We start from the raw sequence: 72,089 nt of genomic DNA, 5'->3' as shown, positions 1-72,089 counted from the left end.
GTTCTTCTTGCTTAGCTTCGACCTTAGTAAACACTCTTGCTTTCATCCAGAATTTCTTCAAAAGATCTGGGTAGATAGGACCATTTAGCATCTCAAAGTATCTATCCCAACCTTGAGCAGAAAAGTATGGCTTTAAATCAAATCCATTTGCTTTTAAACTTACGAAGTCGACCATCTTCTCAGGAAGTAGAGTTAGTTGAGATTCAGGGAATTCCATCTCGTTCCCAACTATTTGAAGATTCTTGTACATGAACTGAGGAATCTTAGTTGATGGAGTTGAAGAAGAAGCGGCCATGATGAAGTTTAGGGTTAGGGTAGGAACTAACGAGAGAGAAAGAAGATTTTTGTTGGAGGTTTAGAGAGAAATAAAAGTGTAGGTTGTGAGAGTGAAAAGTGTGCAAGTGTATTGTGTAAGTTTATTTAAATGCGTACAGTTAACACAAAAATGGCAAACATGGGAAGTTACGCTTATTGACAAAATTTGAATATCAAAAGTCATCATTAACCACCCACTACCTGACACACATGAGCCACGTGCAAAAGATTACTTGGTAACTGCCAACTTAGTGAATAACTGTTCAGTAGCGAATACTGAACGTTTTCCACTTAGAAAGGTCAGAGCCTCTGAGTTGAAAAGATTCTATCAGAGTTAAGTACTTCAGATCCTATGTGTTCAGATGTTCTGAAACAAAAGTTCTGAGATACATAACCTCTTACACCTTAGAAGCCAAAAAAAAAAAAAATTATTCAGAGATTGAAAACATGTTCAGATGTTTCTTTATAAAATCAAATCTTTCAACAGGTAAGGCTTTAGTAAATATGTCAGCCCATTCATTTTTAGTATCAACAAACTTAATATCTATAATGCCTCTCTGAACATAATCTCTGATGAAATGGTGTTTAATTTCAATATGTTTGGCTCTAGAGTGAAGGATAGGATTTTTAGAAAGATGAATGGCTGCAGTATTATCACAATATAAAGGAATATTGTGACTGCTTACTTGATAATCTTCTAGCTGATATTTTAACCAGAGTAGTTGTGTGCAACACTTAGCTGCTAAAATGTATTCTGCTTCTGCTGTAGACAAAGCTATAGTAATTTGTCTCTTACTAGCCCAAGAGATAAGGTTTTCACCAACAAATTGACAATTGCCACTTGTGGATTTTCTTTCAATTTTATCTCCGGCATAGTCAGCATCACAAAATCCATTTAGCACATAATCATTGGATTTCTTATAGAGAAGTCCAAGATTAGTTGTTCCTTTCAGATACCTGAAGATTCTCTTTGCAGCAGTAAGATGAGATTCTCTAGGATCTGACTGGAATCATGCACATAAGCAAACACTGAATAAAATATCTGGCCTAGAGGCTGTCAGATAGAGTAAGGAACCAATCATACCTCTGTAGACTTTTTGGTCTACTTTTCCTTCATCTTCTGTCTTGCTCATGTTGGTAGTTGAATGCATGAGAGTGTTCATTATCTTGCAATCATCTAGGTTGAACTTCTTCAGAAGTTCTTTTGTGTATTTTGATTGATGAACATAAGTTCCTTCCCTCTTCTGATTAATTTGAATTCCAAGGAAGAACTTCAATTCTCCCATCATGCTCATTTCAAATTCATCCTGCATTATCTTAGAGAAATTCTTGCACAAGGAAGCATTAGTTGAACCAAAAATAATATCATCAACATATATTTGAATGATTAAAATATCTTCTTTGGTTGTTTTTCTAAAGAGTGTGCAGTCAACCTTCCCTTTCTCAAAACCCTTTTCAAGAAGGAAATTACTGAGTCTATCATACCAAGCTCTTGGAGCTTGTTTCAGACCATACAGTGATTTCTTCAATCTGAAAACATGTTCTGGGTTTGAGAGATCTTCAAAACCAGGAGGTTGCTTAACATACACTTCTTCAGAAATAAAATCATTTAAGAAGGCACTTTTAACATCCATCTGATACAAAGTTATTCCATGATTAACAGCATAAGATAGAAGTAACCTGATAGCTTCAAGTCTAGCTACTGGTGCAAAGGTTTCAGTATAGTCAATCCCCTCTTGCTGACTATAACCTTGTGCAACCAATCTAGCCTTGTTTCTTACCACTTCACCTTGTTCATTCAGCTTGTTTCTGAATACCCATTTTGTTCCAATAATGTTCTTGTGTGAAGGTTTGGGCACTAGAGTCCATACATCATTCCTTTGAAATTGATTCAGCTCTTCTTGCATTGCTACTATCCAAGCATCATCTTTCAGAGCTTCATCAACCTTTGAAGGTTCCATCATTGAAATAAGACCAACTAAAGATTCCTCATTTCTTAGTTGAGATCTTGTCTTTCTTGGACTATCTTTGTTGCCTAAGATCAGTTCCTCTGGATGTGATGATTTGTATTTGAAAGTGTTTCTAGGGGGTTCATCATCTTCAGACTCATCAACAGCAGGTTCAGCAGCTGCTTCATTGCTTTGATGTTCAGAGTCTGTAGGAACTGTCATATTCAGAGGTTCTTCAGAGAATGGATGTTCTGAGTAGTTTGGAATATCTGAATACTGATCCTCTGATACCTGAAATCTAGACAAACCTTCCACAAGCTCTGACACTTGGTCAGGCTCTTTGTCATCAAACTTTACATGCATAGTTTCTTCCACAGTATGTGTTTCAGAAATATACAGTTTGTATGCTTTTGAGCGTTCAGAGTATCCTATAAAGATACCCTTATAACCTCTAGCATCAAATTTCTTTAGATGGACTTTGTTGTTTAAGATGTAACAAGTACATCCAAACTGATGAAAATAAGAAATGTCAGGTTTTCTTCCTTTGAACAATTCATAAGCAGATTTGTTCAACTTAGATCTGATATAGATTTTATTTTGAACATAGCATGCTGTGTTTACAGCTTCTGCCCATAAAAACTTTGCTACATTAGTTTCATGCATCATGGTTCTGGCCATTTCTTGCAGAGTTCTATTTTTCCTTTCTACAACCCCATTTTGTTGAGGAGTTCTAGGAGAGGAGAATTCATGCAAAATGCCATATTTTTCACAAAAGTTTTCAAAAGGTTCATTTTCAAATTCTCCACCATGATCACTTCTAACTTTTAAAATAGTGTAGCCTTTTTCATTTTGAATTTGTTTGCAGAAGATGCTAAACTCATCATAAGCTTCATCTTTTGTTCTTAGGAATTTTACCCAAGTCCATCTACTGTAATCATCAACAATTACTAATCCATACTTCTTTCCATTGATAGAGGCAGTGTTAACTGGCCCAAACAAATCAATGTGCAGAAGTTCCAATGGTCTTGAGGTAGAAACAATGTTTTTGGGTTTAAAAGAAGATTTTGTAATCTTTCCTTTTTGACAAGAACCACAAAGTGTGTTTGAGTGATATTTAATTTTTGGTAAACCTCTGACAAGGTCAAGCTTGCTAAGCTTAGAGATTAACCTCCAGTTAGCATGGCCTAACCTCTTATGCCAGATCCATTTTTCTTCACTCAAGGTCAAAAGACACACCACTTTTTGTTCATTCAAATCAGAAAGATTTATTTTATAAACATTGTTCTTTCTCAAACCTTTGAATACAATGGAGTTGTCAGATTGTTTAGACACAGTACATGATTCCTTATTAAAGACAACTACATAACCATTGTCGCAAAATTGACTTATGCTCAATAGGTTATGCTTGAGTCCATCAACTAACCAAACATCATTAATAGAAAGGGAAGAGTTACCTACTGTACCTGTACCTATTATTTTTCCCTTTTGATTGCCTCCAAAACCAACAGATCCTCCTTCTTTCAGAGTCAACTTAGAAAATAGTTGTTTGTCACCAGTCATATGCCTTGAACATCCACTATCCAGATACCATGAGTGATTCATGATACTTCCTTGAGTGGTAGGCTGTATGAGAAACAACTTAATCATTGCGGTAGAATTCTTCATCATAGTTAATGATAAAGTCATCCCAGTATTCTTCCTCTTCATTTCTCAAGTTCTGATTGCAAACTTGAGAACCTGTCAGCCATTTGTCTAGGACATAAGCCCTTCTTCCTTTGCATTGGACTTGTTTCCATGCTCTAGGCAGGACATATCCTTTCCTAGTTGGTAAATCTGAATGGTACATTATTTCAGCTTTTGATACCCATTTTCTTCTGGGTCCACGCTTGTTAGTCCACAAATGCTTACTATGTTGCTGAGTGTTAGAGAAAGATTTTGATTTGGAATAATAACCTTTTTGAAACTTTTTCTTTGTTTGAGAGTTGTTATTATTCCAGAATTTGGATTGTTTATGATTCCAGAATTTGTATCTATCACCAATCCGTTGTTCTGATTGGTTATATCTACTGACTCTAGAATCATAAATAATCTGAGTCCTGTATTGCCTCTGAGGTTTGGAGTTTAATTTTTTTTCTTTTAAAAACTTCTGAGCTTTTAGATTGACTTGCCTCAGGTACTGAAGTTCCTTTGGTTCTAGAAGTTGAAGTCTCAGATTTTGAAGTTTTCAGAACATCTGAACTAATATTCTCAGGTTCTGAATAACTCCTATCTTCTGAACTTTTCTTCCCAGATCCTGAGGAACTTGGTTCCTCTGAGCTGTCAGCTTCTAATTTTCTCAGATCATCATCCTCATTTCCCAGAGTACCAAAATTCTTTCCCTCTTCACTTTGTGGAACAACATAATAAACCCAAGATTTTCCAACCTTTTTGGCAAAGGTCTTTAGCTTTGAATATGTTTTATCATATTCATAGCCAACTCCTTCTCCTCTATGTCTCATGACATTATAAATCCAATTTGCAGCCTTGCTCTTCCCAAGGTTGAGATGCACAAACTGTTGAAGAGCCATTTCTTGCTCATCAATAGGTTTGTGACACACAGCACAGTCCTTTTCAAGATCATTCACTCTGTTCAGAGTTTCTTGATATAGACCTTGAAAATGACCTTCCTGTTCAGTCAGAGTGTTAAGCTTTTCTTGTAAAGCTTTTTGTTTACTTAACACTCTGAGATGTTTCTCAATGACCTTGTTAAGCGCAGTTATAAGTTGAGGTTTAGAACAATCAGAAAATACCTCATCTGTAACTTCTGAATCTGATTCCGATTCATCCTCTGAATCTGCATCTGAGTCGGTTGAAGCCATTAGGGCTAGATTTGTCTCTTCCTCTTCCTCAACTTCTTCCTCAAATGATAGCTCCTCAAAAGTAGCCATCAGACTCTTTTTCAATTTGCTCTTAAATTGTTGCTTCTTTGAGCTGTATCTTTTGCTTTTGTCTTTGGCAGACATTTCTGGACAGTCAGCAATAAAGTGTCCTGGCTTCTTATAGTTGAAGCAGTTCTTCTGATCATCCTTTTTGCTGACATAATTTCTTGAGCTGTTTCCTCTGAAGTTTCTTTTGCTAAGCCTGTTTCATTGCTGAAACTTAGTGAATAAAGCAAACTCGTCTTCCCTCATTTCATCCTCTTGACCATCTGCAGAAGATTCCTCTTCAATGTCAAGAAGCTGAGTCTTAAGAGCCTTAGAAGGAGTCCTAGTTGACTGTAAAGCCACAGACTTGGACTTCTTCTTAGCTTCTGAATCAGCATTCAGAACCATCTCATGGCTTCTGAGATTGTTTATCAGAGCCTCAAGACTCAGAGTCTTGAGATTTTGAGATTCCTCTATTGTAGTGACCTTAGGTCTCCATGCAATAGGAAGACTCCTCAGAATCTTCTGGACATGGTCATAGGTGGAGTAACTCCTCTTAAGAGCTTTAAGACCAGATACAAGGATTTGAAACCTTGTAAACATAGTCTCAATGCTTTCATCTTGTTGCATGGTGAAGAGTTCATATTGCCTTATCAAGAGACTAGCCTTAGCCTCTTGAACCTTTTCATTACCATCATAGGTAGCACACATAGAGTCAAAGATAGATTTAGCTGAGGACTTGTTTTCTATTCTGACATAATCTTCATGTCTAATAGCACCAACAACAATGTCCTTTACTTTGTGATGCTTGGTGTAAGTTTTTAGGTTAGCTGGTGAGAGTAACTTTCTGTGCTCAATGGACAATCTTCCATGTTCATTTAAGTTTTCAAAAGTTACCCCCAGCTCAACCAAATCCCACAACTCATGATCAATAGCAGTAATATTGCTATACAGTCTTTCCTTCCACCACTCAAATAATGATGCATCACCATTGAATATAGGGGCTTTTCTATTGCCACTATGTTCATGTGATTCATTACTTAAGTAGTCAAAACCAAAAGCATTTCTAGGACCACCACCAGCACCACTGGCCTCACCAGTTGTTCTAGTACTATCGTCTTCTCCAGACATAGTGTTTTCACAAGATCTTTACTGTCTCACTGTTAAGTGAAAGTAACAGACCAGTGCTCTAGATACCAATTGAAGGTGTGAAAACACAAGAAGGGGGGTTGAATTGTGTTTTAGCCAAGTTAAAACTTTTTCAAAGTTCTTAACTTAACTACAACAGCAGCGGATAAGTAACACAAATAAAACAAGATAAGAGAGAGAGATCACACAAGCAATTTATACTGGTTCCTCTCACAAAACGAGAGTAGTCCAGTCCCCTTGCACTTCCAAGGGATTTCACTATAATCACACAAGATTACAAATGCTCAAGCACACAAGCAAGAGACTTCACAACAATGCTCAAGCACACAAGCTTAAGACTTCTCACTTAAGCACACAAGCTTAAGACTTCTCAAATAACAGAGATAATAAAGTTGTTGAAAGAATACAACTGCTCTTAAGAGAACCTTAATGAGCAAATACAATGAGTACAAAGTATTTGGACTAAGAGTTAATAACACTAGTTCAGAGGTTCATAGCTTGTATTCGCAAATCAGAGTTTGTTCGAGCGCGTGTAAGATTGTTGATTACTTTGCAACTTGATTCTTCTAGTATATATAGGACTGAGAAAGAGTCGTTGCAAAGATGACCGTTGATGAAGATAAACTTTTGTCTTCAAGCAACTTGTCTGATGCAGTTTGGTCGTTTCCAAAACAGAGTAAGAGTTTCAGACACTTTGACCATGTGCAGAGAAGACTTTCCTTATTCAGCTAATAAGCCTGATAACCCACGTTCTCCATTATGGACAGAAAAAATGCAAGTAGCTGTTCTGATCAAGGTTGAGAGGTCCTTTTCTTCATTGGTAGGAGAGTTGACCTTCAAATTCGAATCTTCACTCCATCCAAGATATACTTCAGAGTTGATTCACTTCAGACTTTAGTAAGTTCTGATGTCTTCATCCTCTGATGTAAGTAACTTCTGAAGATTCTTATCTTCTGAGGTCTTGCGAACATCTGAAGACTTGTCTTCTGAGCTTTCTTCAGAGCTTGTCTGAAGCTAAGTTCTGCACACTTAGAATAAATTTTTAGTCCTTCCAATTGTATATTAATACTTTGTTATCATCAAAACCTTAATAGATTTAGGGGCAAACATTTTTAAATCAATTTTGTTCCAACAATGTGGGAATATTAGTTATGCGTATGCGAAATTGGATCCTCGGCAACGAACATCACTGCTGCCAACTTGCTGCAATACAATAGTCGCATGATTATTATATCAAATTGGATGAGAAACACTGAAACAATATGGTAACTGGTAAGTAATATTGGATGAGAAACAAATGAGAAAGTCGCGTGCCACTTTGTTTTTGATCCAATAATATTTATGGATTTTACCTCAACATAAACTCTCTATCATTATTGAGTAAAAAATAAACTCTATTCATTATTAGCCTTATTTTCTTTTATCAAATTAATAAAATTATTTAGTATTCCAAAAAAAAAAAAATTATTTTTAAAAAAACAGGTTTTTTTTTTGTACATAAGTTTGCATAATAGACACAAACAGACGCGGAACGCGCCATGTCTGATCGCTAGTAATTGATAAAGTTTTCAGCTGTAAAAAAAAAATTGATAAAGTTTGAAATGGTGGTGAGATTGATCTCCTTCGAATTAGTCAATTTTTAAGCCGGATACTGATTCTTAAAAAAAAAAAAAAATTTCTCCTTATAAATATTTCAAAACTTATTTTTTAAATCTCTCTAAAAAATTTAACAAGTTTTAGTCTCTAAATATGTTTTTGTCACACTACTTTTAGTATTTATTTTATGTACCGTTTGACCCGACTTTTTTTAATTGTAGAAGCTATTTTAAAAATAAAACAAAAAATAATAGCTTTAAAACTAAAATTAAAGTTGTTTGGTAAATCTTACTTTATTTTATAACAAAAAATTAAAAGTTCTTTTTTTATTTATTATGATAATGGGGTTAAAAGATATGTTTGATAAAATATTATAATTTTTGTTAAAATATAGAAGCTGATTGTTTCTTACTAGAACTTTTAAAAATTGATGTTTGGCCTAGCTTCTTAGAAAAAATAAGAGGAAAAAAATTAAGTCAAACGGTACCTTAAAATCAATTCATATGTATCTTCAAAATTTTGAATTATTTTATTATAAAAAAAATTGAGTTATCTTTTACCAATCGTATTTAATACATTATAAAACTTTCTTTCACAAAAGTTTTTTGTTGTTTATACATGCTTTGATTTTAAATTAGAATTTGATTTTTATTTTTAAGTCATTAATATTAATTAGTACAAGGCGTTCTATGTACATATATTTTGTTTGACTTCAAGAAGCTTTTTAATATCGTTTCAGTGTTTCTCATCCAATATGATATAATTAATCATACGGCTATTGTATTGCAGCAGGCTGGCAGCAGTGATGTTCGCTGCTGAGGATCCATATCGATGCTTATGCTGCCCCTCCATAGAAACCAGATTTTATAGGCTAAGACAAAGTTGAAGATAGCATTGAACTAATGATTGTAACTAACTTTTGTAATATAGTAATAATTATTTATGGTTGTGTTCTTCTAACAAATTTTCAATCAATAAGAAAATGGTCTGTTGGATATTTTTCAAAATATATTTGAAAGGTTGCAATGATTAATTTGAAATTCAAATTTACATTTTTGAAATTCTTTCAAATGTTGCGTCCCTTCATCATTTGACATAAGTTTCTCTATAAATAGAGACACTTAGGAGACAGAAAATACATAAGAGAAATCATGAATTTCATGAGTCAATTCTGTCAAAATTATTTCTAAATCATTTCTTCATTTCTCTAGTGCACAAGGGTCATTGAAGAAACTTTATTCCGTAAAATGTCGTTGATCGATATACTTGATATGTATGTGCAATCCATGTCAAGGTTTCCAAAGTATCCTGAAGGGGATTCGCCGGTTAACCCTTTTGCATCCAGTTTATGGTGGGGGCGAATCAAACCTAAAGTTTAGTGTGTTCACACACGCTTTGGAATTTCTATGCAATGTTCATCATGTTCTTCATCATCATCTTCTTGTTCGAGTATGTTGGATATTTGTGTGTTGGCCTCATTTTGCTAAAACAAATATACAAGCAAGATGTTGGACCAAATGTTTCAACATGTTGGGTACAAAAGATGTTGGACCAAATGTTTAAACATGTTTGGGTACAACAGTCAGATTGCCCAAATCTCGCGCATTTATTACACGTATCTGCTATATATGGAAATCCACTCTACAAACGTGTATATCAAGATTTGATCTGATCAAGACGTTATTAGTGAAGATATGTTCTTATCATGACTTGATGGAATGATTAACACATTGTTTATTTCCTAAAGATGATCAACCATTTTAGGAAAGTTTTTATTAAGGTCTGATTTGCTTAGCTGGACGTGACTCAAAGACCAGTTGTGTTCTGAAGCTTATCTTGGATGATCAGGAGTGTGCTAACACTGTATATATAAAGAAGACTCAAGACCAAGATTTTATCAACCGAAACCATTATTCATCAAAGATGTAGTCTTTAGGGTTTCGTGTCTTTAAGCCACTCTCTAGGAGAGTTGGTGTAAGTGAACCACTCGGGTTGTGAGATGGTCACTATGTCCTCACTCAGAAACCTTTAGGTAATGAGTAGAGTTTTGTAATATCTCTGAAGCTTTTAAGCAAGGAGATAGTGTTTGTGAGTCTCTCACGTATTGGTTTAATACATGAGTAGGACGGTGTTTAATTGAGTTGTAATGTTTTAAGGTTACTCCTAAGCTTTGAAGTACGGAGTTAACTGTGTGTGATTTACTCGAAGCTTTTAAGCAAGAGTAAAATATGTCACGGTGATTGTCACCACATTGTATTCAACATTATATGAACAACACAGGTTGTGTTGGTTGTGTGGAAGTGAGATGAGATCTCATGTCTAGGAGTTCCTAGGCAGAAGTTGCATGAGTAGTGTCGAGGTCATAAGGCGTAAACCTAGGATTTGCTGGAGGTCTTAGTGTAAGACGTAAATCGAGGGTTTGCTGGAGGTCTTAGTGTAAGACGTAAATTCAAAGGGTTTGCTGGAGGTCTTAGTGACTAGAACTATTAGTGGATTTCCTTCCTGGATTGGTATCCCCCAGAGTAGGCAGGTTGGCTGAACTGGGTTAACAATTTCCTGTGCAGTTTATTTACTTGTTGATTTTATTATGTTTCGTAAGATGTTCCAACATTAAGTATGACATTCTCTTTAAGTTGAATGTTGGAACATCTGATCAAACATTATTCCTCAGTATCCGTTTTAATGTTATATGCCTTGCCATGTTATTCATGTCAGACCAGATGTCTCGACATTCTATACAACATCTGGTTCTGCTATACCAGAATTTCAGAGTATTTGCAGCAGTCCCCCAACACAAAATGTTCTAACAATCTTTAGGTTCGATTTATGATGTAATTATTGTGATTAATAGTGGCTGCAACTTTGAAGACATGTGAAGAACGTATCAAAGTTTAACTTCAACAGATAAGTATCATTATCACCGATTTATATACATGGTTTATTAAATTCATACAAGTTTCACATAAAATTTAAAATAGTATCTATCGTTACTATGTTCTATTTCCCATCTTATGCCTGTGCATATTTTTTATTTTTATAGACATTGATTCTTGTATAGATTTGTTGGATTATGCAAGAATATTCTTCTCCGGTCTATGTGTGAATAATATTTGTGTGGATTTGAAAACTGTTTTGCTCTTGAAAATTATTTGCATGAGTGTGGAACTCTGAATCGCATATATATGTCTTAAAAATGATATATCACATAATTAATGTATATGCCAGGAAATATGTATGTATGTGTGCATGAAAGTTCTTCTGACAGGAATATATATTACAGTTTCATTCCTACGTTTTAAGTACATTTCGGTTCAAATTTGATACGGTTTGTATGTTATAAATTTATCCCAAATGAATTTTGACTCATTCATTTTACTTTTGAAATGTTGTGTTGTTTGGTGAAGAATTGCATTGGTTGATCATGGGGATGTGATTGAAATCATTTCATAAACAGTTTGAGGATTGATTTTGGCATGTAATATTGAAGGAAAAAAGAACACACATAATTATAATTATGACTATGGTGAAAGGTACACATTTAAATTGTTTTGATATGTGATTATGATATGCATGATTTAGAAACTTCAAAGTATGTGAATTTTGACAAGTTTGAATAAGTTTGGTTTATGAGACATGCTTTTATATGATCTTCCTTTAACGTAAAAGTAGGGTATATGAATTGTCAAAATATGACATGCAAATTTTAGTGTTATATTATTATTTTGTGCAAGAAAGTATTTAAATTTAGAATTGATGATCTCATATTATATGTGCATGATAATATGAAAGTTATTATTAATTTCTTGCTTATATTGATAATAAGATTGATTGGGTATTTTGAAATTATTGTAAGTTGGTAATTGTTCATGGAGGAAATTAAGTTATAGAAAATGTTAATGATTTTGAATCATTGTTTATCTTTCTATTATAATGATCATTTGAATTTGCCATAGAACATATATACATGAAACTTGATTTTGACATTTAGAATTTATGATACATGTATTAGTTATATGATAACTAATATGAAAAGGTTTCTTATGATAAAAAGGAAATAAATTCTAAAGTATTATTTTTAAGTTCATGATGGGATATATTACTTACATGTGTGACCCATCTTAATTATGAAATAAAAGTTGGACATGACAAATCTTTATGATCATGTTTGTTGATGTTATACATATTTAATGTATTGAATGTAGGATACATTCAAGTGGAAGTTGAACTTCAAATTGAAATGATTATTAAATATGTTATAACAAGAGAATAATGACATAAAGTTTGTGCATATGAATATATGACACAATGACAATAGAATGACAAAAAGTCATGGTTTCGTGATAGCGATTAAAACTATCAAGAATGTATAAGGAATATTCAAAGTTTTTTGAAAAGACATAGTTATGTGGTTGATTGAATATTCAAAATCAAAGTTATAAAAGTTGGAAAATCTTGCAATTCTTTGACGAAAGAGTTGACAAAGGATATGATGTTTTCGGATAATGATGGTTAAGTCATTGAAGACATCATTAGGGATGTGGTACAAGCCCATATCTAATTGATCACCAATGGTGGAAACTCAACTCACACTTGAATAACATCAAGTCTTGAGTTCAATGATGAAAGTACACTATTAGAGTGATTGAAGTACTTTGACAATAATAAATACATCCCAAGAGATTAAAGTACTTGGACCATAAGAAAACGTGGTAGGATGAGATTTTTCTCTTAATAGACATATAACATATGTTTGCTTGAATGCATAATTATGGGTGCATTTATGATATAGTCTACCTATATGAGAATGAAGTGGGGCCGCTTCATAGAGTTCAAGGGCTTGACTCTTAAATTCTCATGAAAAGGATATGAGATAGAAGGCCTTAACAATTGTGTCATTTTGATAAATTCGATCAATGGTACCGAGATTTCATGTGTGAGTTATAAACACTTGTTCTGATGAATAATTGGTTCAAAGCGTGTCTACCAATCTATTCGGGGATGAGTGGAAACTTAACTTACTAAGTAATGGTTCAAATTGTGAGATACCTTTATTGAAACCATGAGATTTCCAGAATAATGGATTTCGATATATTTTGAAAATGGTGGGGGATTGTTGGATATTTTCCAAAATATATTTGAAAGGTTGCAATGGTTAATTTGAAATTCAAATTTACATTTTTGAAATCCTTTCAAAGGTTGTGTCCCTTCATCATTTGACATAAGTTTCTCTATAAATAGAGACACTTAGGAGACAGAAAATACATAAGAGAAATGATGAATTTCATGAGTCAATTCTGTCAAAATTATTTCTAAATCATTTCTTCATTTCTCTAGTGCAAAAGGGTCATTGAAGAAACTTTATTCCGTAAAATGTCGTTGATCGATATGCTTGATATGTATGTGCAATCCATGTCAAGGTTTCCAAAGTATCCTGAAGGGGATTCGCCGGTTAACCCTTTTGCATCCAGTTTATGGTGGGGGCGAATCGAACCTAAAGTTTAGTGTGTTCACACACGCTTTGGAATTTCTATGCAATGTTCATCATGTTCTTCATCATCATCTTCTTGTTCGAGTATTTGCAGCAGTCCCCCAACACAAAATGTTCTAACATGGTCCACCTTAAACATTTTTTAACTAATATACATTTCTTGAACGTTCAAAACATGTGTATTGATAGTCCCTTCAGGGACATCCGATAAAATTGGAACGATACAGAGAAAGCATGTGCATTGTGATAGGTTATTTACTATGTTAATGTGATTTTATCATCACAAGTAATTAGTATTTGTTTATTTTGGCAATTTGAGTTGAAGTAACTCGTAGGATATCTTACTAGTTGGAGTTTCAGTGTTATTTTTGATTTATTATTAAATTTGTCAATTTTGTTGAGTTTGTATTTGTACACATAGTCACATACGTTACGTTAACGAGTCACCAACTCACCATAGAATAGAAGTAAACATTTCAACGATCTTTGTGAGATACATGGAATTAACATGCTTAGCATATAGAGTAGAATCAAACTTTTGGGATCACTTAATTAGTTACGTACAAATAATTAATACATAGTTAGTCGTCTTTTTGATTAAACTCGTACACTTTTAATGCATAGAAATAGTGAATTCTAAATTTAAACTCTAATATCTCCGGAAATGTGTTCGAAGAAGAAGAAAAAAAGAAGCATACTTTATTGAAATTCAACTTAATGAAAAATTAACTAGATAGTATATTATGCTTAATAAAACACCTATATAGCATATTATTTTAAGCATAATAGTGGTTGTAAAATCAATGAAAATTGAAAAAAGCTCTCATGGAATCATAAACGATTTGTTAAGCACTACCATCCAAAATAAAAGCATGTGGAAGAGTAGTAAATGGAGTAAAATTACATTCCTATAAATTGGAGACTCAGCTATGCAGATTGTTGCGCGCTGAGCCGGCCCTATATAGAAGGGGGCACTAACCACTCTGTAGCATTGCTCAACAACTGTTAGCATGCTTATTCGGGTTTAGCATAAATAACCACTGGTTCAACCGGGAAAAAAAAATGCAACCTTGCTTCAAATATGTTAAAGTTGGGTTGATATAGTGACAAACTACATCGACCCATCCGATATCACATGTAACCCGTCAAAACCAAACCTTGCAATTGGGTCAGATTGGGCCATGCATATCTTGCGTCGGGTGGTTGGGTCCAAACCTATCATACCTGGTCCATTGTCTCACACACACACACAAAACGTATTCACTTTATTGTAAATCTTTTTTTCCTCAAAAATCAATCTAAGTCATCAATTAAAATCATGTTAAGATTCAAAAGTGCAATTAAGTTTTAACGATTTGCTTGGATTGATTTATTTATGTTTATCTACTAATATAAGGTTTGTGAGACTGTTTTAAACAAATTATTGAAAATGTTTATGACAATTTTTATAAAAAAATAAAAATAATTCAGCATATTTTTGTAAGTTCTATAATATAGTTTCAAAAAAAAAAAAACTTATAACATCAACGCTTACTGCTAAATAAATTTATACATCAACGCTTGTGGGTAGGGCTAATCATTGGTACTGGTAGGGCTAAACCGTTAAAAGTCACAACCAATTAATTTGGACCCAATTTGGACCGTCTACGTCATCGGTTTATTTGGGTGTCATGTCATACGAGTGACGGGTAGAACGGATCGATTGTAACGCTTTAGATTGAAATCTTATTGTTACATCTAAAACTTCATTGATCCCGAAATCTCTATTATTCAAATATTTCAATTCCTCGCACACAAGAAAACAAATTATAGAATAACTAAATGAACATGCAAAGAGAGGTGATATGCAATTTTTTAAATTTGTAGATTTAAAGATAATAATAAATCAAGTAGACACGAAATAAAATTAAAATAGATCTAAAATATTAAAATATTTTTCACACACCTTCATCAACATGTTACAAACTTGTAAAATATAATATTTCTCTTCTCTATAAAAGATGAATAAAAACAACAAAGTAAAGAGTATAAGAGATTGGGAGAGAAAAGATTGTCGAAACCCAAGAAAAAAATATTATATACAACCTATTTTTTACAATAGTTAACCGAAATTCAACCAATTTGAATATGTAATGATTTCAACCCACTTGGGTTGGTGCATTGGTATTGGCTTGGGACCTGAGAGTGTGCTCCTCTTGAAGTCTGAGGTTCGATTCTCTCTTGCGCCAATTTGGGTGGGCTAATTTAGCTTCTTCAAAAAAAAAATATGTAATGATTTCAATTGATATATTCTTATCTTTTATATTATAAGCTTGTATACACAAGCAAACTCTAAACCCTAATTTGCTTTTCCCGTTTTCCCTCCATTTTATCTTGCAATTTTTATTAAAAAATAATACAATTTTGTCTTGACTAAGATTCGAACCCACAACATTTCATTGCAAGACAATATTTTCAACCATTATGACAAGTATACAAATTGTAATTAAAATTATGTGCAATAATTGATAAACATCATCAATTTTAAAAGTATATCATATCAAAATTATTTTTTTTTGAAGGATATCATATCAAAATTATTGTTGACTATATTATTCATCACAAAATATTTTCATCGAAATTCCACTTATATTATAAGCTTGTATACACAAGCAAACCCTAAACTTAATTTGTTTTTCCTCCACTTTTATCTTGCAATTTTTATTAAAAACTAATACAATTAAGACAATATTTTCAACCACTATGGCAAGTATACCAAATGTGATTAAAATTATGTGCAATAATTAATAAGCAGCATCGATTTTCATAGGAAAAATTTCATACAACAATTAAACACCATCAAATTACATTGCACAGTTTAAACAATTAAAAATCGATAATTAGAAATCTAGCAAATGATCAAATCATACATTTTCTTAGTGTTTTATTTTTTGAAAAAATTTACATTTTTTTTATCCTAATTCAATATTTTTTACTAATTAACTAACCATGTTAACCATTTTCTTAGTGTTTCTTTTTACAGAAAGGAAAAAATCATTGGACTTAAAAGTTACTTTTTTTTAACTAAACATGCTAAGAAAAATATTTTTTTTTATGTCTTTCTGAACTTAAAAGTTTGTTCATGTTGAGGAGTATGGTTGATCGTATTACTGCAAATATATATATATATATATATATATATATATATATATATATATATATATCAAGGTGATATTTATGCAAATAGTAGTTGACTTCAGGTATATATCAACGTGACTATATTATTAATTACGAAAAAAATCACTGATTCACATTTGTTTCTTTTGCTAACAATGTATCTTAACCTTTCCGGATCAAAGAAGGTTGTTTTCTGAATGTGTTTTGGGTGTTGCCGATGGAAAAATTGAAGATGACAACAACGATCATTTAGAACTTGACATTCCATCAGATTTTTTGATTCCAAATTCAGGTGATCCTTTTGCTTCTATCGTTGAAAGCACATATCCCCAACTTTTACAAAACATGAACGATATAACGTGTTTCCAAAATAGAGCTATATTAGCTCCTAAAAATTCAATAGTCGACACAATAAATGATTTCTACGTCGAGACTCCGAAATCACGAGTTGAGACTTAAAGTTGGAGTTCCTGTTATGCTATTAAGGAATTTGAATCAAATATTAGGATTATGCAACGGAACAAGACTTCTTATTACAAGATTGGGAAAACGTGCTCTTGAAGGAAAAATTATTTCAGAAAGTAATATTGGTGATCAGGTTTTCATACCTAGATTTTTTCCTGACACCATCTGACGTAAGAATTTCTTTTAAATTTCAACGGAGACAATTTCCTTTAATGATTTCTTTTGCGATTACTATTAATAAGAGCCGGGGACAATCTTTAAAGCATGTAAGGATATATCTTCTGTCGCCAGTGTTTTCACATGGTCAGCTGTATGTTGTGATTTCAAGAGTTACTTCTAGTCTTTTATATTATAAGCTTGTATACACAAGCAAACTCTAAACCCTAATTTGCTTTTCCCGTTTTCCCTCCATTTTATCTTGCAATTTTTATTAAAAAATAATACAATTTTGTCTTGACTAAGATTCGAACCCACAACATTTCATTGCAAGACAATATTTTCAACCATTATGACAAGTATACAAATTGTAATTAAAATTATGTGCAATAATTGATAAACATCATCAATTTTAAAAGTATATCATATCAAAATTATTTTTTTTTGAAGGATATCATATCAAAATTATTGTTGACTATATTATTCATCACAAAATATTTTCATCGAAATTCCACTTATATTATAAGCTTGTATACACAAGCAAACCCTAAACTTAATTTGTTTTTCCTCCACTTTTATCTTGCAATTTTTATTAAAAACTAATACAATTAAGACAATATTTTCAACCACTATGGCAAGTATACCAAATGTGATTAAAATTATGTGCAATAATTAATAAGCAGCATCGATTTTCATAGGAAAAATTTCATACAACAATTAAACACCATCAAATTACATTGCACAGTTTAAACAATTAAAAATCGATAATTAGAAATCTAGCAAATGATCAAATCATACATTTTCTTAGTGTTTTATTTTTTGAAAAAATTTACATTTTTTTTATCCTAATTCAATATTTTTTACTAATTAACTAACCATGTTAACCATTTTCTTAGTGTTTCTTTTTACAGAAAGGAAAAAATCATTGGACTTAAAAGTTACTTTTTTTTAACTAAACATGCTAAGAAAAATATTTTTTTTTTATGTCTTTCTGAACTTAAAAGTTTGTTCATGTTGAGGAGTATGGTTGATCGTATTACTGCAAATATATATATATATATATATATATATATATATCAAGGTGATATTTATGCAAATAGTAGTTGACTTCAGGTATATATCAACGTGACTATATTATTAATTACGAAAAAAATCACTGATTCACATTTGTTTCTTTTGCTAACAATGTATCTTAACCTTTCCGGATCAAAGAAGGTTGTTTTCTGAATGTGTTTTGGGTGTTGCCGATGGAAAAATTGAAGATGACAACAACGATCATTTAGAACTTGACATTCCATCAGATTTTTTGATTCCAAATTCAGGTGATCCTTTTGCTTCTATCGTTGAAAGCACATATCCCCAACTTTTACAAAACATGAACGATATAACGTGTTTCCAAAATAGAGCTATATTAGCTCCTAAAAATTCAATAGTCGACACAATAAATGATTTCTACGTCGAGACTCCGAAATCACGAGTTGAGACTTAAAGTTGGAGTTCCTGTTATGCTATTAAGGAATTTGAATCAAATATTAGGATTATGCAACGGAACAAGACTTCTTATTACAAGATTGGGAAAACGTGCTCTTGAAGGAAAAATTATTTCAGAAAGTAATATTGGTGATCAGGTTTTCATACCTAGATTTTTTCCTGACACCATCTGACGTAAGAATTCCTTTTAAATTTCAACGGAGACAATTTCCTTTAATGATTTCTTTTGCGATTACTATTAATAAGAGCCGGGGACAATCTTTAAAGCATGTAAGGATATATCTTCTGTCGCCAGTGTTTTCACATGGTCAGCTGTATGTTGCGATTTCAAGAGTTACTTCTAGAGAAGAATTAAAAATATTGATCATCGACGATGACGCGAAGATACGACTAAGACTTCGAATGTGGTCTATAAGGAAGTCTTCTATAATATACCTTCCTTTGTATGAATATTTATCCAAAATTATTGTTGAACTATCGTTTAATGTTACTCAAAAAATTTCATATACCTTATATTATTGCAATTATCATATCTAATTTATAATTACATACCTTACAGTTAATTAGACCCGTGCACCGCAGGGGTCGATGTTCTAGTCGATTTGAATGAATGAATATCATTTTCTACGTAAAAAAAAAAAAACAGAAATACTAATTATTCTAACTGCATTTTTTATCATCTCAAAATTTTACTGTAAGATCAATGCACACATTTTATCATCTCAAAATTTTACTGTAAGATCAATGCACACACACATACTAGAAGTCTAGAACACTGTGTAGTGTCTACTCTTACACTCCGTTCCCTTCATTCCTTTTATTCAGTGCGTGCGGGTGCATCGAGAGCCACGTACACCATCACAGGCCTCGACACTTCGCCGGTGAAAATGATCGTTTGCGTCGCTGTCGTTGGTCACCAGGTGAGCCTCCGTCACTTTCCCGTTCTGCACTTCAATTCCGTTTTCTCAACTCCGATCTGATCTCCAACTCTGATTTTTTTTTCTCAATTTTTCGATTTCTGTTTCTTTTTTCCGATCACTGCAGAACAATCCGTTGTACATACAGAGCTTCACGGAAGCCGATGATGCTCTCAAGCTTCATCACATCGTCCATTGCTCGCTCGATGTGGTAGACGAAAGAGGTGCGTTTACTTTGCGATCTTGCTCAATTGGAATACCTAGTTTTTACTTTAATTTGGGAATTTCGAGTAACTTTGTTCAACCCACTATATTTGCTGCAAATAGTTGAGATTTTAACCCCCTAAAGTTTTAGAGAAATTTTCATTTTTTTGTTGTTGTTGGATTTAGGATTTTTATTTCTTTCTCTCATGTGCAATTGTTTTGCTTTTTTGGATTATAGGAATTTTGAGTTTATTTATTTTGCCTTGTTTTGAGTTCATTGGAATCTAATAAAATGTGTTTGTTTGGCAGTGAACAATCCTAAGAAATCTGGACCGATGCTGAATGAGACATTTCTGGGATTGCTTTATCCTATCGAAAATTACAAAGTGTGAGTGCATTTGTTGACTTTGTGGAAAAAATTTATTTGATTTATATTTAATGGAGTGATGAAAAATTGATGTGTTTCATTTTTTGTTCCGTAATGTTATTTGCAGCTATGGATATTTGACTAATACAAAGGTGAAATTTATCTTGGTGACCACGGATCTGGATGTTAAAGATGCAGATGTAAGAAATGTAAGTATCAATAATAGTTGATGGTTTTCTTTTGTTTCCCTAGTATAATGTCCTGGAATTGTGTTTCTTTTTTTAGATCAGTTTCATTGTTGTCTTGAATGGAAGTATTTGACTGAAGAAGTAGTACCTTTAGTAATGATGTTGAGTATGTGTTACTGTTGAAGTAAATCTTTATATGAAGAAGTAGTACCTTTAGTAATGATGTTGAGTAGTACCTCCAATGAAAGGATGGGTCAGTTTGAGTTAGTGTAGTTATATAATTAGTTAGACAGGGATCTACCGGGCATAAAAAATAGGAGGGGAATTAATTGTGAGAGGTCTATGATTTTAGAAATTGGGTGAGTCTAAGTTTCCTGAATACCTAGCGACTAGCGTGCAGAGAGGCAGCCAATTTCCATTGTACATTCTTGACCTTTGAACTTTAAACACATTGGTTTGAGTATCTGAGAACATTTTTTATGTAACAAATTTTATATTTTCGCTCTTTCATATATTTCCCTCACTGTGCTAAAACCAATCCCAATATTTCTGGTTAGACGGTTATTGGATACCTAGTGAAAAAAAATTCGGTTACATTTTAACTGCTGCCTTATAAAAATGGTTTTTTATGAAAGGGAGAACCGACCTATCACACATATAGGATATGGTGATGCTTTTGGCATCAGCAATGAATGGTGACACAATGTTAAAATTGGGCTGTAGCTATTGTCATTGTATTTATTGTATGTAGAATCTTTGTTTTTGTTAAGCATCTCACAGTTACTGTTAGAAATAATTCAACAACAATTCCCTACCTTCAACTTCAACCTTGAGGACAGGGTGGATCTTAGACGGGGTGGTATTGTTAAGAATGATGATGATAATAATAATAATAAGAATAATAATAATAATTATAATAAAAACATCCTTGTTAGTTTATCAGAGGAAAAGTAGGGATAAGGATACTTAGTAGTGATGTTTGTATTTATTAACTAGTTATATAGTTATATATCCTTATCAGGTTAGTTAATATGTTGCTGTTAGGTTTGTTTGGGTAGTTAGTTATTTTCAGTTTGAAGTGCCTTAGGCTTATTGTGTAGGGGATCCAGTTTATAAGTCTACCCCTACTTCTCTTAGAGGCATCTTTTAACATTTAGTAGAATTAACTTGAAAATTTCTAGTGGGGGGAGTATGTTCCTCGATGTATCTTTTTTTTTCTTCTTTTTCTGAAATCCATAAATTGCAGGGACAAATAATTCCCCCTTCTCTCCGTTCCATACAGGTTCTTATCAAAAGAACCGTAACAGTTGCTAAAGTGAATGTTTAGAGAAATACAAAGGGTAGAAGGAAATTAGTAGCCTCATATATGACAATGGCGAAAATGCAAGGAGGGAGCATATTAGGGATCTGAATTAAAACCAATCTGCACACATGGTGGGTGGGTAGTATTATGAATGTAAGGGAGGGCTTAGGGGTAGAATATAAAGCGAGAGAAAAGAGTAAGGAAAAATTGGGTGAAGTTTGGGAAGGAGGTTGCAGCTTCTTGAACTTGAAGTGCTACTCTATCTTTTCCCTTTATTTTTCTTCTTTTACTACTTGGACAGATCTTTCTTTCCACTGCTACCTCTTCAAATCCGGTGCACAAAAGATGAATAGTAAACCATTTTCCAGTTCTAAAATTTAGTTTGTTTCAGGTTATGGCTTAATTGATCTCTTTAGTCCTTATTCTGTTAACTTATGCTAAAAAATTAAATTCTTTTTATGAAAACAATGCTGGAATGTGTCATGTATATGTATATACAGAGTTCAAAATCTTAGTCTGCAATGGTTGATGTGGCCGCTAAAATTAGCTGTGTCAGCAGCTGCATCTGCAGCTTTCTGTAATGATGGGTTGAATGAAATCACAAAACTCAGCCGGGATGGAGATGGAATGGTATTGTAGCCGTCTGACAGACACGACAAAATAACATACACCACTGCATATCATCAGTAATCACCAACCATTAGGGCCCGTTTGGTGCACAGGATAAGAGACAGGATAGGATAACTGTATCATATCCTGTTTCAGTCCAGTGTTTGGTGACACAACAGGATATGATAAGTTAATCCTGTAGCTTATCCTATCCTGTCTCTCTAGTTAAAATTCTTATCCTGAATTTGAGCTGGGTTACCAGCAGGATAGGATAATTTATTTTTTTTACTGTTTTATTCTATAAAATATATTTTAAAATAAAAAAAATGAAAATTAATAAAATATAAATAATAAAATAATTTGATAGTAAATTAATAATAAAATAATTAATTTTTAAATATACATGTGATTTTCTCACAAGGGTAATTTTGTAATTTACATAATATAAAAAAATCAAAATTATACTAAAATTACAATATTTTAAAGTAAACTAATTATTAAAAAATCGTAAAATATGGATATTAATTTAAATTTTATAAGAAATTAAATATAATTATTTTGCAATGGTATTTTTATTATTTACGTATGAGATATATCATATATTTATTTAGTTTATCTAACATGTATATATCATTGGGTTATTTATTTGATCATGATTCATAAAAAAAATTAAAATTTTTTATTTTCTCATATTTTTTTATTTAAAACTATATAAATTTATTTGATTACTTATTTATATTTTTTATTTAAAAAATTCAAAGTATTACAAAATAATTTTAAAAAAATAACAATTGATTTACAAGGGTAATTTTGTCATTTAAATATTTTATATATCTTATCATATTATTATGAGCAAGTATGTATTAAAAACATGATATAATAGTTATCATGTTTGTTATTCTGTGTGCGCCAAACACAAGATAGGATAACTGAGGATAACTGTTATCCTGCTGATATCATATCCTATCCTTATCCTGTTTTATATCCTATCCTATCACTATCCTATCCTGCGCACCAAACGGGCCCTTATTGTTGTGGTGCAGATCTACTCATCAAAGCTTGTATAATTTGCTGTTCGTGCTCAGGGGGGGAGGCTCCAAATCTTTGGTTCTCAGTCACATTTGTGGTTGATCAATGATCTAGTTCTGCATGAATGGGTGGCTGTGGTGTGGATAGGTGGGTGGTTGTAGCTACCCCTGAGTGTTAGATGGAAGTTGGCTTACTGTTATGAAGCCAAGAAGTTTTGAGACAGGGAGAGGCAATAGAGCTGAGGAAAAGAGGGAGTGGAGCGTCCATGACCTTGAGGGAGAGAGGATGTGAGATATTGAGAAATGATTTTAGCAATATTGAAGGGTAAACAAAATTATACTTGCATGGAAAATTTTGGTTAGGTGTAATTTTGCAGGCGAAAGACATGGATTGTGCAGAACACGTAGGGACTTGGGAGCGAGAATCTGCCAATTTTTTATTATAGTAGTAAAGAGGGAATTTATGCGTGGTTGGAAAATTTTAACCTTCCTATTTATTTATTTTTTCAGTTAGATATCTCATAATAATGAAAAAACATGAATCATATGTTATTAGAAATCATATAAGTACTAATTAATTTTGTTACTTGAGATATACTATAATAATTATGAAAAAAGATGAATCATAAGCTACTATAAATCATATTATAGTATATATAATTTTAAATTTTAATATTATCCTTTGTGCAAAGTTGTTGATAATCACACTGTTTGCTATCCACAGCGCAACATTTACAATATCCATAATTTCGAGCTTTCTAACATGAACACAATTTGGAACTAGTCAAGCTACATTCTCTCGTTTAGGGTTATTTTCATCACTTCCCTCTTATGCTTTCCACTTCGTTAGGGAGTTTCCCTCTTAGAAATACAAATGGCTGGTATACTCTTTTGTCAATGGTTTTTCCTTGTTATGTTTCATGTTGTTCTCTTCGGGGAAGATATATAATCCTTTTTTCTCGGTCATTTGTTTTTTGTGGTAGTAATATTTGTTTCACTTAAGAATGTGTTATTCTATTTGTTTCCCGGCAGTCATTTTCTCCAGTGGTGACATTATTGCTTTTGTTTCCCACTTCAGTGGTGTAAAATTGAGAACCCCTACACGATTTCTTTAAAAAGTTGCTTAAATATTTCTAGTTTTGTATCAGTACCACTTTGTTTGGATACCGTTCTTGTTAATTGGATTCGGATGGGCACTATTGGAGTTTTGAATTTTGTCACAACTCTGGATATGACCTACGAAATATTGTATTGTTTGGTGTTATTTTCTTTGTGCTAACTTTTGATATACAGTTTTTCAGGAGATTCCATTCTGCATATGTAGATGCAGTTTCAAACCCATTCCATGTGCCAGGTAAAAAGATAACATCCAGAACTTTTGCAGAAAGAGTGAGCACAATCGTCAAGTCATTTGGTTTTAGTTCGGCTGCGTGAACATCTATTATTGGTGCTAGTCTGATCCTTTGTTGATATCTGGCACGAAACCTTTTTTATTTCTTTTTACCTTGTAACTTTAGTATTCCTTAGGAATTGAATTTCGCCATGGTAAAATATGCTTAGGAACATTTTCAACAGGGTTTAATGTTCATTGTTCAATACTCCCTCCGGCCTCATATGTAAGCAAAAGTAGCTTTTTTAGATTCATTGGAAAATTGATGTATTTAGTCTAAAATATAGACCAAATACATCACTTTTTTAATGAACCTAAAAATGCTACTTTTGCTTACATATGTGGCCGGAGGGAGTATATCATATTAAAAATGAATCTTCACATTTTTTTTTATACTTTCCCTTTAAATTTACTGATACTAAGATAAATTTCTATGTTGCTGAACATGTAATCTTGAAGTGAGGTTTTTGCACTAGCGGGAAACAGTGATGCATTGCTGCCCTGAAATGGTTGGGAGTTAGAATTAATTATTGGAGTGGCTTTGTGGGGTGTTTCTTGTTAGTTATGTCCCTTTATAAAGGCTTACTATTAAGCATTATAGTAACAGGGCTCGTAGCAAGATCTTTGCAACACCTATGGAATTGTGCTCTGCATAAGATGGATATCATAACATATTTCTAGGAATGTGGTAAATCACATAGTGTACCTTATATTTTAGAGAATCTGTTGGTATCATATAGATTGAGAATTAAGAATATACTTTGATGGCCTATGAAGATTGGTTCGGTTGATAAGAACTTGGTTTATAACTTGCAAGGACGTGAAGACCTCTTTGGTGGGTGATATGTAAGTGTATTCTCTATAACTATAAGCGTTCTACCTTGACCCTAACTTGTCTAAACTTTTTTCCGTAAAGAAAAAAAGAATATAGTCTATGTTTGGTTGCACGTCTCCATGCCTCAAACTCACGTTTTGACCCCTAAACATGATTCATGTCTTTTGCTGACATGTTTGACTTTCTTTTCAACAATTGATTCTGTCTTCTAAACTCAATTCTACAAGAAGCTACGAATCGTAGCTTTGACGATGACTAAAAATCAATTCTTCATTTGTTGTCGGGTTACAAATTCATAATTTCTGTTATTCCTTCATTGCCCTTAACCACTATCATCAGTTACACTTAACCACTACTTTGATGAAGTTAGTTTTAATACTAAAAATGGTCCTTTAGGAGATTGAGTGCATAAGCAATAACTACGTTTTACCTGTTCCTCCCAATCTTATCACCATTGGCATGCTGCACGGTATATCTTCTGTTAAATGTAAAATTTTCATTTTGAGTTCTTAACAAGGGACATGTTAGCAAGGAGGGCATTCTTACCTAGGCATTCATGGTATAGGCACAGACACAATATTTATACACACACATCAATTAAAAAAACTAAAGAAAAATAAAATAGTCACATCAATTTATATAACTTTAAAATCATTTTTTCTTTATTTTTTTTTACTTATGTGTGTGTCTAACACCTTTAATTTATGGTTGTACTTTAGTAAGTATTTTCCATTAGCAAGACCTTTTTTTAATTTCTGCCAAATAACACAAACTAGTCAAATCTATCTTAATTACAGTTTTGGTTTCATATTTTTACTCATTCACAAAATTGGTCCTTCCATTTGTAAAATCATTCAGTTTTGGTTCTTTCATAAGATTTTTATACTTAAAAATGATGTAAATATATAGTATATATAATATAAAAATGATATCATAAGAATAAAGGGTTGGATATATTTTTATCGTTTATTTACTTTTGACTAAAAAATATTAAAAAGAAAAGGAAATATTTGATTTGTTTCTTGTGCAATAATTTTAAAATTGTATGATTGATTTCTATTAAGGTAATTTTTAATACGAAAATAGTTTGATTGGTTTACATAATTAATAATTAAAACCCTAATACGAGAGTATAAATAAGAGTTTGAGCAATTGTAATAAGGCAGACAGAAAATAGATAGAAAGAAAAGAAAACTAAGCCGCCAGGAAAGAAAAGCAAGACACGCCATTCAGGTGCCTCTTATTCTTTAGTCTCACCACTTTAAATTTCTAATCTTGTTAGTGTTGCTTTATTATTATATTTGTTCCTTAGATTATTGCTATTTTGTTATTGTTGGTGTTGCTTTATTATATTTGTTCCTTAGATTATTGCTATTTTGTTGTAATCCTGTACATAGAAACTTGAGCATGTACATTGCTAGTCACAATATGATCATAAACCTGCTGCTAAACCAGAATAATAACGCGGCAAACGTGAAAAGCCACTAAACCAATATGCAATACCAGTGGGTAGCATCAGAGTCGTTGTCACAACTAAATAAGATTCTCACACTGTACGTAGCCATTGTAGGAGCAAGTGTGTTACTAAGTTTGTGTTCATACCGCCGGACTTACCCGTTCGCCGCCGCGTCAATTGGCGTGCGTATCTTTTTACCGCCAGATCCGTGTGTCATCATCGACACCGGTTACATGCATTTGTCCTACAATAACTACAAGATCGTTATTTTTTTCCCTTTGCAGTCTGTTTCTTTTTCTTATTATTACATTACATTTTATGTCTGATCCGCCAATAGGCGATTTTTCGCCGCGCCGATTGACATCAGTTCTATAACTCTCTCTCATAGTCGTGTAAACGAAGGCTCTGTTTGGTAACACAAATAAGCTAGCTTATAGCTTATTATATGAGCTTATAAGCTTGTTTCAAAAAATTAGAGGTGTTTGGTAACAAGCTTTTTGTACTAGCTTATAGCTTTTTTTCAGATGCTATTTCAAGTAGCATTTGAGCTTATAGCTTATAGCTTTTTACACTTTATTCCATTTTTACCCTTTAATTTAATAACTACTCACTCTAAAAAATAAACTACCCACTATCAATTATGTAATTTTATATTTAATAACCACTTTAAAAGCTAATTTTACCAAACACTTTAATTTCAATAAGCTAGCTTTTCAGCTGTCAGCTATAAGCTAGCTTTTCAGCTATCAGCTAGCTTATCAGCTATCAGCTAGCTTATAGCTTATTTTTACCAAACAGACCCGAAACAAACAGAGACCATATTCAATTATTCATTTATTTATTTTCTAATTCTATTAATCCCTTTATTATATTCTTTTATTTCGGTCAACCTTTTTACTAAAAATAAATAATTAAAATTGGATAAGTAATAAAATCAATCCAACCAAGTACCAACAAATATATTTTAGAAGAACTATGTGTTTTGACTTCTCTATTACATTAGAGATTCGTAGGAACAAAGGTCTTTCCCTTGTTAAAATTATTTTCTCTTCATTTTTAATGTAAATAACTTATACAGTCAAATTAAATAATTATTTTTTTATTTATCTTATAAAATAGTATTTATTTTAGTATACAAAATTTTAAAAGATTTTTTAAAATACTCTGTATCGGGACATTCAAAGTCAAAATATTATTTTTTTAATGTAAATTTTTCAATTTTAAGTTCTTTTTTTTTTTTACAGCGATTTTAAGTTCCTTAAGATACACATTTATGACACATATTAGCTAGACGAAATTGAAATAAGACATCCTTTTTTTTTTTTGACAGTAAAAGGCTTATCTCATTTCATTCATAATAATATCGTAAATACATGTAGGAATATCGATAAAATTATGGAAACTAGCTAACGATGTAGCCGCCCCGGCAAGCCTATGAGCAACTTCATTTGCTTGTCTCCGGATGAACTTAACATGAGAGTTCACAAGAGTAGAAGCTAAAATAGTTCTACAGTCACCTAAGATAGCTCCAAGATCAGAAAAATAGGTTCTTTTGCTATAAATACTATCTACTACCCGTTTGCAATCCATCTCAAAGTCTATGTCATGTAATTGTAGGTCCACCGCCCATTTTAAAGCCTGTAACAAACCAATGGCTTCTCCATGCTCCACATCAAGAATAGGTTCTACCCATTGTGTTCTGGCAGCCACAAACCTTCCATGGTCATCCCTTATACACATACCAATACCCACTTTGTTATGAGTAAGGGAAAAAGAAGCGTCTACATTGCACTTGTACCTTCCATGACTTGGCTTGACCCAAATCATTTTCTGCGGGACTGTCTGAATAGTGTTGGTTAGAGAGCGGATCTGTTGTGCATCGCGCCAGCTTGTTATTAAATGTCTAGCTCGTTCTACCACAGTTTGGTCGGAGTCGGTGATATTATCTCATACTTGATTATTTCTGCGCTTCCATATACTCCACACCATCACACTAAAGAATTCTTGCTGATCTTTGTCTAGCCTGTGCAAAACTGAGAACAGATTATCATCAATATTATTATTAGTATTCAGACCTGCATTTACATGATTCCATAGCCCTGCTCGCTGCCAACAACGCCTACTTGTCATACACATAAACAGCACATGCAAGATGTCTTCTTCTGCGTCGTTACAAATAGCACATTGCACCGGACATTGTACACCGCGGCTATTTAGTCTCTTGCGCGTTGGTAATACGTTCTGACCTATACGCCAAAGAAGGTTTTTCACTTTTGGTGGAATTTTCGCGCGCCAGATCTGATTCCAATGACCAGCAACGCCGTATCTGTCGTGACTGCCTCTAATGTTAACACAATATTTGTAAGCGCTGCGTACGGAGTAATTGCCATCTTGTTCCAGCTTCCACACTAATTTGTCGTCACACACTGAAGCAAAGAGAGGGGTCTGCATAATTTTCCTGACAATACTACTATCAAATATGTCACATATTTTGGCAAAGTCCCATGATTTTGAGTATGGCAACATGAGATCTTTTACTATTGTAATATCACCAACATGCTGCATATCAGAAGGTATGGGAATTGACATGCCTTCCTTGAGCCAATTTTGCTCCCAAATACTTATGTTCTCTCCGGTACCAATGCTCCACTTACATCCTCCTTGGACAACTGACTTTGAACTCCATATACTCCTCCAAACATAACTTGGATTATGGCCAATGCTTGAGTCAAAAAAATCACATTTAGGGAAGTATCTAGCTTTGAGAAGTTTAGTGATTAAACTGCTTGGTTTTGTGACTAAATTCCAGGCTTGTTTACCTAGCATGGCAATGTTGAATGCTTGAAGGTTTTTGAAGCCCATACCTCCATAATCTTTGCTTACCGAGAGGCGTTCCCAAGAGAGCCAGTGTAATCCGCGGCCATTGTTACCACTATGACCCCACCAAAACGAGTTGAGCATTTTTTCTATTTCATCAATAAGAGTACTTGGAAGAAGAAAGATGCTCATCACATAAGTCGGAATGGATTGTAAAATAGATTTAATCATAATTTCCCTGCCTGCTTGAGAGAGGTGTCGACTACTCCAAGAATTTATCTTCCTCCAAATTCTATCCTTGATAAATTTGAAAGTTGATTTTTTACTCCTACCAATCATGGAAGGTAAACCAAGATACTTACCAGTACCAAGCACTTGAGTCACTCCGAGTTGATTAGCAATAGCTTCACGCACTTCAGCGAGGACATTTCTACTGCAATAGAATTCAGACTTCTGGAGGTTGATGGCTTGTCCAGATGCTGCTTCATAAACAGAGAGAATATTCTTTAAAACAGTTGCCTCATTGATAGTTGCTTTGAAGAATAAGAAACAATCATCCGCGAAGAGAAGATGAGATATAACAGGCGCATTTCTACAGATCTTGATACCATGTAAATCCCCTCTATTCTCAGCTTGTCGGATAAGCGCTGACAACCCTTCTGCGCAAATAATGAACAGATACGGCGATAAAGGGTCGCCTTGCCGTAACCCTCTGCCAGGTATAACAGGCCCCACCATGTGGCCATTAACAATAATTGAGTAGTCTACCGTTTCAACACATAACATAATTCATCCAATCCATTTTTGAGAGAAACCCAACTTTGCCATCATGTCTTTCAAGAAGTCCCAGTTGATGCGATCGTAAGCCTTGCTAATATCCAGTTTAAGCGCCGCTGCACCTTTTTTGCCTCTAGTTTTGGACTTCATGTAGTGAATGATCTCAATGGCAGCTATTGCGTTGTCGAGGATTGATCGTCCGGGGATGAAAGCAGATTGATTATCCGATATGCATTTCTCAAGAATCGGCTTCAATCTATTTAAAAGGACTTTTGCAACAATTTTATAAAGGACATTGCACAACGAGATAGGTCTCCAGTCCTTCATTGACTTTTGGGACTCACCTTTTGGGATAAGAGCGATGTTAGTAGAGTTGATATTTGGAGGAAATGCGCCACAATCTAACCATGAGCATCCAGCGATAAATATATCGTTGCCTCAAAGATCCCAGAAATGTTGGTAAAATCCGGGATTAAATCCATCCGGACCGGGGCATTTATCTGCTTCCATTGAAAAGACGGCATCCTTAAACTCAGCAATAGTGAAAGGTGCAGTGAGATCATTGTTATCGTCCTCTGAAATGCTTGGACTGACTGCATTAAGAACAGACATGCGTTCTCCTTGTTGCTGCTGGAAGATATCTATGAAATAATCTTTTGCTATAGCTTTCAGGCCTTCGGTAGAATTGCAAATGTTACCATGGCAGTCCTCTAATTGCACAATTTGATTTTTTTTCTTCCGGGCAGAAGCAGTTGCATGAAAATACCGAGTATTGAGATCACAATACTCGGTAATAAGACATCCATTTGTCAATGAAACGGTGCGTAAACGTCTGCGGAAAAACTTGCATTTATCCACCCTCACCTCGTAATGCACACTTTTTCATTTCTGCAGCACCAGAACAATACACGTGTACAAACAATACAGCTTAGAGCGGTCACATGCTGTTAAAAACACACAACTTCCACGTGTCATGATTACAACCCATTTTGCCCATAACAATAACCTAACAAAAAATTGTCATTGCTCCACGTTACATGCTCCATTGACTCTCCCTCACATAGTGTTATGGTGTGGACCTCTTTGCTTTGCTGTCTTTTGAGTTCACCATTGTTGGGTCTTTAACAAATTTTGTATTTTTTTTTTCCTTTCATAATCAGTTTAATCCGACTCAATTTCTTTCATCGTCAAGTTAATTTGACTCGGACATTTCAACCCCCTCTCAATAGAGTTTAATCTTGCTCTTTCCTATTTTCATATAAGTAAAAATTGACTTTTAAGTTCATTGAAATGATGTAATCCTTCTGATTTAATATAAAAAATTGACATTTTAAATGCATTTTAGATTCATTAAAAAAGTTTGTAAAAAAAAAATTCATTAAAAAAATAATATTTATATTATAGATTAAATACATTAAATATAGATTAAATGCATTTTTTCAATAAATATAGATTAAATATATTTTTTCAATAAATTTAAAAAGCCAATTTTTTTGTATATGAGACCGAATAAAATATATCTAATCTATAATAATAGAAATACTTATTGGTTGTTTTTTAAACACTCTTTAATACTTCTTACGTCCTTGATTATAAATATTTTATTTTTAGAGAAAATTTGTATCTCTATTTATATAAATAAGCCTCTTTATAAGTTATCAAATATATTTAATATTTTATTAAAAACATAATATCTCTATATTTTGCTTTGAAATATGAAAATTCAATTGTAAATTCATTTACATCTATACTATATATAAAGAGGATACATGAGTTTTGATGTCGATTTTTCATAATACCAACAATACTCTTGATTTTTTTTAATAGCAACAAAAATCTTTTATTAACAAATTCACCATAATATAAGACACATCTTTTTTTAGTAACAAAAATCTTTTATTAACAAACTCAACAAGTCATTTTTTTTTAACATAAGTTAGATATAGGCAGACGCGGAATGCGCCTGCCTGGCCCGCTAGTATCAAATATAATTTAGTAATAATTATAGTCAAAAGTCTTTGTATATTTTAGTTAGAGACATCGCATTATATGCAGAAGTTGGGGTTCCGAATTTTGGGCACTCCATTTATTTACGTTTAAGGTGAAATTTCTAGTCATTAAACTATTTAATAAAAAATAAACAAACTACTAAACAGTATCCCATAACACTTTTTTTAGCATGACCCTAAAAAATTATTATTATATTCAAAATATACACATTAATTGTACTATTGAATTTTTTTTGCTCTATACTATATGTTGAAAATTTCAATGAATGCCCATAAAAAGTGTGAAGGGAATAATCTTAAATAATAATTTTTTATGCAAATTTGTGAGTAAAAAAATTGAAGACAAAATTACACTTATTGTCCCTCTAACTTAATTTTAAATAACAATTTGCTCTATTATAAAAAAAAATATTGCTCTTTATTTTTTTCTTTATTTTTGTCATTTTTGGTTATTCATCTATTTATGTTTTTTAGCAAAACATATATTCATAATTTAGAATACACATAGTCTGTTTTGATTTAGCTTATTTATGAGCTTATGAAAATAGCTTATGCAAAAAAAATATAATTTTATGTTAATTTATAAATTTTCACTTACAAAAGTCGTATCTTTATAAGTTAAAAAATGACTAATAAAAAATATATATATATATACATATATATATATATATATATATATATATATATATATGTATGATAAAATAATTTTAGTTAAATTAAAATAAATAAATAAATCCAGAACACTCATTACTTATTAGTATTAGTAAACCCTAAAAAAGTTTTTTGCACACAAAAAAAAAAACCTAAAAAAGTTTTTCTTTTCCGTTTCGGCTGGCCTAACCTTTAACTAAAAAAAAAAAAAAAATCAAATCTTTCTTCTGTTTTTTAATTCACCCATAGTCTACAATACCCTTTTCATCATCTACACAGATACTATAGAGCAAGCAAACCCTATAATCCAATTTTTTTCTTTCATGTTGATTTGATGAATCCACAGATCTGTGGTACCACATGCTCTTAACTTTCATCTTGTTTCAAGATCATTCTTTTATTCAACTGGGACTTCATTCACCATAGTTTCCATTCAATTCAACCCTCTAATTTTTCTGTAAGATCTTTCTCTTAATTTTTCCTCTTTTTTGGGTTTTATGGAGACTATTAAGGGTTAGGGTTTTCTTTTCCAATGTCATTGTGAAATTTCCAATGAGCTGACCAAAACTTTGTCTTGGGGAAAAAGTTAGGTTTGACTTATCCTTTGAAAATCTAGAAAGAAGAAATTGAGTGTCAATTTTACCTTTTCTTTCTATTGACATTTTCCTTAATTAGGGGGATGCACTTGGTCATAGTCTATGTTTTGATTTAAATAGCAATAACTATTATTGTTTGATTATAGAAGCTAATTTTATTCATCCCTTGCAAAATTGTAACTTGTGGCTTGTTTGGTTTGAAAACCTTAATTTGATTTTTTGTTAATTAGTAGTAATTTGTTTATGCTATTGTGTTTTGCAGTGGATTCATCATTGAAGTGAGTGTTGTAGTTGTTGTTGGTTGGTTGGTTGATGTGGAAATTATTGATGGTTATGTATTGAAATGAGGGATGTTCTCAGAGTTGATGAACTATTTGACTAGGTGTTTTCGGCCACGTGTGGTTCGATATACGCAAGGGGGTTCTGATGCTGGTGGTAAACAGGATGGACTTTTGTGGTACAAAGACTTGGGGAAGCACTTGAATGGTGAATTTTCAATGGCTGTGGTCCAAGCCAACAACTTATTGGAGGACCAGAGCTATATTGAATCGGGTAGTTTGAGTTCTAATGATTCTGGACCGTACGGTACTTTTGTCGGTGTTTATGATGGGCATGGAGGGCCTGAGACATCAAGGTTTATCAATGATCACTTAGTTCACCATCTCAAGAGTAAGTCACATCAAGATGAGTGAACTCTTTAAAGTTTTTTTTTTCTTAATTGATAATTTTAAATAGATTGTACTTGTTACTCAGCTGTATTTTTTTCATTTATAATTTGAAATAGATTGTACTTGTTACTCAGCTGTATTTGTATATACTTTTTAATTCTATGCGGTTGTAGTAGTTAATATTTGTTTTTAATTTCGACAAAATCATATGGTGAAATATGATGTAAAGATGGGTCCAAGGGAAATCTTGTTAAGCTAGAAAGCTTACAATTTAGAAGAGTTTGTATTTTTGCCTTGTGAAATTGCAGTTTTTGTTGGGTATGACTCCTAGTTTACTGATAAGTGGGTAGGTCGCTCGTTCAGTTCAGGGTAATCTTGTAAACTGGAGTGTAGTATTTAAATACAAGTTGTACTCTCTAAACCCTAAGTTTGATTTTTTGTTTGGTTATTTGTTTGGTTATAACCCTAAGTTTGATTGATAGAAAGGTATTGCAGCCACTCTGTCCGAACTCTGATTAAATATCGCGTGTTCTTTGTATGCTCGTATTTGCTTTCTTTTGAACTAGGCTTGCTGTTCTAATAGTTTCATTCTATCCAAGTAAATGAGAGCATCGCATGTGGCATGATATGCAGTTCCGGTTTTATTCCTAGTGCCTTTCCCCCTTTATTATCACATCAAGTATGCATTAGTTATTAGGTAAAAAAGTCAGAGAAGTATGCTGAGTTGAAATTGCAGAAACTGTGGTTTTCAATGCCAGATAGTTGTATGTTGGTCGTTTAACGATTTAGCAGTGTTCTGAGTTGTGGTTCTCTGTATGATTGATAATTAAAAGTATTCATGCTTATTAAATTTCAGGGTTTGCTGCAGAGCAACAAACAATGTCGGTGGATATAATACGCAAGGCAATTGAAGCAACAGAAGATGGATTTATGTCTCTTGTTGCTAAACAGTGGTCAACGAAACCACAAATTGCATCTGTTGGATCATGCTGTCTTGTTGGTGTAATTTGTAATGGCACTCTTTATATAGCAAATCTCGGGGATTCCCGGGCCGTTTTAGGAAGAGCAGTCAAGGCAACTGGAGAGGTTTTAGCTGTGCAATTGTCAACAGAGCACAATGCAGCAATAGAGTCTATAAGACATGAGCTGCGAGCTTCACACCCTGACGATTCAAACATTGTTGTTTTGAAGAATAATGTATGGCGTGTGAAGGGCCTAATACAAGTAAGTCAATTGTCGTGTCTAATTCTTTTCTTGATTCTTACCCGTAGTGTGTTATTCGCAGATGGCAGAAAATAGCAGTTAGTTCAAATTCAGTTATGCTACAGTGCTATAATGCAGAGGTATTTGAACAAATTGCTATTATAATACTGTAGCAATTTGTTCAAATATCTCTGCACTATAGTGTTGTTATAGCTGCTATTTCAGAACACTGCTTACTGGTAATCCTTCTCTAGAGCGTTATGAACATTGTGACTATTACTTGTTTTTGATATCTATCTCTCCACTGCTTGCAAGAGTATTTGAACTTTTACCGAATGAAATGGCAGTTTTTGTCATTTTGTGTGTTATCAGCATCAGCATAGCTATTAGCTTGACTTGGACGTGTGGATCGTCCCTTTTTCATTTATGGAATTACTTTATTTTCTTATATGTTTTTTACCTTGCAGATATCTAGATCTATTGGCGATGTATATCTGAAAAAACCTGAGTTCAATAGAGAACCACTATATACAAAGTTTCGACTTCGTGAGCCGTTCAAGAAGCCAATATTGAGCTCAGAACCATCGATATCTGTTCATGAGTTGCAGCCACAAGATCAGTTTATTATATTTGCATCTGATGGGCTCTGGGAGCACCTTAGCAATCAAGAAGCGGTTGATATAGTTCAAAATAATCCCCACTCTGTAAGATACTGACACACCAATATGAATACACGCAGTCATTTTTTCTTTTTTATTATGAGTTAAATGAAAAATAGAAATATAAATTGATGTGTCATATATTGGTATATCTTTTTACAGGGAATTGCGAGGAGGCTTGTGAAATCTGCACTTCAAGAAGCAGCAAAGAAGAGAGAAATGAGATATTCAGACTTAACTGAGATTGAACGTGGGGTTCGTAGGCATTTTCATGATGATATCACGGTGATTGTTGTGTTTATCGACTCAAATCTTGTGAGTAGGGCTAGCAATGTTAAGTTCAGTAATATTTCCGTTCGAGGGGGTGGTGTCAACTTTCGTCCTAACACACTGGCACCGACATAAGCTGGTGCTACCTGATATTAAGTTGCATTTTTATCTTTGTTTTGTATCATTTTCTTGTGTGAATACCAGGTATTTTCATGTTCCAATAGCAACAAACAAGGCACTTCGATTCTTTAAATCCGAACTGTAAGTTTTTAGAATACTAATACTCATGTTTAGGTTCTTTCTTCTTTCCTCACAAATTATAACAGAAGAGATATTTTAATGACCATTATGAAAGTCTTTTTAGTTTATTTTTTCCCTTTTTATTTTGGTGACTTTGTCCCAGAAGTTGCATGATTTGAGTTCTAATATAAAGGCACAATGTGTGTTTGATCTTCGTGTAACTTGCTGAGGAAGTTATTCTCATTGTATATAGCCAGCTCTTTGTGGTAAATCCAATCAGGGAGAGAAGTGAGGAGAGAGGAGAATAATAGCCATAGGTGATATTGTGCAAGAACTTGTATGAATTGAAAGTTACATCACATTCAAGTAATGTTATAGTTGTGTTCACGGTCAGTGTTAACATAACCATTTTATTTTGTTTCTGTTCTTCAAGTAAGGTTTGAATTGTAATGAAGCATCTAAAAGGTCACTAAAAATGTAATAAATCCATGGAAGAAAGTGAAGGAGATACAGGACAGTTGAAATATATAATAAGGGTAAATCACATTGACCTCCCTTGAGGGTTCATTCTTCAACTTTGAGGTTCTCGGTTCGAGACCCGGCACCGAGAGAGAAGAAATAACAAATGACATTTACCTCCTCCTCTATTTTCGTAAAAGCACTAACCTCCCTTGCATTTGACATCATTAAAGAGATGGGTTAAACAAAAATTCCAAAAATACAACTTTGTTGACTTGTCATCTTCTCTATTTGTTCCCTTCAGATGACCTGTTTTACTTAATGGAAAATGCTAACTGGTGCCCCCGGGGCACTGGTTAAGGTAACTAAAGATAGTATTATTATCTTGAAACTAGTGAAGTCAACATATTAAAAGTTTAAATTTTTGTTTTTTCAATGCAATTTTTTTCTTTTCTTTCCCTATTTAGTTCCTTAACTAGTGCCCCGGGGCACTAGTTAGCATGACCCTTACTTAATCTCCTCTTCTACTTCACTCTGTATGTCGCATGGTGTGACTTTTTTTCATAAATCTTATTTTCCAAATCCTGCTGCAATATATCACTTTAGTTCATCCTTTTGTTCAATCTTTTAGTCATAGATACGCATACGCTGTTTTGCCTCGGAGTGGTTCGAGGATTTTAATGGGGATTGAGAAGAGTACTTTATCATTTCCTGCTCCACTATCTAAAATGCTCCCTATTCCCATTCTCATTTTCCGTTTTGGGTTTCATCCCTATCTTTATCTTTGCGGATCCCCACATTTTTAGGCGATCTATCAACATTAAAAAAATATCAAATTTATATTACTTTTAATCAAAATAATTGTTAAAAAGAATAAATTTTAAACATAAATCAAATAAAAAAATTAAGACATTATTGTGATTTGTGAGTCTTGTGACAATAATAAACATCATATATAAACAAATTAGTACACATATTGTGTGAAAAATTTAAATAAACAAAATATATAAAGTATTTGAATATACACATATAAAGGTTATTTTAAATTTTTAATATAAAAGCCTCTCTTGGGGGACTTGTAAATGAGCATATATAAGAGTACTTGTAATTTTGAAGAAAAGCTAAAGTTTTTAGTCAAAAGCTATCAGATTCTAGATTGAAGCATCGAAATATGAAGAGTATTCAGAAGATCAGATTTTAAATGGTAAGACTCTGAAGTTTTACATTGAAGAGCTTATGAAGATATCAACTTTTAAAGGACACGTCAGCATCTAAAGAACTCTGAAAGGTCACTATCAGACTTAGAGTCAAATTTGTCTTCTTCTGAACACGTGCAGAAACAAACAAAAGCTTCACAGACAAATGAAATGAAACGGTTAATTCCTTTTGAAGTCAAGAATTCAAATGTCTTTTCAACAACATTAACCTTATCAAGAAACATTCCAATGTCTATGATCAATCATTTCAAAGACTCAAATTTGGGTGTTGTTTTCTTCACCAACGACTTTTTTATTCATCTCTATATAAAGAGCTAAAGACATGAAAAAATTAAAAGACTCGTGATGCATTTTAAAAGAACAATTACTCTGTCAAAATCTAAGATCAAATTTAACTTATAATTTCTTAAAAAGTCCCAAGTCTTTTAGAGTCTTACATTGCTTTATATTGCTTACACCTCTGATTGTATATCGAGTATAAAACTCAATCAATCTTTTATTTGATTAAGTTAGATTGTAAGAAGTCTCTTGCTTGTCTGCTTGAGCATTTGAAGTCTCTTATTTGTGTGCTTGAACATTTGTAATCTTAAAACACTAACTAGGTTTTCGGCCGATTTTAGAGTTTATAGTTGATTTTTGGGTTTTTGGCCGATTTTAGATCTTTCGGTCAATTTTTTGGGTTTATGGTCGATTTTAGGTTTTTCAGCCGATTTTAGGGTTTATTTCCTACTCTCTTCGTCCCGAAACTTTAGTCCTTTTAGAATTTTAGTTTTGTCCCAAAACTTTAATCCTTTTAAAAAACCAAGAAACAATTACACATATTCTTCCATTTATACCCTTATAAAATGGGTCATGCTAACCGGTGCCCCCGGGGCATTGGTTAAGGAAACCAAAAAAAGAAAGTTTTGAAAAGAAAAGAACACTTTTTAAACTTTTGAGGAGTTGATTGCACAAACTCCAATGCCAAATTACTATTTTCGCATCCTTGTTTAGCATTTTCCTTATAAAATTATTAAACAAAATTTATGTTTACTAAGTGGAGGCGTGGAGCTAATTAGAAAGATAGCTATATATGGCAAATTGCAAGCAGTTGCCGTGTATTGGGAAAATTGGGAAAATCAAGTGAGTAGACAATCCAAACACACTTAATGCAAGTGCATATAGTATTAAAAACTTAATAAACAAATGTGAATAAAAAATAAAAAACAATGAGGACAAATCAGTCTATAATCTATATAGTTTAAAATCCAACTATTTCTTAATTTTTGTGCCAAAATCTAAAAGGATTAATGTTCCGGGACGGAGGGAGTAATATTTAAAATCAACTATTTCTAGAATTTCTTATCTAAACACATTTTTAGGCTATGTTTAGATTGATGATACAAAACAAAATGAGCAGAATTGAACGTAATAGAATGAAGTGGAGCGGGACAGAATGAAACACAAATTCCATTATTTGGATATTCAATAATGGAATAGAACAAAATTATCACTCCATCATTTAAAAAGTGAAGGAAATAGAATAAATTATAACATTTTTATTCCAATTTTATCCTTATATTAAAACATTAAATTATAAGCAATAACTCCAATTAACTCAAACGAAAAAAAAGACTCGAATACAATTTCAAAATATGATCAACTAACGTAATCGATTCCAATTGAAATATGATAGTGCAATTTTTCGTATTTCTATATATCACAGTATCACACACAAGGTGTATCCAAAAAAGTGTATCAAAAAACAAAAACAAAAAAGTGGTGTATAATTTATTCAACGAATAAGCTGAAAACTATAAGATAGAACCCTTGGATGCTCAAGCTTGTAAAACTGTGATGTTCTTTAAGATTATTTTTTTAAAGATGCAAGAACAATCTATTTTCATTGGGCAAACAATGACCAATAAAAAATGGCATACCTTGTTGGGCAATAAAAAATTAGCAGTCAGCGCACACAAGAAGTGAAGAGAGTTTTGTGAAGAAGAATAAATAATGTAGAGTTTCTCGTGTGAAATATGCGTATTTGAAAAGAGGAAGAGAAAATAAAAAGAATAAAAGCGTAATATTAAAAATATGAAGTTCCATTCCAGTGGATACACCCCAAGAATCCTCTACACCCCAAATTGGGAGAAATAAAAATTGAAGGATTGAATGATATAAAATAAAATTGGTTCCATTAGGTTTCATTCCATTAGTTTTTTGCAAATTAAACCAATGAAATTTTATTATTTACCTCTCTATTCTATAACATTAATGATTTAAAAAACGAAATATTTTATCATAATTTATAGTTTATACATCTAATTTCTTTTTAAAGTCGATGACACAAATTTAAGAAAATATTTTTATTTTTGAATTGTTAACATGTAACACACGTAACAAAACTCTTAATAAAATAAACTATTAAAGTTGATGGGTGTAAAAGATTATTTTCATAATTTCACAGGGAACGTGAGAAAAGAAGAACTCTAAATAAATTATCTTTTTCATTTGAGACAAATAATTGGTATATTTCCTTGATGGTTCCTGCATTTGTTTGGTCCATCATCATCTATTAGATCTGTCACAACGACAACAACAACATCTATCGCTTTTCCTCTTCGGATCAAACAAACACACAGGTACGTACGTTCTCTAGATCAATCATCATTCAAAATTTAGGATCACTCAAACTTCTCTTCCCAACTTGTTTACTTGCTTCACCATTCCCTTTGCCGTGTCTTAATTCTTTGTTGGTATTTTCAGAAATGGGTGCGGCTGACAATATTCATGTCGAAGATGGAACCTTGGAGATTGGAATGGGTCAGTTTCCTTTATACCCTTTTCATTTTAATTCATAGTATTTTTTTTTTCCTGCAGTTAAGGTATATGTAAAAATGTTTGATTGAACCAAAGGTTCAGTTTTTAAGGGCTATTATTGGATTGATCAATTTTTTTTAGTTGATTAATTGTTTGTTTATGCTGCAGAATATAGAACTGTTTCTGGGGTTGCTGGACCATTGGTTATTCTTGAAAAAGTTAAGGTAATTTAGTGACCATATTACTCTGTCTCTCTGATATGCTTGCTGCATATTTTAGAATTTTCAAGTTTTTTCAGTGACGAGGAATTGAGGATGCACTGCTTTGTGTATAGTGTGACTGAATTTCGTAATGATTAACTGATTCAGGGACCTAAGTATCAAGAGATTGTTAATATTCGGTTAGGAGATGGAACTACGAGGCGTGGACAAGTTCTAGAAGTTGATGGCGAAAAAGCTGTTGTTCAGGTGAGTGACTGTATACTACCTAACTGTCTTGTGCATCCAAAATCATATGTCATAAGGAGAAGTTCACGCTTATCATTGATATATAACCCAAATTTACTATAAGATTTCCATGTTTCTCAGATTTTATGAGTTGACAAGGAAAAGCTTTTAGTATTGTCTTTACTTTGTTCATGTTGATGTATTGATTCCTTTTATACCATTTTCTAGGTTTTTGAAGGTACGTCTGGGATTGACAATAAATTCACAACTGTGCAATTTACTGGAGAGGTATAACCTGTTTGCTTCTTTGAATTATGTATACAAATATTTCTTGAATGTATATGCTAGGTGGTGACTTAGTCCAAGAGAAATTGTAATTCTTAATGGGTCGCAGACCTTAATAATATGTTACTTTTACTTTAAGTGCAATATATTCATAGTGGTTAACATAGAATTGGGTCCATCCCTGGCTTTGTCTTTCAATATATGCTGCCTTCAAAATTATGTACTAATAGTGGATAAATAAGAAAAATAACAATCCCATTAGCACATCTAAATTATTGGTGAAAATCAGTGCAGGGTGGCTTCGTTAGTATCCATAATAAATACATCGCTTATTGAATGATAAAGTTTATATTATGTATTTGTTTTTGGAGTGGTAACGTATGAAGGGACTTTGGTTGTATAATATAGTACTTTTGGAAAACATGGTAATTAAGAAAATCAACTTCCTATACGAAAATAGATGAAGCATTGTGGTTTGACAAAATTGTGCCATTCATAAGGTTTGGCTTCTAAGAACTATGTCAGTATTAAATTTGTTTTACTGGGGTTAATATCTTAAGTTTAGTCCTTTCCAATCTGATTATGTTCTTTCCCTCAAAAAAATAAAAATAAAACCTGATTATGTTTTTGTTTGGAAAGTAAGCTTTCCACGGTACCACCACAATTCTATCAAGAAGCTATAACCATTAGCTTTCAAAGCTACCATACATCTGGCCATTCCTACCATTACTCCAAATAGACTCTGACTTAATATGATTATTTTATCTCTTACCAATTTATCCTCGAGTATTGATTATTGAGTTCTTTTTTATTTGGATTCCTTGACGTGCTGTTAATAAATTCAAACTATTGACTCACATTTTTTTCTCTCTTATTATGTTCATAGGTGTTAAAGACTCCTGTATCACTGGACATGCTTGGCCGCATCTTTAATGGTTCTGGAAAACCAATTGATAACGGTCCACCCATATTACCTGAGGCTTACTTGGACATATCAGGTATATAATTCCTTCTACGGAGGTCTAATTCCACAGGTTTATTTATTTTTATTGTTTCTAATGTTTTCTGGACATCTCAGGTAGTTCCATCAACCCTAGTGAGAGAACCTACCCAGAAGAGATGATTCAGACAGGAATTTCTACAATTGATGTCATGAATTCTATTGCTAGAGGTCAAAAGATCCCTCTATTCTCAGCTGCTGGTCTCCCTCATAATGAAATTGCTGCACAAATATGTCGTCAGGCGGGCTTAGTCAAGCGATTAGAGAAATCCGATAATCTTCTTGAGGTATTGTGGATGTATTATTAAAGTAAATTTACTCTAATATGTTACATGTTCCTGAAATATGAGCTGCGTACAATGTTACTTGTGTTCCATGTCTTCATCCTTTTCTGTGATTATATGTCCCTGGCTAAGGCAATATAGGAACTTGTATTAATCAGCTGTAGTTTTTACTTTTTAGGGCCCAAAGAGAACTTGGCTATTTTGTTCAGCGTTTTTAAATATCGTCTATAGCGGCACCTAGTACCATAGTGCTATAGTGCAATGGAATTTGAACAAATCACTATTGTTCTGCGATACATTCTTTAGATCAAAATGTTGTCAAATAGCGGCTAATGCTATAGTAGCGCTATAGCACCGGTGTGTTGTGGAATTTGAACAAACCGCTATTAATGCTCATTGCACATGCATCACTTTTATTAAAGTTTTGATGCAGTGGGAGAGTAACACTTATTTTTTAGTTGATTAATTCCAAAATGCATTTAATTAATTCCTTTTGGGGTGCTTTTGAATCAGCTTATTTCCTAGTTGTGTTACAAAAATTTGTGTTACATTTACTAACATGTTCTTGAAAACTGAAACTAAAAAATTAAATAGGAAATATATTTATAATTTCTGGTTCCTCAAAATCATGTTATGAAGAATCTGACATAATTTACTTGAATGGCCTAGCTTTTTGGTTTGGCGCTTACAGATGATCTATTTGTGCTTATTGGCTTCAATACAAGTTATTATGGCTGTTTTCTGCTTATTTATGCATTCAAACATATTACTTTTAAACTTAGTAAGATGAAGGTGGTTTTTCAAAGAAAATTTATCAATGTATACAGGGTGGAGAAGAGGACAATTTCGCTATTGTATTTGCAGCCATGGGAGTTAACATGGAGACTGCACAGTTTTTCAAACGTGACTTTGAAGAGAATGGCTCTATGGAGAGAGTGACCCTTTTCCTTAATCTGGTAATCTTTAGAACCAGTATGCAAGTGTTCTATTATTCTCATCTGTTTGTTGTTTTTTGCCTTCCCATTATGTTCTGTCCCTGTATTTAAATCCAACATATTTTTACACAGTTGTAATCAATACAATATTAATCTCTTGCCTCGTTAAGCTCAACCACTAGTGAAACTTTGAATAAGAAATATTTTGGGAAGTACCAAGGGGTGGGTGTGTTATTGGTGACCTTACAATTGTTTTAAGGATACTCATAAATGTAATTTTCAAAATTTTATTTCTTGATATGTGTGGAGGAGCTGATCCTATGGATGGTTGCTCTTTTTCTGCTATGATTTATTGCAGGCAAATGATCCTACAATTGAGCGTATCATCACTCCTCGTATTGCTCTTACTACTGCTGAATATTTGGCATATGAATGCGGCAAACATGTTCTTGTGATACTCACAGATATGAGTTCTTATGCTGATGCTCTTCGTGAGGTAATATACCTTCGATTATAAGTTTTAGGAAAAATTACGTTTGTTGTCCTTTATGTTTGACCATTATTTTGGATTGGTTCTCCTAGTATTTTTTTTCCTTCCTGCATTTGATGTTGCTTTACGTTTGAACCTCTAGCCTTTAAGTTATGCCTTCCCTGCCCTGTTATCTTTTATGTGGTATTTCGTGACTGTGCAAACCACGACTTTTGTTCCACAACAAGAGATGAAAACCTTCAAGTGCCCATTCATCATGCTCACACTCAATGTTTTGGGTTCATGACATTTTGTTTGCACCGTTAGCCTTTTTAACAAGTTCCGTTAAAAAAGCACATAGACATGTCATATTAATTTCTATTCCTTTCTCCCTTCACTTCTTTAAATCTAAATTTCCAAGTCCAAAAACCCTAGAACCCAGAGTACCTAATTTTTGCGCCAATGTCTTTATTCATGAGCAATGATTAAAGGACCAATTCAGGAAAAAAAATACTTAGGACCAATCTGTGAAAGGGTTAAACTTAAAGGAGCGCATGCGTAATTTTATAGAGACTGCAAAAGGAAAGATAGATGAAATCCTTCTATGGCCTTTTATCATTTTTGTAATTTCAAATTCTTTTGGATCCTGTAGGTATCTGCAGCCCGAGAAGAGGTTCCAGGTAGACGTGGATATCCTGGTTACATGTATACAGATCTTGCAACAATATATGAACGTGCTGGAAGAATCGAGGGACGAAAAGGCTCTATTACACAAATTCCAATTCTAACCATGCCTAACGACGGTGATGAAATATTACTAAACTTTTTCAGCTCTCATGCGTAAGGCACTCTTAATTATGACTGATTATCTTCATTGAACATCTTCTATACAGATATTACACATCCAACTCCTGATCTTACTGGATATATCACTGAGGGGCAGATATATATTGACCGACAGTTGCACAACAGACAGGTCGGTTATATTGAAGGTTTTAGATGTTATTATATAAACATTGCTTGTTTAGTTACCTGAATAATGCACAATAGAGTTTTTTTTGGATGTATTACATGGGTGAATAGTGAATTGCTTACAGAATTTCAGACTGAAACTAAACACACTATTCCTTTTTTGTTTTTTCTTACCAGATATATCCACCAATCAATGTCCTTCCATCGCTGTCTCGATTAATGAAGGTGAGATTAATCTTGTCTGTTTGATGTCACAAAGTGCTATCGACTGATAATTTCATTTTAACTTTGTTTACTCTTGGACGAGTGAGGGGTCCTTACATTTGATTCCGTCCAACAATCACCCTTTAATCTAGCTGAAATTTGTCAAAATTCTGGTCCTTTTCTAGCTAAGTTAACATCACTCGTCAATTAAAAATTAAATTATGGGGTTTTATATTGTATCATGGTTGCCTCTGCAGAGTGCCATCGGGGAGGGAATGACACGAAGGGATCACGCTGATGTGTCCAACCAGGTCGTAATTTTTACCTCTCTTTTGTTTATCGTATTGCTAATTTTCGGTTTATAGACTATCTTATTGGTGTCATTATGTTGTTCCCCAGCTCTATGCAAATTATGCCATCGGAAAGGATGTCCAGGCAATGAAAGCCGTGGTCGGAGAAGAAGCACTTTCGTCTGAGGACCTGGTCTCTAATATTTTCCTTTTATGATTTTTTTTTATAATTATACTGAAGTTGTTCTTGAAGTGATGGTATTAATTAAGTCCTCTTTTCTTCTTCTTTATTAACAGCTGTATCTGGAATTTCTCGACAAGTTTGAGAGGAAGTTTGTTGCCCAAGGAGCATACGATACCCGCAACATCTTCCAGTCTCTAGATCTTGCATGGACTTTGCTTCGGATTTTCCCTCGCGAGCTTCTTCATCGTATACCGGCAAAGAATCTCGATCAGTACTACAACCGAGATGCTGGCAACTGATTTATTTATTCTCTTTCTCATCCAACAGTCCTTATTTCTTCTATTCAGCACATATGTTACATATAATAAAGGTTTGAGTGCCTCATTTTGATTTCCTCATCTAGTCAGAGTGAAGACCCCCCATAGATATTTTATTTCCTGTGCCAATTTTTTTCCTGGGTAGTGAGGATATTGATTAGTATTTTATTTCCTATTAATATTTTACCAGCGCAGTTAGGTTAGGAGCTTTTATGATTCGGAAATACCTTGTAATTTGATTATTGAGCATATTATAATCAGGGCATTTATTTATTTATTTATTTGGTCTAGTAGTCTAGTGGCTAGAAATTCCATTTTAAGGGCCCGTTTGGTGCGCACGATAGGATAACGACATGATATGATATAAAGCAGGATAAGAATATGATAGGATATAAGCAGGATAGCAGTTATCCTGAGTTATCCTATCATTCGTTTGGTGCACACAAGATAACAAACATGATAACTATCATATCATGTTTTTAATACATACTCTCCCATAATTACATGATAAAATATATAACATACTTAAATGATAAAATTGCCCTTGTAAAACAATTATTATTTTTATTAATTATTTTGTAATATTTTAAATTTTATAAATAAAAAATATAAATAAGTAATCAAATAACTTTATATATTTTTAAATAAACATCATGAGAAAATAAACAAGTTAAATTTTTTATATGAATCATAATCAAATAAATAACTCAATTATATATGTTAGATAAGCTAAATAAATATATGATATATTTCATATGTAATAATAAAACTACCATTGCAAAAGAATTATATTTAATTTGTTATAAAATTTAAATTAATATAACTTTTTTGCAATTTTATAATAATTATTTTACTTTAAAATATTGTAATTTTAGTAGAATTTTGATTTTTTTTAGATTATATAAATTACAAAATTAGCCTTACGAGAAAATTGTTTATATATTTAAAAATTAATTATTTTATTTTAAATGTAATATGAAATTATTTAATTATTTATAATTATATTATTTAATATATAATTATTTATATTTTATTATTATTATTATTTATATTTATTATTTATATTTTTTTATTTTATATTTATTAAAAAAATTATTAATAAATTATTTTCTTATTCTATCCTGTTTAAGTCCAGCTCAAATTCAGGATAAAATTTTTAACTAGAGAGAGAGACAAGATAGAATAAGTTTTAGGATTAAGATTAACTTATCATATCCTGCTGTCGCTCCAAACGCTGGATTGAGACATGATATGATACAGTTATCATATCCTGTTTCTTATCCTGCGCACCAAACGAGTCATAAAGATAAATAAGTAGAGTGTCTGAGATTCGAACGCCGGCTCCTTCATAATATATGTGATGTCCCTACCAACCGAGTTAAACTCACTGGGACTTCAGAACATTGGTCACTTTGTTAATTTTGACTTTAGTATTATTAATGAGTGAAATGAACTTGATCCCTTTTAGAATTTGGACAGACAATAACTCAATCCTATGAAATTGGTTTATAAGATGAGATAAACAACTTTTAGTCAATTTCAGCTGATGCTGGACTTTTTAACGCCCTTTTACAGCTAGAACTAGACATTTACATCTAAAACTAGACATTTGGAGTTTGACCCAAGTTGTGTGATAGTAAATGATGGTCGATGAATTTTGGATAAACATGTTCAAAACATGAGAACTACTCATCACTTACACATGTTTAGATGACATCTAATATAAGACTTTTTTTTTTTTTATGAATAATGTAAGACTTCATATAAATGACAACACTTGTTTTTGTACCAATTTTGTTTTTGATATTGGAACACAATATGACACAACTACTACATACACCTCGTACTATCCACCGACCTGATTTATATGGTGAACACTATTTTTTTCTTTTGACTTTTTTTTTCTTGAATTTCAGAATTTTGGTAGTTTGGATTCTAATTTGTTGGACGCCATTCGAAACTTGTGGAAAAATGATGTTTCATCGAAGGTTAATTTTTTTGGCTAGAGGTTATTATTACAGAAATTACCTACCAGAGCAGCGTTAAATCACAAAGGTATTTTAGTCAATCTGCATGATCTCTCTTGTATTTTGTGCTTTATGGACATTGAAGATTGTTCCCATCTTTTCTTTCGTTGTTCTTTTATCAAAGATGTGTGGAATGAGGTTTTTAGATGGGTAAGATGTAGTTTGACACCAAATTTGGAAAGATGAAATCACTTTATGCACTTCGGAAATATGATTAAATCTAAAAAAGGTTCTCATATTAGACACTTGATTTGATTAGCTACCACTTGGTGCATCTGAAAGCTTAGGAATAATGTGATTTTCAATGAGACTTTGCCTAATGCCGTCTCTTTATTGGACGATATTAAAGCTATATCTTGGGTTTGGTTTAGTGGTCGATCCAGACGCCATTCTTTGTTGTCTTTTTCTGAGTGGTATTTTGATCCTTATGGTTGTTTTCAAAGTATACTATAATTTGCTTTGCATTGTAAGGAATTGAGTACCCATTATATTCCCTTATAATACTATTTTGCTTATAAAAAAAAAATATAGACAACTTTTGTAATATAAAAGTTGAAGGGAAAAAATACAATCACCTACCCCGAAGTCTCTTTAAATGACATATACCTCCCCTCTAATTTTAAAATAGTCTTCCACTCTTTTAAAATAGATTCTTCAAAAAAACTCTTTTAAAATAGATTGAAACACCCCTTTTGAGTTTAACACTGTTATTAATATATATGTTAAACACTTAATTTTGGAGTTGACAAGAAAAAAATACACAGCTTCGTAGGATATATGTTTTCTAAGTTACTACAACATTTTCCATCACAATTTCTAACAAAACATTATTCACCGTACGTGCATAGTGATCTCTATATATGTAGACGATCTTTACTTTTTCTGAGTAAATATTATATAGATGAAAGTCTTTTTTTAATTTTATATATATATGAAAGTTGACATCTCTAGTTTGAGAGTTTTTGGATTCATATGCCGGCCGGCTAAGGCTTATATTCTATAAAATATATTGGACAGAGATTGTGTCTTTTGTGCCTATATATAACATTAAATTTTAATATTTATATCCATTTATTATAATTTAATTTATTCAGACTAGCTAGGTAAAATTTCCTTTTAAGTTCCAAAGAAACCATATTAAACATTGATCGTGTGCAACTTCACACCCTAAAATTTTATAATTAAGGTGAGCACTCCGGTACACATCTTATGTGGATGTGTACTGATACATCGTTGAGGTGTATAATTTTAATTGGTCTACGTGTAATGATAATTTAACATGTCATTTAAAGATTTATTTAAATAGAAGTTTTCTAAATTACTCTTTAAATTTACAAAAATTTCAAAATGGAAATTATTGTAATTTAGAAACCTTAAAAAGGAAAGTAAAATATTGTCCATCTCTCTCCTTCAATCTTGGATTCTCATTTATATAGGATTTTAACTTTTAATATGTGTATTTTTTCTTCTTCATCAATTTCTATTATTTTTTGTAATTATAGCACCCCTTAAATTCATTCTGATCCCTTTCTTTCAATTCCTCCTAAAGTTTATATTTTTATTTGATATCTGCAATTTCATGGTTTTTCAATGTTTGGGCATTGGATTTTTGTTTTGTTTTAGGTTGTGGGTGTTGGATTTTTTTTTGTTTTAGGTTTATTAATTATTAAGGGTCATAGAAAATTGTCATTATTTTTATTTTTGCTAGTGGGGTTAGGGCCAAACACGAAACTAAAGAATTTTGGAACTGAAAATTAAAGAGAATAAAAATCTCATGATAAATTTGAACTGGCTTAGTTTTAAGACAAAAATTTGAGAACAGAAACCATATATTTGTCATGATACCATGATTATATATTGAAGGGTCGTATTTCTGAAAATCAAAGTTGAAAGATGTTAATTTTTGTTTAGAAAAATAGTATTTTTGAAGAAAACTAAAGTTGAAAGGTGTTGTTAATTTTTGTTAGAAAAATAGTATTTTTGAAGAAAATTAAAGTTGAAAGGTGTTGCTAATTTTTATTTAGAAGGGTAGTATTTCTGAAGAAAATCGAAGTTGAAAGATGTTCTTGATTTTTGCTTAGAATAGTTGTATTTCTCGAAAGAAAAAAAATCAAAGTTAAAACATATTGTTGATTTAGTATTAGCTTATGCTCTCTCTCTTTATATATATATATATATAGAGTCAGGATCCGTTGACACCAACTAGTTTGACACCAAATGTTACACCTCTCAATAACGTTTTAACCGATATAAATTTTATAAAATCCACCGTTGGATTGAAAGTTTACATCATATAGATCATTTGTGTAAAATTTCAGACAAATCCAAAATCATTTGATATGCTATTGAGACACATAAAGATTAACGGCATTTAAAAAAATACAAAAACCGTTAATTTTGATGTATCTCAATAACATATCAAATGATTTTGGATTTGTCTGAAATTTTACACAAATGATCTATATGATGTAAACTTTCAATCCAACGGTGGATTTTATAAAATTTATATCGGTTAAAACGTTATTGAGAGGTGTAACATTTGGTGTCAAACTAGTTGGTGTCAACGGATCCTGACTCATATATATATATATATATATATATATATATATATATATATATATATATATATATATGGGTTTTGCTAACGTACACCCACTTATTTTTTAGAAGGTGTGTATTAGCAAGTCATATTTAACCCTACTAACCCAATAATTTTTCAAAAATCCTAACTCAACTGCTAGCACAGATATTAAATCGTATTTCAATTAGATTATAATTGGAATGATATATAGTAGATACTTAGAAATTCTAATTTTGATAATCTAATGGTTAAATCACAACTAACCGAACTATCAGTTACTTAAGAATTGCATTGGGCAAATTTCCCACCGCCTAGTGGGCTACGACGCGCCCTAACCATTGGGCTAAGCCTGTCCAAAAGCTGGGAGGGCAACATGGGTCTGAGGGACGAAAAGCCCGTATTCTTAGGGAATGTACATTGACCACAGAAACCCTCAGGATACGGGGGGACATGGTGTTGGGATAACGCCTCTACCCAATAATAATTAGGCCACGTGGCACCTGTACTGTCGGCTCTCTCGGAACTCGCCACTCCCCCATTCCCGAGTCTTTTTCGCTATGTCAGGTATCTATTAGGCCTATAAAAATGGGCGATGGAACCACACTTTTTACTCACATAATCTCATCTTCAAAAGCTTAGACATAGAGCAAATTATGGCTAAGTGTCACCATCACATTTTTTGTAGGAACAAGAATAGTAATTCCTTTGAAAGGACAATTAAATCTCAACTAATTATGCCGACCGTGATTTGTCAAGAAAATTAATCCTACCTACCGTAACTAAGGAAATATACGCATAGGATTCAAACTTTTGGCAATATAATGGTTCGATATCAACTAGTTGGATTACTTGTGGCTCAAAAAACCTAGTTATCAGGAAAAGATTATTAAGTCTCTACCAATTCTACCAAATCTAACATTTCAACGTAGTTAGATTAACTAGACTCAAGAAAACCTAGTCAATATGAAATGACCGTCAGGTCTCAACTAATTTTCTCAACTGTGGCTAACGGAATCAATTCATCTCGGACAATTTATTCAAGTTGACCTAATTGAAATGATAAACACTTAAGAAATTGAATTTCAACAATCTAACAGTCCAATTTCATATTGTTGGACTAACTATTACACTAGAAACCTAGTTTATTATGAAAGGGTTGTCAAATCAAACCCAACTAGAATGAAAGGGACTAAGGAGACCAAACCCTAAGTAATTATAGATCAAAACCTTAAACTTAAAACATCATATGCAAAACCTAATTAGTTATACATGTTTTCATCAAGGAATTCAATTTTTCTTAATCAAGTTGTTCAATATCACTTAATTAAAACAAATACTTATGAATTTAAATTTCGACAATCAAGCATTTCTTGATTGATATAAAAAGTCCATTTACAAAACTTTAGTGTTTTTTAAAACGAGATGAATTAAATATGAATTTTCTAAATAAAAAAAACAAGATAAAAGTAACGAATATTTTGACCTAAAAATCAAATTTTGAGCTCCTATACTTTTGGACAAACTTTTTATAATGCTCTATTCATATTTTGCAAAATCATCATAAATACACATCTCGACTTCACAACATGATTGAAATTACATGCATAAATATTTTGTGGGAATGAAAACATGACATTTTTTATGAGGATGAAATATTACGAATCACTAAAAATTAACAATATTACAATAAAATATATACACTTTTTTTTTGTACAAAATAAAATGTATTTTAATAATTATATGTATTAATGGTTAAACGGTAAATAAATATTAATCTTTATATACTAATAATATTAAAAAAAATATTTGAAAGGTAAATGATATTGGAATATAAAAATCATACGTTTTTTTCTTTAGAAAATACAAAAATCATATTATTTTATAGGATATTATAATACTATTAAAATATTTTTTTTTGGAGCAAATATTAATTTTTTTGAATCTTGTTAAAAAAAAAACGTGAAAATTTAGGTTGAATGATTTGATTTGATGCATATTTTGATTTGTTGTAGAATATGATTGATGATTATATTTATGTGAAGGATATATTTGTAAATATTAAAAAGTAGTGTTTAAAATAAAAATTTAATAAAGAAACAAAATCTGCATTAAATGTTTTTCATTTGTTAACCACATCAGCAATGTACCGGTACACATCCACATAATATGTGTACCGAAGAATTTACCTATAATTAATCACTCTTAATTTATATAATTTCTGCACTTTTGCATCTCTTCAATAATATGTTTTGCACCACATTTAATTTGTATGATTTCTCAAGATAAAGGCCAATATTTTGTTGTCATATTCATAAAAGAGATTTAACAAGTCTTGCATTGTTGTGCTGCAAGTAACAATGACTTTACTTACTTGAAAGAACTACTCATCATGCAGAATCAAGATCCTAAGGATCACAGTATGAACCCTCCAAAATTATCTGTACTCTTTTTTCCTTTTTTAGTTTTTTTTCCCATTGGGTTTTACTAGAAAGGTTTTTTAACGAGGCAGATAATTTGTTGTTTTGCCATTGAAACAGTGATTTCGTGAAACCTAGTTCTTTTCTCCTGTTTTGTCTTATTCCTCCTTTCTCACAACTTTCAACGTCGGTTGATTAGCCAAACGAGAGTTTAAAGTCCTAACCCGGTTTCTCCGGCAACGGAGTTACCCTCGGTTAGGGACCAGTTTTGGCGAAGCAATTGTACGGCGAAAGTTTTTCTCTGAAGGATGGGGGACGATGATCAGGATTGGCAGACAGTTAGAGGTCGTCACAGACAAGACAACAAGAAGTACAAATCTGATATAGCAACAGCAAGGAATCACAATAAGGATAATAATAACATCCTCACCACATATTTTTTTACGGATTTTCCGGATAGCTTCGGGGCAAAGGCTATGTTCAACGTTTTTCACCACTATGGGGATATCATGGAGGTAGTGATACCAGCAAAGAGGGATAAGGGCGGTAGAAGATTTGGTTTCGCGCGGTTTGATCGGGTAGCTGACTCACGAGAGTTTGAATCCACGCTGGATAATATTATCATCGGGAGAGATAAAATTTCAGTCAATTTATCTCGTTTCAACCGTTCAGATGGGTACAAACGAAGCAATGTCAGGACTGAGGACTCGAAGAGGAGTCATAGAAATATACAACCTGTGAAAGCAAATTTACAACCCACTTTTAGAGGCGGTCAAAATCAGCATTATTATGATACGGCAGCGTTGGGGGACAATTATGCTCAGGCGGTGCTGAAGGGGGGAACCAGAGATGGAAGCGGAGGGCAGAAACGGGTTGTTGTTTCCTATGAGGCTGAGAAGGAAGACATGTTGAGATTGAAAAAGGCTTTTATAGGAGTTGTTATTAATCCGGGTATGTCGTATAATATCCAAAATGCTTTTCACACGGAAGGGTATTTTGGGATCAAGGTTACTCCTTTAGGATCAAACTTGACATTGTTAGAAGGCCAAGAAGAGGGAGAGGTGCAAGCTTTACTAGTTGACGCGAAAGATTGGTTGGATCAATGGTTTAGGGAGATTCGTCCTTGGTGTCCAGCGGATGTAGATGTGGATAGAGTGGCTTGGTTAAGAATTTTCGGAATTCCTCTTCATGCGTGGAATGACATTTTTTTCACTCAGGTTACGAAACCGTGGGGCACGTTCATGAATTCTGATGATGCAACAAATAAGAAATTAACCATGGATGTTGCCCGAATTTTGATTCGAACTTCTTGTCAACAAGTGGTGGATGAGTTTTTTGATGTGAAAATTAATGGAGAAATTTTTCATCTTAGGATCATCGAAGACTCGTATGGACCCATGAGAATTTCCTTACCTCAAGTCCAAGCTCAAGATGGGAGAGCTAACGAAGGAGATAGCTCAGAGGACGATGAAGACGAGGCGGAGAGGCGGTTGTTGGCGGTGGATGAGGAACCGGAGAGAGAATCAGAGGGGGAGGGGGAAAATTTATTGGCATTAAATTCTGTTGTTAATGCAAATAATTCTCCTATTATTGTTAAAGATAAGGATGGTGCATCATTAACTGATAGGGAGGTTTTGGAGGAAAAGTCAATTAATTCATTTTATTTAAACAATAATCAAATTGTTGGAAATTTGAATTTTGTTGGGGGGTGTGCGAATGTGGAAGGGGGTGTGGATAAGGAAGACATAATTAATGTTTTGGATGGAATTTTGCTGGGCCAGGAGAAGCATGGGCCTGATATTTCTATCAATTCACATGATTCTGTCACAGGGGGTGCTTTTAACAGGCTGACTCAATCTGAAGATATGGGTATTTGTCACAAATTCAACCATTTGAATGATATAGATGGTGGATGTTTGAAGGAACAGAAGGGATGTGTGTATAGCGATGGCCCAAGGAGTGTTTACAAGAAATTGAATAAAGGCCCAAAAAATCACAAAACTTCACAGAAAAATTCCATCACGCAGAAACACAAAAATTCCATCACGCAAAAACACAAAACTCCACAAAACAATTCAACCACACAAAACCAAAGATTACCTATCTTTCCACCGTCTGCGTCTTTGAGAAAACAACAACATCTTAATCGCAGCTTAGTCACACGCAAGAATCGAGCTTCCTCTTCAATCTCTGCCGCACAACCTTCTCAATCCGATGAGGAAGAAGGATCCCGGCGCGGTCCTGTTGCTAGTGGGGTTGTACGGAGAAGCTTGTCATTTCACGACGATAACGAAGATAAACAATTGGCTGCAGTATCTGCAGCTGAAGACGTTTTGAATTGTAGTTCGATCAATTCGTCAGATATTCGTAATTGCAATAAATTTTTTTTAGAGTATTATGATCAAGCAGTGGCTACAAAAGTGTGGCGCGGAGCTTTAGAATTGGGGGTGGAGGTGACATCGCCACAAGGGAAGTGCGCTAATGTGCTGGGTGCAAAAGATGGCACGGAGGAGGTTTGTATTCATCACATTTATGTCAATGAAAAAAAAGAATTGGATGACAGTATTAGAAGGAAGCACAAACAATCCCATCTTTTATGAAGATTGCTTCTTTGAACATGCGGGGGTGGGGAGGGAGTGCGAAACGGCGTAGACTGCACTTGTTTCTTCAAAAGGGGGGATTTGATGTTTGTTTGCTTCAAGAAACCAAAAAAGTGAACATCCAAGATCATTGTATTCACAACTTATGGGGTCACAAGGATGTTAATTGGGTGTCGAAGGATCCGGAAGGACTCTCCGGAGGTATGTTAATTATTTGGAACTCTGCCTCTTTCAATTTACTTAATAGCTTTTCTGGTGATGGTTTTTTGGGCATTAGTGTGGATATGGATGGTGATGTGTTGCATATTGTCAATGTATATTCATCTTGTAATTTTGTCAAAAAGAAAAAATTGTGGGAAGATTTGTTGACTTTAAAGCAACATAGTGGAGTAGGAGAGTGGTGTGTGGGAGGAGATTTTAATGCCATTTTACATTCTTCGGAAAGAATAGGTAGTAGTGCGGACGGCAGACAAAGTGAAAGAATTATGTTTAATCGTTTTGTTGAAGAGATGGGAGTGATAGATGTTCCGGTGTTAGGAAAAAAATTCTCTTGGATCAGTGCGGATGGCAAATCAAAGAGTCGGATAGATAGATTCTTGTTATCTGATGGTTTTGTTACTAAGCATGGTATCACCGGGCAGTGGATAGGAGATCGCGATATATCTGATCACTGTCCAATTTGGTTGATAGTCTCACCGTCTCACCCAAGGACTGGGGTCCTAAACCTTTTAGGGTGATCAATGGTTGGTTGGATCATCCGGATTTTATTTCTTTTGTGGAGTCCTCATGGAAGAGTTTTGTTGTTCATGGAAAAAAGGCTTATGTATTAAATGAGAAGTTTAAACTATTGAAAGAAAGTTTGAGAAAGTGGAATAGAGAGATTTTTGATTTTCTTGATCTTAATATTGAGAAGACTGTGAAGGACATCAATGACATCGAAGGTCTTTTGGGTGGAGATGACATGGATGTAGAGTTAACTAGAAGGGAAGGGCTTAATAAAGATTTTTGGAGACAACTTCATCTCAAGGAGAGTCTTCTAAAACAAAAGTCTAGAACGAGGTGGGTCAAAGAAGGTGATTCAAACACTAGATACTTTCATGAATCCATAAAAAGTAGAAGAAGAAGGAATCAATTAGTGGCTTTGAAGGACGAAGACCATTGGGTACAAGGGGTGAAAGAGGTGAAGGGTTTTGTGAAGAATTTTTTCGAGAACAATTTTAAGGAGAATTGGGAGAATAGACCGAATCTCAATGGTATTACGTTTCATTCACTTTCTGATGAGGATAATTTTTCGTTGATGGCACCTTTTACCGTTGATGAAGTTAGAGATGTGATTTGGAGTAGTGATGGTAATAAAAGCCCAGGTCCAGACGGTTTCAATTTTAATTTTTTGAAAACTTGTTGGGAGATTTTAAAAGGGGATATTATGGAGTTTTTGTCAGAATTTCACGACAGCGCATCCCTTCCAAAGGCAATTACCGCTTCTTTCTTGGCTCTTATTCCAAAGAAGGATCATCCGCAATGTCTTACGGATTATAGGCCTATTTGTTTGGTTTCTAGTATGTACAAGATTTTATCAAAGGTCTTAGCAGCTAGGTTGAAGAAAGTAATGGGCAAATTAATATCGGATGTTCAATCTGCTTTTTTACCCAACAGGCATATTCTGGATGGAGTATTAGTTGTTAATGAATTGATAGATTTAGCCAAAAGAAGGAAAGATAAATGCTTGATGTTTAAGGTAGATTTTGAAAGGGCTTACGATACGGTGAATTGGAATTTTTTAGAATATATGATGACTCGAATGGGCTTCGCTGAAGGATGGCGTCGTTGGATTCGTGCTTGTGTGTTCCAAAGTTCCATGTCTGTTTTGGTAAACGGTAGCACAACGGATGATTTCAATGTTGGTAAAGGTTCGAGGCAAGGAGATCCACTCTCTCCTTTTCTTTTCTTGATTGTAGCTGAAGGTCTCACCGGCCTTATGCATAGTGCAGTGGACAGAAGCCTTTTTCATGGTTACAAGGTTAGTAACAATATTTCTTTCCATACTCTCCAATTTGCTGATGATACTATTTTTGTGGGAGAAGGTAATTGGGATAATCTTTGGACTATAAAAACTGTTTTGCGGAGTTTTGAGATTGTGTCTGGTTTGAAAGTTAATTTTTACAAGAGTAAGCTTTACGGAATTAATCTTGAGGACCAGTTTTTACGAGCTTCTTCTTCCTTCTTGCATTGTGAAGTGGAGTCTATTCCTTTTCGTTTTCTTGGTATTCCGGTAGGAGCTAATCCTAGAAGAAGAGCCACTTGGTTACCTATTTTAGAATCCATGAAAAAAAGACTTTGTGTTTGGAACGGTCGTAACCTTTCTATAGGAGGTAGGGTTACTCTCATTAATTATGTTCTTTCAAGTCTACCTCTTTATTTTTTTTCTTTCTACAAGGCACCGGTTTGTGTGATAAATGAGTTGATTAGTATCCAAAGAAATTTTTTGTGGGGCGGTGGAACGGATAATAAAAAAGTGTGTTGGGTGAGTTGGGACCGCATATGTCAACCAAAGGACAAAGGAGGATTGGGTATAAAAAATCTGGGGCTCTTTAATTCCTCACTTTTATGCAAGTGGAAGTGGAGATGCTTGGAGGAAATGATAACGCCATGGAAAGAACTTTTGAATTTTAGATATGGATCTTTCACTGCAAATCTTTTGCATGGAAAAGGGACGGAGGGGCTTAAACATTCTTCAATTTGGTGGCGAGACATTTTGAAATTGGGTGGCGGGGGGGAAGGTAATTGGTTTGGTAATAATGTTAGTATCATACTCGGAGATGGGAAAGACATAAGTTTTTGGAATGAAAGATGGATTGGAATGAAGCCTTTTTGTGACTTGTATCCCGCTTTGTTCGTAAAAACAGTTCATCAAAATGCCACTATTTCGACCATGGGGACATGGGATAATAATATTTGGTCGTGGAAGCTTGATTGGACAGACCTGCTTACCGAAACAGAAACTGTAGCAGCTGCAGAATTATTTTCGGCGGGTATTTTTTCAGTTCAATCCGCTTATGCGGTTCTGCTGAAGAGAGTTAACTTGGTGAAAATTGAGCCAAAAACATTGTCAGCTTTGAAGGATCTTTGGAATAATAATGTTCCGACGAAAGTTAGCATTTTTGGTTGGAGGTTGTTATTAGATAAATTACCAACAAGGGAGACTCTTTTCAATAGAGGTATTATCACCAATAATTATGAGAGATGTTGTATTTTCTGCTTTAGGGAGGTGGAGGATTCTCAACATATTTTTTTCAATTGTCAAGTGACTCAACAAGTGTGGCATAACATATTTAGGTGGATGGACAGAAACTGCTTATCTTTTGAAGATATCCCTCAACATTTTATTTTGTTTGGAGACATTGCAAGAGGTAAACTTAGCAAAGGATTCCGACATGTTATTTGGTTAGCGACGACATGGAGCATATGGCGTATGCGCAATAATATATTATTTAAAGGTGAACATGTTAATATAGCTACTTTAGTGGACCAAATTATTTATATTTCTTGGTTTTGGTTCATAGGCCGAGGTAGTGATGTTAATGTTATTTTCTCAGAATGGTGCAATAATCCATTAGCTTGCTTTGATTGTATTTAATGTGATTATTCTTGAATTGTAAGGGTTGAGTACCCCATGTACTCCTTATAATTCAAATTTTACTTATAAAAAAAAAAAAAACCATATTAAAAATTGTACAACCTTGGTCTTTAATTTGTATATGTTAATGCCAGCTGGGGAGTGAAAACAAATGACAAGCGGCATCTAGGGATGGATTTCAACCCTAACATGATATAAAAGAAGAGATGTATAATTTCAAGTCAAAACGACAAAACCTCTTGAAATAAGTCATAAAACTCTTATTTTATTTTTTTTGAGTGAAGGGGTTTTGTCTAAATTCTATATGACTTTAAAAATACTTATGAAAATATTTACATTTATTAAATGCTGAGTCTGATCTAAATAAATTGTTTTGAGTGAAGGGGTTTTGTCTAATTTTTTTTCAAGTGAAGGGGTTTATATCTTGATAACTAAAATCATGCCTAACAATGATTAAGATGCAAATTAATTTTTTCTTCGATTTCGAGAGTCTCCTCTCTCTCTCTCTCTCTCTCTCTCTCATATGAATCACTTTGTTGTTTTTATTCGTCTTTGATACATGAGACAAATGTTATATTTTACAACCTTATAATATGTTTAATAAGAATTATAACTTATAAGTTGTAAAATATACTCGAATATTCTAGGTCGATTTTAATCTCTATTTCTCAACTAGTTATTTATTATTGTCCTTGTATCTACAAATTTAAAACAAAAACTAACCTGTTCTACTTGTCATCAGTATGACCCGATATTCGAATAAATCGGAGATATAAATGGTTAGAATTGTGTCCAAATTAAAAAGTTACATTTTTATCAGTTTGATAATTTTTGGCCCAAAATTGACCGAAGCCGTCCGATACTCAACCCTATTGCTAAATCCCAATTTAGGATTTATTAGACCAAATTTTTTAAGTTAAAAAAAGTAAAATTAAGTTTATATATTCATTTCTTGTGGTCAACAAAGCCTAGTACAATTGCGTGTATTAGTTTAATAATCCATGAAAGAAAGAAAGCTAAACCACAAATTATTTTGTAAAGTAATTGTTCAACATGTGCAAGAATTACTTATTAGTTAAGGGTTGAAATATTATATGTTTTCTCTTTGTCGAAAGGTAACCTAGGTTTCCTAAACAACCATCTAACCTACCCGTCTCTTTCTCTATTTCTTTCTCTCTCTTTCACATTTCCATACATCCTCCAAAGATATAGACACAAAAATTTAACTTAATCCCATGATTTTAAAAGTCTATAATTAACTATAATTAATGTGGTTTTCAAAGAAATTAATTAATAAGAAAACTAACATAGTTTAATCCCACCATGAATATTTTATTGTTATGAATACTTTCCTAGTTGTGAGAATGGCTGCAAGTTCCACCACTTTATTTATCTCTCTGTCTCTCTCTTTCCTCTTCCAATCTCATCCTATTCCGTTTTCTCAGCAGTACTCAATTGATCCATTTGTTTTTCTATTCGTTTTGAGGTTTGAATCATTGGACACTCTTAAATCTATAATACTTTCTTTCTCTCTTTTTTTATAATTAATTTTTTTTTAATCCTGTTTACATATGATATGATATAATTTAATTGTTCATTACTATTCTAAAATTTCTTTCTTATTTAATTACTATAATTTTCTATCTTTCTTTTTTGTTTTTCTACTTGTTTAGAAAACTTTGAGTATATGGCCGGCATAGACTTGGGTTCAGCATCACAACACTTTGTTCATCGTCTCCAACGCCCTGACCTTGAAGTTCATGATGAGAGTCAAGACCAAGATGGAAACAACAACCATGAAGGGCTTGACCTAGTTTCACCAAATCATGGTCTTGGTGATGTTGTTGGTCGTAGACCCAGGGGAAGACCTCCGGGCTCAAAGAACAAACCTAAACCACCAGTTATCATCACAAGAGAGAGTGCAAACACACTTAGGGCTCACATCCTTGAGGTCAGTAGTGGTTGTGATGTGTTTGACTCTGTGGCTACCTATGCAAGAAAGCGTCAAAGAGGGATCTGTGTCCTCAGTGGTAGTGGAACTGTCACTAACGTGACCCTGCGACAGCCAGCTGCCGCAGGATCTGTGGTGACACTTCACGGAAGATTTGAGATATTATCTTTGTCTGGATCGTTTCTACCTCCCCCGGCTCCACCTGGTGCTACAAGTTTGAGTGTGTTCCTTGGTGGAGGTCAAGGTCAAGTTGTGGGAGGAAATGTTGTTGGTCCTTTGGTTGCTTCTGGGCCAGTTATTGTTATTGCTTCATCTTTCACTAACGTAGCATATGAGAGGTTACCGTTAGATGAAGATGAATCTCTTCAGATGCAACAAGGGCAATCATCTGCAGGCGGTGGTGGTGGTGGTGGTGATGGTGTTAATAACTCTTTTCCTGACCCGTCTTCGGGGCTTCCATTCTTCAATTTACCTCTAAATATGCCTCAATTGCCTGTGGATGGTTGGGCCGGAAACTCCGGTGGAAGACAATCTTATTGAGCTTAATTTGGGGACAAAGGTGAGTTGAATTCCATGATTTTAATTTCCTTTGAATTAATCATTTGTGAAGAAGCACTGATTTTCTATTGTAGTCTTGTTTTCTTAATTTAATTCCTTCGCTAGGTATGTTGTAAGAATTTAATTTTTAATTAGGAACAATTGTGAAACATTTCTCTTTGGTTGTTGGAGTTGCTAGATGAATTAGATTCTTGTGATTAACCCTTCAGTTGAATAAACATATCTTTGCATACATTTTATAGGTTTTGATGATATTGTTTTCTTCCATATATAATAAAATTCTATGTTTCCATGGTTTAGATTTGGGTGGAACAAATGAAAATTCTTACATGTTAAAACGAATCAAAAATAAAAGTATCGAAACTATATGGATAACTTCTTCATCGTTCAAAATAATCGACACAATTTGTCTTTTTTGTTGGCACTCAAAGAATAATTAATTAAAAGAATCCAAACATTATTGCTTTTGACCTAATGAAGGTTATCGTCCCTCTCTCTTATAATTAACTCCACCATAAACAAGTGGGGAAAAACTAATTATATTTCTTGATTTATGTTTCCTTTAATTTAATTAATGGGGTTGTCATATAGAAGTCGTCTAATAAACATTTTTTTTTTTTGGGTCAAGCTAATAAGCATAATTTATGTCTTAATAATAAACAATTTTGTTGACATTTAGTAGCATTTTGAAGCATCTAACTTGATCTCTTCTAAACTATAAATTTTAGATTCCATTCAAGTGGAGAAGAGAAATCTGCAGATGGAAGAACAAATTAAATTTACATGTAAAGTGAGAGGGCAAAGATATGATAAAAAGCCCTAAGTTAAGTGTGTTATAGCAATTTTTTTAGGGTTTTATTATAGAATTTATGTTAACAATATATAGTTTTTTTTCTTCCAAAAGGAACAATATATAATATTTAAAACAAACCTTGATAGAAGTTAAAAAAGAAGTTAAAATATATTAATAGAATCTTCTATTAGCAAAGAAAAAAGTTAAATAGATTCTATGTTAATTTTACTATATTCAAAGTATTCTAAGAGACAAGATATACCTGTGCAAAACACTATACTTTTTAATACGACCTAAGATTAATATATTTTTGTAGCTTTGTCCTACAGCAGATAAGCAAACTTTGATTGTTAGATTGAGTGCACATATTAAATTGATTAATTCGTTTCTTCTTAAATAAACAAATTCCTTAAGATCATAGTATGACTTAACCTCAAGGCTTCTTACCTAACAAAAGGCATGTTTATCCATAAAATGTGTCTTAAAAGAATAACATATGCATGTGGTATAGCCTTCCTTAAATTATGTACTTGCACCCCACTTGCCTTTATTGTTTAATTAATACTTTAGAACACAAATATATACTCTCAAAGTATTGATGCAAAAGTTAGGTTATAATCGGGTGTTATTTTTTTCTTCCTGTCAAATTTTTTTTTTTCTCCTTTTCTTATATAAGCACATAATTTTATATCTAATTTTAATAAGAAAAATGTTAAATAGTGCTCTAGGATAATTGTTAAGTATGGGATAAACGGTTATAGGATTTAAGCACATGACGATAACTCAACCCAAAAAACTAGTCCAATAGGTGAGAGGGCCTCATGGTTTAAATACCACATCAAATACTTTAATATACACAATGTAGGTCTCCTAACATAAACCAAAACTCGCATACTTTGCACGGGTAAAAACCTATTTACCCTTGATATTATTGTCTTTGATCTAGGATGTTGCTTTGTTGTTGTTTTTGTCATACCGTTGGTTTTAGGGGTTTCAACTTTTTAGGTGTTTATGTTTGAGTTTATTTTCTTACTTTGTGATATGACTGTATGTGCTGGTCTTGCATTTTGTGTTCGCTTTGTGCTCGGATGCATTTATTAATATAGTTTAGTTGTTTTAGAAAAAAATTATATATAATGTTTTTTTTTTTATAATCAAGATTGTATTAATAAGGAGTACAAGGAGTACTCAAATCCTTACAATACAAAGAGAATCTCTTAAATACTAAAGATACATATTAAGGGATTAACACACCAATCAAAATACAAGTAAGTGCAAGATCTACCCGAACGGCCTATGAACCAGAACCAAGAAATGAGTTTAATTTGGTCTACCAACAAAGCCAAATCAGCTATAACACCCCTAAAAATAATGTTGTTTCTTAAGTTCCATGTGCACCACGTTGTCGCAAGCCAAATCAAATGTTTAACTTTTGGTCCCCTTTTAGATTTCACAATATCACCAAAAAAATTGAAATGCTATCATCCCTCAGCATAATGATGAAAAGCACAACTCATCCAATTGAAAATCTTTCTCCAAACTTGTTGCATAAAAAGACATTTAAAGAAAAAATGTGGACAATCCTCTACTTCATTGAAGCAAAAAACACAAGATAGATCATGGAAATTGGTTAGAATACCTCTAGAAGCGAGAGCTGCTCTGGTAGGTATAATGTCATTTGCCGTAAGTTAAATAATACGATGTGATTTTCTTTTTGTTTACAATGAATTGGAGACTAAACTCAAGACCTATAACATACTACTCAAATCCCTCACTACTAGAATATGATGTGATTTCTTTGTTTCTTTGTTATTTTACCAATAGGAAACACGTTTTTTTGTTTTTGTTTTGACGATAATAGGAAACACGTTTATTATGTATGCATGTTGTGTTGTAACGGTGTTTTGTAAGGGGTGTTCGCATAATTAGTTATAAGGATGAAAAATGATTAGTCGATTAAGTCAAGTGAGACATAGAAGTATCCGAATTCAACTTGGTCCAAATAAAAATTGCAAACAGATTCAAAAAATTTAAAAATCACAAAAATTGAATATTTTTGGATTCGTTTGAATGTCCATTTGTAAAAATTACCGAATAAAATCAGATTTTGCATTGATTTTTTAAAACTAATCCGAATGTCCATTTGTAAAAATTACCGAATAAAATCAGATTTTGCATTGATTTTTTAAAACTAATCCAAACCGATTCAAATCGCATACGTATTATCAAGATATATTGCATTAACCTATTATTTGTTGGTTTTTAATTTTTTTAATATTACTTATTAGTTTAATTTTTTTATTATTATTTCATATTTCAAATATAATTGATAATTGTCATTTCAAAATATTAATTTTTAATACATTATATGTTACTAGATTTTAAATCAAACCTATTATTTATTTTGTCAAAAAACTCATACTACTCTTTTGTAGTGTTTTTATAATATTAATTAAAAAAACTTACAATTTGTAATTTAGATATTAAAAAATTGATCCAAATTAAACCGCATAAAATTAGATCGGATCAGATTTTATTTTAACTTTTTATCCAAAATTTGAACCTAACAACTAATAAATTTATTTTTAGATTGAATTGAATTTTATCTCAAAACTGATCAAACCAACTGGGAATAATCAATAAAGCAGTCTCGCAAAAAATTTATACACCTTATGCATAATCTCCAACAAAATCCTCGTATCCACACATCCTTACACCTCTTTGTTCTAACAAGAGTCTGTTTTGATATGGTTTATCAGTCTTGTACAATCTGCCATTGTACCCTCGAATATAAATTTATTTCTTAGTATTTATATTTCAAGTATGAGTTGAGTAATATATTAAAAAGAAAACTGGATGTTGAACACTTCAAATGAGATGATCTATTTATTTCTCAATATATTTAAGACCGATTTTCAAGTTGAGACTCTTCTTTAATTTGCTCCTATTGGAATGCCATTTAAATCGCATTGTGCCAATGTTGCAACAAATCAACTGCAACGTTCATCAAACCTGTCATTGACGGACCACATTGGTTTTTGAAAAATTGGTTTCTAAATCAAAAACAACTTCAAAGCTTACATTTAGCTCTCCATGTATGACATTCATATGAATTAACACAAAATTTTCACCTTTAATTTCCATTGTATCTAATATATAAGTTTCATCTCAAAATAATAACTATATATAACTCAAAATATTGTCAAAGTAGTTATTCCTATTTTTTATCAATAGGAATTAAAACGACAAAAAGAAAAGAAAATTACATACGGGGGAACTTTGTTCCTGGATCGACTATCAACTAAACAAACAAAAAATAAAATAAAGATGGAGTTTCCTTAAGTTCCTGAAAAAACGAAGAACTCAATTTGGCAAGCTAATCTGTAGTGGAGTTTCCTTCATGCAACGTATGAGTTAATACAACATTCCAATCTATTGTTGTTTTGAGTTTAGAAAGATCGGTTTTGAAAATAAAGCCGCTTGAAGAAATTGTCGGGTCGAGTCACGGACTAGGTGTAACACCCCAATTTTAAGAAATAATTATTTTATTAGAATGTATTTGATTTTAATGTGCTTATGTGTTAATCGATTTATTTAGCCGGATAGATGTATTGAATTAGTAAGAGAAACCGTAAATTAGAATTTATTTAATTTAGCAATTAAAGTAAGAATGGGAGAAAATAAGAGAATAATAGTGTTAGAGGATAAAATAGCGCTATTAGTAGAAGAGTAGGGTGTAGGAAGTGGTGTGAATAGGAAAATTAGAGAATTGGGAAGTGGAGGTGTGAAAGTGAGCCCAAATAGAATGTGGGTATGAATTGTAAATCCGTAGAAAATTAGTGGAATTAAGAGATAATGGATTTCGATGACTTTGGGGGGAAGTAAACCTAATTGACCCTTATAAATAGAAAAGAGGATTCATAAATTTAGGATTAACCATCTTAAACTTTTTTTAGAGTAAATTCACAAAAATATTTAATTTTAAAAATATACTATATTTTCTTTGGTATAAGACTTTTATTAAACAATTGTGGATTTTGAGTTGTATTATCACATTTGATGTTTGAACTATAAATATTTGAAATACATGTTGTTAATATATAATATGTTATTACCATGATTATTATACTTTTAAGGCCTGTTTGGTTCGAGGTAGATGAAGGGGAGGTGAGGGGGTAATCTTGATAAAAAATGTTTCTTGAAAAAAAAGTTAAAAACAAAATTTTTAAATTGGTAAAGATATTTGTTTTTGTTTTTAATTTTTTAAGAATAAAAAAGGTTTTTTTTTTTTTAAAAAAAAATGATTTAATAAAAAGAATTTTTTTTTGTCAAGATTACCCCCTCACCCTCCCTCTCCTCCTCCATCTACCTCGAACCAAACATGCCCTAAGGGTTAAATAAGTTTTCAGACCTTATAAATATACTATATTTCAATTTTAATCTCGTTAAAAAAATTCAGTAAGTTTTGGTCTTTTCGAATATTTTTCATCACGACATTTGTCCTATTTTTAAGTCAATTCATGTGTAAACTTCACAATTTTTAATTAGCTCTTGTATTTATGATTGTAATATTATATGAATCTCTCTCACAAAAATTTATAATTGTTTTTAAAAAAAAGATAGAGTAATTTGAATTTGTATATACTAAAAGTCTAAAATTCTATTTTAAATATTAAAAATTAAGTAATTTTTTTCTCAAAAAATAAAATTAAAATAAAATGCTTTGACAAAATAAATATCACATTTAATACATTTTTTTTAATAGCAAAATTTATTAACAAACCTCGAAGGCTCAAACCATGGTATAAAGCATACCAAGGGAGGTGGAAAAACTTACAAATATAAGATAGCTTCAAATACAAATCAAAAGCTAACTACCACAGCAACAAAACAGTCGCCCAGCAAGGGACAAAAACAACAAAACAATTCTGCAGAAGCAGAGAAGAAAAACCAGCAAAAACCAAAACCCCTACACCTCCATATCAGCCCCCAGAAAACGCACCAACAACACCAAGCAGGACAGCGATTGAAACATATGTCTGATCCCACGACCGTTCATAATAAAGACACGGAGAGATATGCAACCTATCCGCACTCCACCTCCGCGAGAGAACTTTTGCCGAGTCCACCAACTCTAAAGGATCCATAACAACATTATTGAATATATGGTTTGTTTCGAGCTTTCCAAATTGACCAAATTACCGAGTGCCACACCAATTGAAATCATTTTCTAGACTTTTTACTCCGTGCCGAATCACTCAAGCAATCAAAAAGTTGAAAAATGTTCGGCGGATTTACAATAACAACAACCCCAAGCCACTTGAAAATCTACCAAACACGAAGTGCCACTTTATAATGAAGATATAAATGAATTGAAGACTCTCGAAAAACACAATGTTCGGCGGTATTTAATACATTATTAAATAATAGAACATATTAGAAGGATGCTTAAAGAAACAATTTAAAAAGGACGTTTGAATTATTAACGATAGGAAAAAAATTAGCAGAACACGTTAATGGGGGTTTATAACACAAGAGGTTTATAACCCCCGCAAATGGCAGAGTACGGTGTGACTTTTGTGAGCAAAATACACAAAACGTTTAGCGGGGGTTTAACACAGCCGGTACCTAGTAACAAATCGCCGCTAACTAGGATACCCATAAAAAAAATTGAAATTTTGAGGGTGGGCGGCCCAGCTCATGTGCAGCTCCGCCCCTGCTCCTTTTACTTTTGAGGGATAAATATATTTTTAGTTAGGTCAAATGTATTCAGAGGTCTTTTAAATATTTTATTTGTAAAAGTTAGATTTTTAAGTTTTTTAGATAACAGTTAAGTCCTTTAAGTTTCTTAGGTTATAAATAGGTCCTTTAAGTTTTTAACATGTTACACTGTTACTCTTCAAATTATCACCAGTACAAAAACTTGTTGCACCGTTATCTTCCAGTTACCTTGTTGTTATGGCCGTTAACATTGACTTCTACCATGATGAATATTTTAATGAATAAAGCACATGCATATGTTGGAGGGGATTAACCGGAAGAGTAACGATGCAATTAACTAGAAGAGTAACCGTGTAGTAAGTTTGAAACTTAGAGGAACTATTTGTTACCTAAAATAGTTACCTAAAAAACTTTAAAAATTTAATTGTTACAAACGTGAAACTTAAAGAACGCTTTTTAACCTTTAAGTTACTACCAAATTATTAAAATTTATTTTTTATCCCTATAAAAAAAAGTGATATGTTTTAATCTTTTAAAAAAAATGCAGTTTTAGTCCTTGCTGATTTTTAATTATCCTTAAATTTTTGAATAATTTTTTTTTGCACATATTTATAACACCATAAAAAGTTTCTTTACAAAATTTTAAAATGAGGAGAATTAATTATCAATTTTAAAAGATAAAGACAAAAGTAACAAAAATCTCGACATAGAAATCAAATTTTGAATACTTTTTTTTTGAAAAACTTTTTATAATGTCATAAACGTGTATGCAAAATAATCATTAAAAAATAAATATTTAATAGTAGAGAATAAAACTGCGTGCATAATAATTTTATAGAGACAAAAACATATCACTTTTTTTTATAGAAATCAAAAACTAAATATAATAATTTTATAAGAATTAAAAACATATTTAACCTTAGTTTTATTGACCTATTTGATTCTTCTGTGACATTGATATGGATATCGTAACCATCTCCTCCTCGTCAATAAATGAGGCTTCACACCACCTACAAGGTATGTTATTCTATTTTTTTTTAGATAACACAAGGTATGTTATTCTATACTCTTAATTACCTCTCACTTCACGCATCTACTAATTTAAACCTTAGAGTGTTTGCAAGCATCCGTACAATAACAACAACCGTATAAATATGACGTACTCGACGTCGGTCACGCTTCTCTATTTTTTTTAAACAAACGGTCACACTTCTCTTTTTTTTACGGAAAGACGCTTAAAGCATTTCATTAATAATAATGTTGTGAATACAATTAGGTGTATCAGTAAAAGTGTGGAAACTAGCTAGAGATGGGGCTACCCATGCTAATACATGAGCGACCACATTGGCATGTCTCCTAATAAACTCAACCTTTCAGTTTTTGAAAAAGGTGTTATGCAACTGTTGACAATCTTTGATGACTCCTCCTAATTCGGATACATCATCCTTTTTACTATGAAACTTTGTAACAACAATTTGTGCGTCAAGTTCGAAATCAACATCTTCCAGCTGTAGGTCGACCCTAACCCATTTAAAAGCGTGCAGAAGCCCTTGCTTCACCCATTTCCACATCACAAATAGGTGAAAACCACTCCGTTTTAGCGACGACCTGCCTTGATCATATCTGATGCACGTGCCTATTCCGACTTTATTGAGACCTGGGAGAAAGATGCGTCAATATTGCATTTATAGCATCCCAAACTCCGTTTAGTCCATGTTGCCGCTGCTGGTTGTTGTTGTTTGTTGATGTTTTTCTTCTATTATGTTTGAGCCATTTGCCAATTCGTAAGGACCGTATAGGCTCTATCAAAGACTACTTGTCTCGTCTCTGCTTGACTTCGCCATAATTTGTTATTACAAGATTGCCACAAGCTCTAGAGCACTGTTGAGAATAGGGAACTTTGTTTTGCTGTCAGTACCTGCAAAATAGAAAACACCAGCTCTGCCATGTTGTTATTATCTGTCAAGTTTTGCTGAAGGATGTTCCCAAGGCCCAACCTTTGCCAAATTTGCCAGACAGTTTCGCAAGATATAAAGACATGTATGCTGTGTGTCGCACATAACACACTCACTTGGGCAATTAACACCTTTTTGATGAAGACGGGTTCTGGTTGGGATGCAATTTCGGCACAATCTCCAAATAAAATTCTTTACTTTTGGAGGTGCTTTAATTTGCCAAATCAGATTCCAATTGCCTTGAACTTTAAGGTGGGATAGATCAAGAATATTCTCAATACAATGGTGGTAAGCACTTTTAACCAATTCAAAATATCTTCAATACAACGGTCACACTTCTCTAAACAAGTAAGATCAATAAATATCGGATAAATTCACTCAAAAAGTAATCCTGCATAAAATTAATTCACTTAACATTTCATTATAAACATTAAATTTCAATAATCCAAAATATTCTTATTGAATAGATGAACTTCATTTTTTCTTCATAAAAATTTTACAATGGCTAAACTTATGATTTTTTTTTAAGAAACCAAACCAATATATATATATAATAAACTTCAAGCATGGTGTGCCTAAAAATAAGAAAGAGTTATTACAAGCAAAACAACAAAAGGAATAAATATCAAAGATATGTAAAACTTAAACAAGCAAAGGGATTCGTCATTCAATGATGTAAGTCAAACAAATTTTTCCCGCCTCAACCACCACCAAACTTGAACCTTAATGTTGAAAATTAACTTGTTACGAGAGGAGACCTTATGATCAAACACTCTCTTATTCTTTCCAAACAGACCAAAGTGTAACTAACCAAATTGCTTCAAGACACAACCTGATTTTTTTACGAAACATTTGAGTTCCACAAAATTGACGAGCAAGAGAGATAACATTATTTGGGAGAGCACAATACATACCCACCCAAATAATAATATCTCCCCAAACAACTCATTTTCAAGCACAAGCAGGGACGGACCCACATTGTGGCATGCTGTGACCAATGACCTCACCAAAATTTCCAATTTTGTTTATATATAGGATATGATTAATGTGTTTGGTCTCTATAAAATGTAAACATTTTAAGTTTAATCCTAAGTTAATTTTTATTATATTTTTAGTCTCTATAAAAATTTCTT

At 32.7% G+C, this 72,089-nt stretch overlaps 5 protein-coding genes across 7 annotated transcripts; 4 read left to right on the top strand and 1 right to left on the bottom strand.

The window, feature by feature from the left end:
- Window positions 1–19,418: 19,418 nt before the first annotated feature.
- Window positions 19,419–25,575, top strand: LOC123892634 (trafficking protein particle complex subunit 2-like protein). Its single transcript, XM_045942477.1, has 5 exons — window positions 19,419–19,588; window positions 19,713–19,809; window positions 20,099–20,177; window positions 20,284–20,365; window positions 24,578–25,575. The coding sequence occupies exons 1-5, from the start codon at window positions 19,556–19,558 to the stop codon at window positions 24,716–24,718; spliced, it is 432 nt and encodes a 143-aa protein (XP_045798433.1). The 5' UTR covers window positions 19,419–19,555; the 3' UTR covers window positions 24,719–25,575.
- A 2,728-nt stretch (window positions 25,576–28,303) lies between these two features.
- LOC123892310 lies at window positions 28,304–28,792 on the bottom strand. The gene has a single exon (XM_045942104.1). It carries the CDS (start codon window positions 28,790–28,792, stop codon window positions 28,304–28,306), a length of 489 nt encoding a protein of 162 aa, XP_045798060.1.
- Window positions 28,793–33,353: 4,561 nt separating this feature from the next.
- Window positions 33,354–36,961, top strand: LOC123891300 (probable protein phosphatase 2C 60). Its single transcript, XM_045941139.1, has 5 exons — window positions 33,354–33,676; window positions 34,078–34,484; window positions 35,340–35,707; window positions 36,154–36,390; window positions 36,508–36,961. The coding sequence occupies exons 2-5, from the start codon at window positions 34,166–34,168 to the stop codon at window positions 36,748–36,750; spliced, it is 1,167 nt and encodes a 388-aa protein (XP_045797095.1). The 5' UTR covers window positions 33,354–33,676; window positions 34,078–34,165; the 3' UTR covers window positions 36,751–36,961.
- Window positions 36,962–40,970: 4,009 nt separating this feature from the next.
- Window positions 40,971–46,997, top strand: LOC123889395 (V-type proton ATPase subunit B 2). Its single transcript, XM_045938714.1, has 15 exons — window positions 40,971–41,152; window positions 41,277–41,333; window positions 41,499–41,554; window positions 41,699–41,797; window positions 42,005–42,064; window positions 42,948–43,059; window positions 43,140–43,348; window positions 44,173–44,301; window positions 44,639–44,776; window positions 45,402–45,552; window positions 45,643–45,725; window positions 45,899–45,946; window positions 46,183–46,236; window positions 46,325–46,408; window positions 46,513–46,997. The coding sequence occupies exons 2-15, from the start codon at window positions 41,279–41,281 to the stop codon at window positions 46,696–46,698; spliced, it is 1,464 nt and encodes a 487-aa protein (XP_045794670.1). The 5' UTR covers window positions 40,971–41,152; window positions 41,277–41,278; the 3' UTR covers window positions 46,699–46,997.
- A 14,306-nt stretch (window positions 46,998–61,303) lies between these two features.
- LOC123889823 (AT-hook motif nuclear-localized protein 23) lies at window positions 61,304–63,368 on the top strand. 3 transcript variants are annotated; one of them, XM_045939324.1, is made up of 3 exons: window positions 61,307–61,464; window positions 61,652–62,488; window positions 63,216–63,368. In XM_045939324.1, the coding sequence occupies exon 2, from the start codon at window positions 61,666–61,668 to the stop codon at window positions 62,467–62,469; it is 804 nt and encodes a 267-aa protein (XP_045795280.1). In that variant the 5' UTR covers window positions 61,307–61,464; window positions 61,652–61,665; the 3' UTR covers window positions 62,470–62,488; window positions 63,216–63,368. The 3 variants fall into 3 exon arrangements, with proteins under 3 accessions (XP_045795281.1, XP_045795280.1, XP_045795279.1); XM_045939325.1 differs by lacking the exon at window positions 63,216–63,368 and having other exon boundaries at window positions 61,304–61,456; window positions 61,663–62,721; XM_045939323.1 differs by lacking the exon at window positions 63,216–63,368 and having other exon boundaries at window positions 61,652–62,721.
- The last annotated feature ends 8,721 nt before the right edge of the window (window positions 63,369–72,089 follow it).

Source organism: Trifolium pratense, linkage group LG6 (genome assembly GCF_020283565.1).
Source record: "Trifolium pratense cultivar HEN17-A07 linkage group LG6, ARS_RC_1.1, whole genome shotgun sequence".
NCBI lineage: Eukaryota > Viridiplantae > Streptophyta > Magnoliopsida > Fabales > Fabaceae > Trifolium > Trifolium pratense.
The sequence above is the reverse complement of the archived record's forward strand: the minus strand, read 5'-3'. Positions and strand labels throughout refer to the sequence as shown.

Coding starts and splice junctions, on each gene's coding strand:
- LOC123889823 (XM_045939325.1), top strand. CDS start 61,319: ATGAATACTTTCCTAGTTGTGAGAATGGCTGCAAGTTCCACCACTTTA. Junction 61,457..61,662: donor ATCCATTTGTTTTTCTATTC/GTTTTGAGGTTT, acceptor GAAAACTTTGAG/TATATGGCCGGCATAGACTT.
- LOC123892310 (XM_045942104.1), bottom strand. CDS start 28,792: ATGATTTGGGTCAAGCCAAGTCATGGAAGGTACAAGTGCAATGTAGAC.
- LOC123889395 (XM_045938714.1), top strand. CDS start 41,279: ATGGGTGCGGCTGACAATATTCATGTCGAAGATGGAACCTTGGAGATT. Junction 43,349..44,172: donor AATCCGATAATCTTCTTGAG/GTATTGTGGATG, acceptor CAATGTATACAG/GGTGGAGAAGAGGACAATTT. Junction 46,409..46,512: donor CACTTTCGTCTGAGGACCTG/GTCTCTAATATT, acceptor CTTTATTAACAG/CTGTATCTGGAATTTCTCGA.
- LOC123891300 (XM_045941139.1), top strand. CDS start 34,166: ATGTTCTCAGAGTTGATGAACTATTTGACTAGGTGTTTTCGGCCACGT. Junction 35,708..36,153: donor GTGTGAAGGGCCTAATACAA/GTAAGTCAATTG, acceptor TTTACCTTGCAG/ATATCTAGATCTATTGGCGA. Junction 36,391..36,507: donor TTCAAAATAATCCCCACTCT/GTAAGATACTGA, acceptor ATCTTTTTACAG/GGAATTGCGAGGAGGCTTGT.
- LOC123892634 (XM_045942477.1), top strand. CDS start 19,556: ATGATCGTTTGCGTCGCTGTCGTTGGTCACCAG. Junction 20,178..20,283: donor CCTATCGAAAATTACAAAGT/GTGAGTGCATTT, acceptor TGTTATTTGCAG/CTATGGATATTTGACTAATA. Junction 20,366..24,577: donor AAGATGCAGATGTAAGAAAT/GTAAGTATCAAT, acceptor TTTGATATACAG/TTTTTCAGGAGATTCCATTC.